We start from the raw sequence: 72089 nt of genomic DNA, 5'->3' as shown, positions 1-72089 counted from the left end.
ATATACACATGTGGTCTAATACACATACAGTATAGAACGGTTTTCTGTACTAACCTAGTTTTTTAAGAAGCATTTTCTATACTTGATGCATGGCAGACTTCCCTTATGCTAGATATACAGGCTTTATGCATTTTTTAAAAAACAGATCTATCTTTTAAAATGGGTTGAAAATTCACAGACAAGATTTCATGAATTTGAGCTAGATATTTCAAAAGCTCAAAATCTGTAGTGTGAAGGTTGCCCCTTTTTGCAACATATTTTAATCAGCGTGTCACACAAGAGTCACACTGGTTCACCTTTATATTTTGAAATATCTTACATTGATGTTTCACATGAAAATCTCACTCAGGTTTCATTACATAAAACTAACAAAGATTTTCTGGGGGAATGGTGATTACTTAAAAAATCTGCTGACGAATCTTGCTTCAATTAACACTCATCATCCATTCGCTTATAGTCAACAGATAAACCTATTCGAGCCCCATTTCAGAAAGGTGCTTAAATATGTGCCTAACTTTAAGCATCTGCCTAGTCTCATTGAACCCAGTAGGACTAGTCACATGCTTACATTTAAGAACATAATATGCTAAGCAGGGGTGTGCAAAGTGGGGGGGAAGGCCCTTTGTGAGGGGCGTGAAATTTCATAAGGCGGGTGGAGCACGATTAGCTGCTGGGTGTCAGGCTCAGCCACCTCATTAAAAATGTCGACGTGTTACTGTTTTTATGTCTGTGTACTCACATTTATACACCAAATGGTAAAGTTTTTACATTCTGCAGACTTATTTTATTACACGTGCAAAAAGAGGGTTTTTTTCATAGGACCATAACTGAAATTTCCATAACTTTGGATTACATGAGACATGATGGAGGGGCCCTGCTAATTGCACGGATGAAAATTGGGGCCCACATAAAAAGTTTGCTCACCCTTGCACTCAAGTATCTTGCTGAATTAGGGAATGGAGGTTTCCTGCTATTCCTTTCTGACTCCCGGTTGCTCATTTATGCATAAAAAAATCCAAGTGTGTGTTTTATTTATTTTATTTATTTTTCTAAAGAACAGTTAAGCAATATGAAGGTGTGATATTTTTGAAAACTGCCACGATATAAACGAACTAGCCAATAAATGGCCAAATAAAGCAGTACATACTCAGGGCTAACTGGCTCTCCACTACTCTGTCTAATTCAGAATTCCCATGTGTGGCTTTATAAACCTTCAGAGAGAGAACAAGTTACCTTTTTCTTTCTAAAACTTGATTAACCTTCTTCCCATGGGTGGTGGGTGAAGCTGATGCATGGGGAGGAAAACTCCCCAGTCTGTGACCCTCACCCGTACTCCACTCCTGCTCCCCCCAGGCTGTTTCCCCTTCTCTGCCCAGGCCTCACTCCGCCACTGCCTCTGTCTTCTCTTCCCTCCCCCTCTCTGCTTACCTCTTCCAACCAAATCCCTGAACTCAAATGCAGCAAATATTTGGAGAGGGAAAAAAAAAACCCAAAAAAACCCAAAACCACTCTTGTAAAATCTCTTTCTAGGGAGAATAGAGCCTGTTTTCCACTGAGTGCTGGACTGTGAAAACTGGACATGCACAAGATACTTAGTTAAAAGAACTAAATTTGGGGATAAAAAATGTCAGGTTGTTTTGATATACCCGGAAATATGTCAGAGCTTTATGTGCAAAATCTTTGTAGTAAGGGCAAGTCTGCTATCCTGCAGAATACAATATTAAATATTGTGCAATACATCATGACGTTCTTCTCTGTTTTACATTTTTATTGGTATTTTTAAGATGATTTTATATTTTAAATGTACTCTTACACTTTCATGCAGTAATCATTCCAGATTACTACATGTTTAACTCACTCAAAAGAAGACATTTTAAATTAATTGGTCAGAGTGTTTTAGTGCATGCACGACAAAGTTCATTGCTTTCAGAAAAAGGGAGCGCTAACTTATTTTGTGTGGTCTCCATAACAATAGATATGGTTGTGAAATTTCACCCTGGAAACCTCTACATGATCAGCCTCTGTTGATAGACGTCACTGTCGGCAGAGACGCCTCAGCAGTATCTCTGTCCACAGATCGCGTCTATGCGTAAAAGCAGATTGAAAGAGCAAGCAGCTCTGTCGACAGAGAGCAGCCAGACTGCCCTGCCCTCTCTTGACAGAACGGCTGACTGGAAGCTCTGCGAACAGGGCCGCCCGGGGAACTGGAAGCCCTCTCTGCCAACAGAACTGTCTACGTGGGCACTCTGTTAAAGAGGTGTTACTCCTAATCAGAAACGGGGGTAGCACTGCCGACTGAACAGCTGAGTTTTGTTGACAAACTCTCGACAGAGCTCTTTAACTGTGTAGACACTCAGTGGCTGCGTCTACACGTGCACACTACTTCGAAGTAGCGGCAGTAACTTCGAAATAGCGCCCGTCACGTCTACACGTGTTGGGCGCTATTTCGAAGTTGAAATCGACGTTAGGCGGCGAGACGTCGAAGTCGCTAACCCCATGAGCGGATGGGAATAGCGCCCTACTTCGACGTTCAACATCGAAGTAGGGACGTGTAGACGATCCGCGTCCCGCAACATCGAAATAGCGGGGTCCTCCATGGCGGCCATCAGCTGGGGGGTTGAGAGATACTCTCTCTCCAGCCCTTGCGGGGCTCTGTGGTCACCGTGGGCAGCAGCCCTTAGCCCAGGGCTTCTGGCTGCTGCTGCTGCAGCTGGGGGTCCGTGCTGCATATACAGGGTCTGCAACTAGTTGTTGGCTCTGTGTATCTTTCACTGTTTAATGAAAGTGTGTCTGGGAGGGGCCCTTTAAGGGAGCGGCTTGCTGTTGAGTCCGCCCCGTGACCCTGTCTGCAGCTGTGCCTGGCTCCCTTATTTCGATGTGTGCTACTTTGCCGTGTAGACGTTCCCTCGTTGTGCCTATTTCGATGTTGGGCTGAGCAACGTCGAAGTTGAACATCGACGTTGCCAGCCCTGGAGGACGTGTAGACGTTATTCATCGAAATAGCCTATTTCGATGTCGCAACATCGAAATAAGCTATTTCGAAGTTGGGTGCACGTGTAGACGTAGCCAGTGAGTGTTGTCAACACAAGGGTTGCTCTATCGACAGAAACTGCCCGTGCAGGTGCAGCCCATATGTTTATGTTAAAAATACGTTTCCAAAGATTGTAGGCATGAAAAGGGATTTTATATCTTAATAAGGTATTAATTTTGGCAGAAGTTTCCCTTAAAACTAGTTCATCAAATAGTGAAAAATAAAGACAGAAAAACTCATTTGCCCAGCTATCTGGAAGAAAAGGAGCGTTGTCCCTTTAAGGGCTCTCTTCAGCTGGGGGCAGGGAGTGTGAAAGGAGAATAGGGATGGACAGAAAGAACAGGAAGACTTTGGAAGCGAGTTTTTGTACTATTAAAAATTAAAATGTGTATTTGAGGTAAAGGTGGCCTTTTGAAGAATTTATTTAGAAAACAGTATACCTGAAAGTCTAAGCATTTAAGGCTAAAACCGAATACTCAGATTGTGCATCTAAAAATCTATGCGAGGATTTTTTAGAGGTGTGATTTTCATAAATTTCAGCAACAAACTAAGGACATATTTAAGGCAAATTTTAAGCTAAGCTTCTGTGGACATAGTAATGCACAACTGAGGAAGTGGGTCTGTCCCACGAAAGCTCACCTAATAAACTATTTTGCTAGTCTTTAAAATGCTACTTGACTGCTTTTTGTTTTGATAGTGTATAGACTAGCACGGCTTCCTCTCTGTTACTAATGCACAAATGTTTTTGTCAGTAAATTCAGGGAAATTCAGGGTTGGCACATACCTGTTAAATGGCTTTATTACCACTTACTGGCTCTTTTGCAGATTCAGTGTTATGCTAATAGGTCTGGCAAGCTGGAAGGCTTTTTACTTTTAAGTTAACAGATCCACTTGGGGGGCGGGGAGAAGAGTCAGCAGTCTGCAAGTTGAAACAGCCTGCAGTGGGAACCTTCAGCAATGGTCAGAACAGGGATAGGAAGAGGGGAGAGGTTGAGCGCTAAGAACCAGGGAAAGTATTGCCTCCCCTTGCCTATTATACCTGCTGCCCATGCCTCTAAGACATCTGTATAGTGTCAATGCACATCTGTATGTAGCTGAACTCTTCTTTTCTGTATGGTTGGACGTGAAATGTTTTCAATGAGATTATTTGTGCTTTAGAAAAATGGTAAGAATTCATAATCACATTAGCAGAGAAAGTTAATAGCTATAACTCCTGGCCCAGACTTAATAGGATTTGGATTTGTTTCCTTTACAGTGTGTCAACTACTTTACCCATGTGACTATACAGTCTCTGCAGCTACGAACCAGGATGTGATTCTGCTTCTTGTGCTGAATAACACCTCACCTGATGAGTTATCTCATTAGACCTTAAGGTATTACTCAATAGGAGTGAAAGTATCCCAGTCTGACCCTAAATGAAACTGAGTATGTCTGTATTGCTGCTGAGAGAGATTCCTCCACCTGGGTGGACTTACTTTTGCTAACTGAGCTTGTTGTGCTAGTATGGTGCAAATAGCTGCATGGACATTGTGATTTGCCACCCACTCTAAAGCCCACCCTGCCCCCTGGGTCTGAAAGCGCTTTCATTACTCACAGTAGGCTAATGAATGATCTCTGAATGATGCTCTTATCTGTTGTTCATGTCACCTTCTAATTGACTGAAACTGAAATCTTGAAGTACGTTTTCTTGTTCAAATTATTTCTGTAAAGGGTTACATGTATTCTGGTAGCACATATAGGCTACGTCTACACTAGCACACTACGTCAAAGTAGCCTGTTTTGAAGTAAGGACATTGAAATAGGCTACTTCGATGTGTATCGTCTACATGTCCTTCAGGGCTGGTGCCATCGATGTTCCACGTTGAAGTAGCAATGGGGAACATCAAAAGGAGCCGCCCCGCAAGGAAATGTGGCGTGTCCACACACACAAGCGCTCCCCGTTGAAATAAGGGGCCAGCAAAGCCCCAAGCCACTCCCTTAAAGGGCCCTCCCAGACACACTTGCCCTCCACAGCACGAGATCCACAGAACCGACAACCAGTTGCAGACCCTGTGCATGCAACATGGACCCCCAGCTACAGCAGCAGCAGCCAGAAGTCCTGGGCTAAGGGCTGCTGCACGTGCTGACCATAGAGCCCCGCAGGGGCTGGAGAGAGCGTCTCTCAACCCCTCAGCTGATGGCCTCCATGGAGGACCCTGCTATTTCGAAGTAGCAGGATGCGGATCATCTACACATGCCCTACTTCGACGCTGAACGTCGAAGTAGGGCGCTATTCCCATCTTCGGATGGGAATAGCAATTTCGACGTCTCGCTGCCTAACGTCGATTTCAACGTCGAAATAGCACATGGAGCGTATAGACGTGACATGTGCTATTTCGACGTTGTGCCGGCTACTTCAAAGTAGCTGGCTAGTGTAGACGCACCCATAGTGTGCTAAGAAGAGCTGATCATTCACATTTCAAGACACGTGACTTAGAAATTACAACTGGAAGCTAGGCTGTCTGAAAAAAACAATGCTTACTCAGTAAATTGTGGTGAGCTTTCACTGTACTATACAATCAGTCAGAAAAAAGAGTGAACCCCTGCAGGAAGGATAATTAACATCATTTGGAAGCAGGGCGTACAATATTGTTTTGAAGGGACTGTTTATTCAGACATCCACCTGATAACATTTGAAAGGTACCAAGTGTTAGCGCCTAAGTTAAAGACACCTTTTTAATAAGATGCAGTGTGGTTTAACGAATAAGGCTCTGGTAGGAGTGGGGAGGGGGGTGTCTATTTCTTGGCTGTGCTGTGCACCTGCTGTGTGACTGGTGAAAGGCATTTCATCTGTCTCTTTCCTTCAGCTCTGTGACTTGCCTGTATACCTGTAAACTCCTCGGGGAAAGGACTTCTTCAAAAGGTGTGCAGTGCTTAGTACCAGGGGCCCCATGGCATTTGAGGACTCTCCTTGCTACTGGAATGCCAATAATAACATTTGTTCTGTGTGCCAAAAATTTGCAGATCTTGTTTACAATATCTCATCCTTCATAAGTTCAAAGTGTTCTCTGAAATGGTGAAGAATGTTGATAATGATATGCACTCATAAAAAAGTAGGAGGAAACATGAACGAATTATGCATTTTAAGAAGCAAGGAACTTAATTAAACACACAAAGTGGGGGAGGTAATATCTTTTATTGAATCAGCTTTTGTTGTCTCTCTAAGGCTACGTCTACACGTGCACACTACCTCGAAATAGCTTATTTGGCTATAGCAACATCGAAATAGTCTATTTCGATGAGTAACGTCTACACATCCTCAAGGGCTGACAACGTCGATGTTCAACTTCGACGTTGGGCAGCACCACATCGAAACAGGCGCTGCGAGGGAACATCTACACGCCAAAGTAGCACACATCGAAATAAGGGTGCCAGGCACAGCTGCAGACAGGGTCACAGGGCGGACTCGACAGCAAGCTGCTCCCTTAAAGGGCCCCTCCCAGACACAGTTGCACTAAACAACTCAAGATCCACAGAGCCGACAACTGGTTGCAGACCCTGTGCATGCAGCATGGATCCCCAGCTGCTGCAGCAGCAGCCAGAAGCCCTGGGCTAAGGGCTGCTGCACATGGTGACCATAGAGCCCCGCAGGGGCTGGAGAGAGAGCGTCTCTCAACCCCTCAGCTGATGGCTGCCATGGCGGACCCTGCTATTTTGATGTTGCAGGACGCGGATCGTCTACACGTGCCCTACTTCGACGTTCAACTTCGAAGTAGGGCGCTATTCCCATCCTCTCATAGGGTTAGCGACTTTGACGTCTCGCCGCCTAACGTCGATTTCAACTTCGAAATAGTGCCCAACACGTGTAGCCGTGACGGGCACTATTTCAAAGTTGGCGCCGCTACTTCGAAGTAGCATGCACGTGTAGACGCGGCCTAATAGCCTGGGACTGATGCGGCTACAATCACACTTACTTAAACATAACCATTTAGGGGTACAATTCTATTTGTGTGTTGGCAGCTGAACTAAAAATGAGGAAACATACAACATGCTAAGGAAAGCTTTTAGTGCCTCACCTGATAAAACTCAAGAAAACCATGACACGTGGAGAAACATTCATCCTGGTAACACCTTGTTGGGTCATGTTGCACAAATGCCTAGAGAGAGCAGCTCCATGCCAAAGCTTGTGATACGAGGGATAAAGAATGTTCTGTTCCCAGAGCGTCTCATCCACCAGACCTGTTAGGCCTCACTAGCGATGCTTACCACAGACCCTTCCATCTGTCTTTGTTTAGGGTCTCTTTAGCTTTTATTGTGTAAGTAATTTTGACCAGAAAAAAAACCCAAAACAAATAATTTTACTAAAGACCAGCTGAATTGAGTTTAGGGTTTATTGAAGATCACAAGCATGGTCTGACAAGCTGGACAGTTTCCATCGGATGCTTAATCACGAGATCAGCTATGGTCTAAACACTCCCCACAGCCAAGGAAATACAGGGGCCTGTGTTGAGATATCTTCCCTATACGAGGCAGAGTAGAGTAAATTAGGTCAATTAATTTTATATGCTGTATCTGTAGTAAAGGCAGGAATCAAGAAAGCCTAATAAAAGATGAAATTCAGCTGGGAAGGAGCATTTGAGGAAGTAATGACAGGGCCTAGGAGCAAGCAGACTGTAGTTGCTACACATAAAATCCCTGTGCGGGCACATGGAGTAGTGAGCAGAGTTGCGTTCTCCCGCCAGATCCTGGGAAAGTGGTACAGGACCTGCCTTCTGACCATAAAACTGCCTTGAACGGCATGCAGACAGCAGCTGAGTGGGACTTTTTTACCTTGGAAGGGGATGACTATACAGTGACCTGCTCAGAGGACTGAACTATAAAAAGATGGAGGACCGCAAGTCCTGTGGAGTGAGGAGGGACACCATGGCTGTGTCTACACTAGGATCCCGCCTACTTCAAAGTCCCCTTATTCCTATGAGCTGATGGGAATAAGGGGACTTTGAAGTAGCCAGGGTCCTTTCGAAAAGGAGTCCCGTTGGGACGAGCCGCGGTGCTGTGAGGCGCGCCAATTTTGAAGTGCTGCAGCCGCCCGCATGCTAATGAAGCGCTGAATATGCATTTCAGCGCTTCATTAGTAAACTTCGAAATGACCATTTGCATGGCCATTTCGAAGTTTTTGGCTAGTGTAGATGTAGCCCATGTGAGCAAAGATGTACCCCAACGGTGAGTAAACCTGGTATGGGTACAGTCTCTGAAAAACACTATACTGATGTTGGCTGTGGCCAATAGGGGCATGGAAAAAATAATAAGGTGTGCAGGTTGCTAGGCACTAGGCTGCACTTCACCTTATGTACAAATGTACTTTTTAAAACACATGTTGCGATTAATTCATGGCTGGGAAGTTGTAGAACAGACACCTTCCTCTGTCTGGATAATGATGGGTTGGAAGTACAGAAGAGAATGAAAAGCACCCTCCATAATTTAAATGGGAAGGAAATAATGGACTTGAGGAATAAGATGTGTCTGCTCCATTGACAAAGTAGCTCCAATGGGGTCAAACTTTTAAAAAGCTGGCTTGTGAGCACTTACGTTTTTGCAGCTGCAGCTTGACTATAAACAGGTAATGTATTTTTCCCACTGAAGAGTTTATAGTATTTAAATAGGCTAAGCTCTGGTGTAGGAAGGAACTAAACCCAAAGCAACCACACTCATGTGGTAAGATCTGCTCTTCAATACTCCGAAGAGCAACAAAACACGAGCACAAAAAGTACTTAAAGATTTGTCTTACAGCTTTGTGGGGTAAGTAGAAATCCCAGAGGATCAGCAGGCTCTATAAGCTAATGTAACAGGACAAGAACCACACATACCAAATGCAAAAATAGATAGACTAGCAAACTATTTAGTGATAAATGACTAAAAACAGGATGACTTGATTCTGCGAGGTTGTGAGTGTAATGGCTATAGATTGCAATGACTCGACTTCCTACTAGTTCAAGAAACAACACAGGTTCTTTTATCCAAATTAAAACAAGTACTATGAAGAAAGAAACATTCATCTTGTTTTTCTGGATCACTTGTTCTCCCTTCCCCATCTCGTTCCCCAATTCTCAGATTCATTTCATACACCACTCCAACTTTTCATTTTTTTCCCTTTTCTTCCTTATCGCTCTGAATTGAAGCACTCTTCCCCATTGTCTGGTCTTTTCTTATTTGCACTTGTTCTCTTTCCTTAATTTCTAGTATGCTTAATTTTCTCTGGCCGTATCTCCATGGAGCAGTGCTCCGAGCAGCTCCATGTTAATGAGCAGTCTTGCAATTGCAAATGGCTGCTCATTAGCATACTTGTGCTGCTAATTAGCATGCCTGCACTAGATTTTGCTCTTCGCAGAGGGGTCTGCTGGCAGTAAAGAGGCTCTTATCCCTGACGACAGAGGGAGGTTTAGCCGACAAAGGCAGGTCCACACAGCCTCTTTACTGTTGGCAGCCCCCTCTGGGAAGCAGTGGTGTTTCCCTAGAGTTCAGCTCCAACAGTATAAGAGTTTAAGCAGTCCTTTTCAGATGCAGGAAGACCTGGGTTCAAATCCCCATTATACCCTAATCTGTTGCAGGAGTTGCTGTTTGGGTCTCCCACCTCCTAGGGCTTGTCTACGCTACCTCCTTACTTTGAAGGGAGGATGGTAAGCAGAGGGTTGGGAATTTATTAATGAAGTGCTGTGGTGCATACGCAGCACTTCATTACGCAAATTGCCCCCACGGCAACTTCGAAGTTCTGGCTTGCATCTAGCCACGGCTCACCCGTTGGTACCTCAAAGTGCCCGAGGTACTTCAAAGTCCCTTTATTCCTCAAAATTAACATTAATCCACACCCCTGAGTGCTTCTCCTGCTGGCATAATAGGGTTAAGGTTAGTATAGTTCCATCATTCCGGGGGAGCAGGGCAGGGGTGTGTGTATTTTTCACATTCATGAGTACTGACATAAGTCTGGAGAGTAGACCAGACCTAAGAGTTTGGTCCACTGTTGTCAATGTCAGCATCCTAATGGGGATCAACATTCTCTGAAACAAATTTATGAGTCTGCTGAAAGGCGAGGGGCTCAAGCTATGTTCCAGAAGATTGTTCAGCAAGACTTGTAGCAAGTCAGGTTGGCTTGCACACTGCCCCCATCTTTGCTGAAATTCATATCTAGATCTCAACTTGGTGCATGGATCCCCTTTCCATTTATAGTTATCCAGGCTATATTCACCAAACATGGTGCAAACCACAAGTAGCACAAAGACCGTATCATTGTGTGTCTACTGTTCTACGGTTCTGTCTATTGAGGCTGTGCCACGTCACCGCTAGTTTGCGCTCTGGAAAGCATCCATGATTACTCTTCAGTTAGGGATTTCCTTCTCCTTTGAGAAGCGTCTGGCAACATTAACATTTGTGTGACTCTTGACAATATTTCACTAGAAACAATGGTCACTTTATAGCAGTTTATGTCAGTCAAGACGGCTTCTAGTTCAAATGTATTAGTGACTTGTGCAAATTACTCCTCAGCTAGATTTCAAACCATTTAAGTGAAGTCATATTATATTGTAAAGCTCTGCAGAATGTCTGTGAACTTGAAATAAATCCACTGGGCCAAATTCTGCCCTTCTACATGCTCGCATCCACATTGAAGTAAATGGGATCAATGTTCCCTGGAAGATGAGCTCTTGGGCGGCCGCCCAGGAGAGATTCAGGTACTGTCCAGATGATTAGCAGAGTGCCCAGAGTGGCTACAGCCAGCAGCATATGTTTCTATTGGGGGTGCATGTCTGCCCATGCCTCAGTGCACATAAAAATGTATTCTGCACATGGATGGCAAAAATTAGAGGGAACCTTGAATGGGATTCCTCTTTTGTAACCGAAAGCAGAATTTGGCCTTGTAAAGAAACATAGATTTCATTGTAAATTAAACTTTGTAACCATATGGAATCACAGCAAATATTCTAAGATTAGACTGGCCCATACTTCAGTGTTAAGCTTCCAGTAATTTACCATCTGGCTGGTCAGCTCACATTTCTTTGGAGACAGATAAAAATAAAAAGCCGAGATTGAACTGTTGTGTTATGTACTCATCTGCTGCATTGGCAAAGAAGTATTTGTATAAAACAAAGTAGCCAAGTTTAACAATTGGGCCCTGTTCTATAACTACCATGCAACATTTCTGTGGTACATATATGCCATATTGATTAATGGGGAATAGTAGCCTTGGAGCTACAATGCTTATTTTTAATGTATTCCGTACCCTACCGAGCATTCCTTTTGCAGACAGAGGCAGGATACAATTGGTGAAGGCCAAACTTTGGAAGAGTTTGGGAAGTTCAGATCAGATAAACACCTGAAAGTCAACAAAACAAAACAGCAGAAAAGTAGCACTTTAAAGACTAACAAAATAATTTATTCCGTGATGAGCTTTTGTGGGACAGATCCACTTCTTCAGATCAATGCAATTTTCCAATACATATTGACATATATAAGTACAGAGGACCAAAAAATAAAAAAAAATTGCAATAAAAACTGACAAATCACATAGGACTGAAGGAAGGGGGTGAGGGGTGGAGAGATGTTAATTGTCCTGTCTGAGATAAATATGAGCATCGAAGGAAGGGAAGCAGTCCTTGTAATGCATGAGGTAAATGATGTCTCTGTTCATACCACAGGTTAATGTATCGAATTTGAATATGTACTCTAACTCACAAATCTCTTGCTTTAGTCTGAGAGTTAGGATATTGAACCAACTATTGGAAAAGCTTAGATCTGCAGGACTGGCCTAAAAATTTTTGTAAGAGCTATTTTTTTTCCCATGGGCGGGCGAGAGGGAGTGATATTTCTATTATTTTTCATTTCCAGTCGGTCCACCATAAGCATAGTCTGTCCTATGGTATTTCACTAGTTTTATGAGGCAGAGGAAACTCAGTGGCAAAGAGGTATAGAAAGAACTGCTCTGAGCTTCAGAATGCCCGCTAGGCTGTGTCTACACGGGAGAGTTCTGTTGACAGAAGGGGCCTTCTGTTTACAGCAGAAGCATCTGTCGACAGAAGTGTGCAAGCTGCACTTTTATTGACAGTACTATATCTGAAGATTGTCATGCCTCAAATTTTTGAGGGATAATACTGTGGAGGCAAATGCAGAGTTCTGTCAAGAATCTGTCGACACAATGCTTTGAGCGTGCAGGTGCTCCCCGAGTTATGTCGACAGAGCCCCCCCCCCCCGCCCCGGCAAAACTCTCTAATGCAGACCCAGCCATAAAGGCTTCTGTCGAGAGTCTCGACAGAAGGCCATGTCTACACCAGAGGCACTGTTGAGAGAAAGTTACTGTCAACAGGGAAAGCTCGACAGGACCTCTGTCAACAGATTGCATCTACACACAACTTGCTCTGTCGACAGAGAACTGCCAGACTGCACTGTCCTCTGGTGTCAGAAAGTGGAATAGAAGCTCTGCAAAAAGGGAGGCCCAGCAACCGGAAGCCCAGAAAACTCTCTAGTGTAAATCCAACCGAACTCTGCTTTTGCCTTGACAGAGTTATCCCTCAAAAATTTGAGGCGTAACTCTATGTTGACAGAGTATTATCCACAGAATGCAGTGTAGACACTTCCATCGACAGAAATTCGATCAAGATTTCTGTCGACAGTAACTTCTGTTGACCTGTGCTTCCAGTGTAGACATAGCTCTTGTGTGCTGCTGAAGAATCCACCCACGCTGCCAGAAGTTACTGATATGCATCTTTTATTGATGAATAGACTTAAAATGTAATTTTCCTTCTCCGTCACACTAATTCAGATCAGACTGATTGATTGCAGTGGTCCAGCCTGCCATCATAAATCTGTGAATTTGGGAAAGGAAACCCCAGAGAACTTACAGTAGCAGAGGTTAAAAAAAAATACTAGTTCCGTTCAAAACTCTGCAAGGTATTCAACTACAAAATGTAAGTTTTAAAAATTCTGTTCATGCCTTCCCAGTCCTCCCCTCCCTCTTCCTTCCATCCAGAGGTAGCAGGACTGTAAATACTTTTAAAAGAAAGTTGGAAGGGATATTTTTTTAAAAAATCATGTTTTAGAATTTAAGCCTATCTCTAACTAATAGGCGTTAGCAGGAGACTTCCCTGCTAACAGATTATCCCAAATTTGCCTAAAGAGAGGTGTCATTAAATTCCTTTAAAAACAGTTGATGCTGGCCATGCTTGCTGTCAGGACACTTTCTAGATGGACCATGGAACTGATGCAGTTTGGCAGTAGTGGTCTTCTGTTATTAATCACAAGAGGTATGCTCATGCTATTTATAGGAAAACATAGAGGGGCTGGTGATCTCGGTCTTTCTCACTTGAGCCATCTTATAGATGTCAATAGGATGCAGCTTTGTCTGTAAACGTAGCTGACCTACCTGTCAAGGGCACCATTTTGGTAGTGGGGCGGGGAGGGGCAGCAGATATGCCTACCAGGAAGCTGCTTGCTTTTCTTCTCATTTCCCTGACTATCTGGGAATGAGGAGAAAGTACACAGATTATATGAATTAGTCCTCTGCCCCTTGCTCATAGGCCAGCAGTTAGAGGCACGCGTGCAAGCTGTGTGCTGTCCCCTCGCTTCCTGATAGTCACGGAAATGTGAAGAAGAGTCAACAGTGTCCAGGTACACGGAGCTGTGGCCCCTTGGCCCTCCCAAAATAGTATCCTTGATATCTGGTGGTGGCCAGGGCTCGCAAAAAGAGGAGCCAAGCAACATAGAAAGGTACCTAAATACCCAGAGCATTGTGAAGCCAGCTCTTCACCATTAGGCTTGTCATGGGGATATGAATCCCATTCCAGCCCTGATTTATGAAGAGATTCACAGGTCCCTCAAGGTATTTTTGGGACTATTTGCATGAAGAGTGACTATGCATGTAAATGTTGTAGGACTGAACGCCTGTTTCTATTGGTGTTTCTAGTCTGTGTCCCAATTACTTAGAACCTAAGGCAGTGTTTTCCAATTTTATTTGGCCACGGAACCCTTTTAAACTCAAAAGAATTTTGTGGAATCGCACTCCCAGGTTCCATCTCTGCTTGGGCTCCAAACCTGCTGTCCATCTCCAGGCTTTACCCACCTCAGCCACCAAATCTGACCCCTATCCTCAAAGCTTTACCCCCCTCATCTTGCAAACCCACCCCACCCCTTTCCAGGGTCAACCCCTCTCAGACACAAACCCACCCCCCATCCTCAGGTTTAACCCACCTCAGCCCCAAACCAGCCCCCAGGACTAACCCATTGGTGGTGCTGGCTGGGGAGCCTATACCGGGTGTCCACGTGTGCCATGTGGAAGGAAGGCTGGCATGGAGATGTTCCACTGGCAGGGCTGAACAGACCCAGGCCCACCGGAGGGGTGGAGCCGCTTGGGTAGCAGGGTGAGTGAGGGGCTCTCTGCCGCTCTCTGTCCTGCTGCTGCTGCTGAAATAATGCAACTAAATTCAGTTGGTTTAATGGCCGGATCTCTCCCAGTGCCCTGCCAGCCATTAAACCAGTTCAGTTTCCTTCTACTGTTTCAGCAGCGGCAGGGCAGGGAGCTGCAGAGGAGTCAGCTGTTGCAATGGAATTTTCTCACAGAACCCTTATTTCACTTTGCGGAACCCCGTATTTCTGTGGAACGCCATCGGGAAACACTGAACTAAGGCCCTCGTCCTGCAGTTGGTTCTGTGCAGGCGATCCCTGGACTTCAGTGGGGCTCTGGGCAGGTGGTGGGGTCTGCCCTTGCAGAGTAAGCAGCAGGAGCGGAGCTTAAATTTAACAGGCGAAAGAGTTCAGACTCATAATACTCAGATTTAGAGGACATAAGAACATGTTCAGGTAGCAGCATGCCACAGCGCTGGCCAGGTAACCACCTGTTTGAGCAATGAATAAGTTGCCTTATTCTGGGATTGCTAGGGCGTGAGAGTTCCATCCAGTTCTCTGGTGACAGATACCTGGCAGTATTTCTTTTACGCTTGTTCTACATTTTTTGTATGTGTTTTCATTTAAAACGTATTAAGAACAATTTGGCAAAAGTATTTGGCGCGGCTAAATGGTGCAACAGCTTAATCCAGATTTTATTATTTTGGGGCTTTATAGCTGCTCATTTTACATAATAAAGTAGGAATAAGTGAACCTCAAGGAGTTTGAGGTTTTGCAGATCTCTCAGATTAATATGAGGGTTCAGTGAATTAGCATGGATTTATGAACCTTTCCTCTCTGTGACTTTAATCTACTTCTTTCTCCAAGGGAGATTCAATTTTTAAAATGTTTTTGTGAATAAATGGTAGGGGCCAGTGCTATGTTTCAGGGGATGGTATATTCCATTAGAGCTATACTGGCATAAATAGGTGCCCCACATGTTGTACATAAGGTGTATATTTAAATTAAATTTTGCTTCTTTCCCTATTCTGCTTCTTTTCCTTCATACTCTGTCAGTATTTAGATTTCATTGTGCCCAATCTATGATCCACATTCACCATCTTTTCCCTCTCATTTTCTTATGTTCATGTCTTCCTTTTTGCTCCTTTCAACAAACAAACAAACAAACAAACAAACAAACAAACAAACAAACAAACAAACAGTCTCTCCGAATAACCTAATCACATTTGTGATTATTTTTCAGTACTATAGCATTCATATGGGTTTAAAAAAAAAGCAAAAAAAAAACAAAACCAAATGAATTCATGCAGCCTACCTTTAAGAGGACTGGTGTCAACTGTTAGAACCCAGGTGCAAGAGACTTAAGCACCTATCAATGAGATAACTCACATGCTTAAAAATGGGGGCATGCTTAAGTACCTTGCTGAATCAGGGCCATGAAAAAGGACTTTCTGACTGGAAGTAAACCTGCAATATAGACTGTGTTAACAGACTATTACTTAGTAATTTCTGCATCCCCTCCGAAGGGATCTCCTCTATTCCAATACGAGGTGATGCTGGTAATTCTATAAGTGACTGATTTTCCTCTGAGAGAAGGCTAAGCCAATGCCTCATCATGATTTTAGTGGGCTTGATATGGACAGGTTCAGACATAAAGCTGAGGTCCAGATCTCAAAATCCTCTGGCACTTTCATGGCCAAATTCCAATGCTAGGAATTACATATGGCAGCGGTTCCCAATCTATGTTCCAGCAGAACACTGGTGTTCCACGAGCTATCACAAAGTGTTCTGCCACTGAAACTGAGTAATGGAGGTCTCTTCCCCATTCTCAGGGAAAAAAAGTACATTTTGGGATGTTTTATACGTCATCCCTGCTATAATTGTTTTTTTTAATGTCTGGTTTCATTATTATTTGTTGAGTTGCATTTACCGTGCAATAATTTAATAGTATTATGAAATATTTTCTGTTAGTAATGTTCCTCATAGTTAGCATGATATGTAAAAAAGATAAAAGTGTTCTGCAGAGAGTGCCATGATGTCCAAGTGTTCCACGACTGGAAAAAGTTTGGGAACTGCTGACATATGGGAACCTCAATTTCCCCTAAGACTCAGTCAGAGAAATGGCTTGCTTCCTCCAAACTTTGGATAGCATAGTGTTAAATAGCTGCTGCATTCCAGCCCATAGTCAGCTGCTTTTCAGTGGTGAGATGATCAGTTTGTGTAAATCATTCCTCTCTTTGTGCAGAACTTTGGGATCCTGTCAGAGACAAGATGCTCATAAAACAGCTCGTATCTTACCTACTGATCTCTGTTTTCACATGGTCTTCTGTCAAGGTAGGGTAACATTCCGACTAGCATTTACTGTCCTTTAAACAGAGCACAAAGAAGATGTTTGTACATCGGTTGCTGTTATTTCACTATCCCGCTATTTTACCTACTTATCTTTTTTAACAGCAAACAATTTCCTGTCAAGTAAAACTGCATCTTTTGTTACCAACAGTCATATGTTACAGAATCATTAGAGAAACACTTTGAAGTTTCCACATGAGGAAGAAAGCCACAGGGCACTGGTCAGTCATATGTTTTGTTTCTTCAAATATTTTTAGAAACCAACATAATAAAGTAAACTGTAAATGAATAAGGCAAAAGCAGCTATTGAGCTATACTGATGTAAAGAGCAGCACACCAAATTTTCCCTCCAGGGAGAGAGGAAAGTGGAGTTTGTGCTTGATTTTCGGAAATTTTCCTTCCTCAAGTCAATAAAGTAACAGATCTTTCAGCTCTATGAAGATATTCGGGCCGTTTCCCTGCAGGCTGCGTTGTTCCTTACTGTATGGCACGATTACTAGTATTTTCACCAACCTATGTTTACTTGTCCTAGTCAGTGGGGGCATATGTCATCTGTAATACCTGAAAGAGGAGGCCATAGAAGAGAAAAAAAGGGAAGATCCTGCCTGTCAAGAAGTGGAAGGCACATTTAGCCTGTGGAATAAAGAGAAGTCTCCAAACTCTACCTATCATATGAGATCTAGGGGATCTGATGCGATAAGTGACATCAATGGGGCTGCCGAGGCTCTGTGGACAGAAAGCTGTATGTGTGTGGATGCTCCCTGAGTTATGTCGACAGAAGTCCCCTTCAGTGAACAAAACTCTCCAGTGTAGACACAGCCTAAGAGGGTTTGAAAAAGAGCTAGATAAGTTCAGATAGGATAGACCCATTAATTGCTGGGGATGGTGTCCCTAACTTGCATTTGCCAAAAGCTAGCTAGATGGATCTTTGGGCTGACTTAAAAGTATGGCTGTTTTTATGTTCTTATATTAGTATAATCTGAAGGTACTTTAAATTCCTGATCATATTTTAAGAATAGCATGAGGAGCCCCATCAACTTCAAATGGGATTTCTCATGTACTTAAAGTTGTACTTAAGTGCTCTGCTCAATCAGGTTCTAGCTTTGGAGGATTTATATCTGATGTTTTGAGTACGGGAATATGTATGGGCTGTAGGTTAATGCCAAACTGAAATCTCCATATCATCTGTGAATTTCATTAGCACGCTGTTTACTTGCTTCTAGGTCATGACAAAATGTGTTAACCACAAACAGCAACTGAGAACTTGTTAGCATTTATGAGAATGGAGAAATACAATTTAAAAATAATCCCATAAAAATGTTCCAGAGGGATGAAAAATTGGGGATAGGACAGAAGCTTCATTTTGGCAACAGATGTCATCTTGTGCATGCTTTAGCTTTGGAAGATACTCAGATACTACAGTGGCAGACAGCAGCATAAAAACCTAAATAGAACAGAATTAAAAAGTATATTACACAGCACTTGGCATACTACTTAGCTCTGTGGCATTGTTAGAAATTGGCCCTTTGTTTGTTACATTGCCAATTATCATGACTCCTTCTTTAGTCACCTACAGCCACTTTTCATTCTACATTGCTGGGTTGAGTTAATTTTGGAAGGAAGACCCTTAGTGATGATGCTTTATTTAAATAGAACATACTTATGTCTCCTACTTTTTCGACTAATTTGGTTATTGTGTCAAATGAATTGAGTTTTTCTGGCGTGGTATTTATACTGCTTATTGCTCAATATTCTGTTATTCTCCAGATGTTCAATGATTTTTCTTTTAATGTTTGTTCCAGGATTTTCTGGAGGCAGATGTTAGGTTTAAGAGATGGTAATTTCTGAGACTGTTGTATTTATTAGTGTATTTGTACTTCAGAGGCCCCAGCTAAAATCAGGGTCAGTGTAGCCTGGCATAGTGACAGAGAATCAAAACAAAAAAGCAGTCATGTAGCACTTTAAAGACTAACAAAATAATTTATTAGGTGATGAGTTTTCGTGGGACAGACCCACTTCCTCAGATCATAGCCTGACCAGAACAGACTCAATGTATAAAGCACAGAGGTCGAAAAACTATTATTAAGGTTGACAAATCAGAAAAACTGTTATCAAGGTTGGAAATCAAAAGAGCAGAGGGACGGAGTGTGTGTGTGGGGGGGTTGAGGGAGTTAAGAGTTAGATAAAACATTGAAGTATGTAAAAGAGTCCATATAATGGGACAGGTAATTGATGCCCCTGTTCAAACCACATGTTAATGGGTTGAATTTGAATATGAATGTTAGTTCTGAGCATGCCCTCTGTAGATGGTTGTTAAAGTCCCTGTTCAGTAGAACACAAACTCTCAAGTCTTTAACAGAATGGCCCACTCCATTAAAGTGTTGGCCTGACAGGTTTGTGTATTTGGAGTTTTTGATGTCTGTTCTATGTTCATTCATTCTTTGTTGAAGAGTTTTTGCAGTCTGTCCTATATACATGATGTGTGGGCATTGTTGGCACATGATGGCATATATGATGTTAGTCGAGGAACAGGAGAATGTGCCCATGATTGTAATTAATTCGGTTAGGTCCAGTGATGGTATCTCCAGAATAGATATATGGATAAAGTCGGCAACAGGATTTTTTGCAAGGAAAAGTTCCACAGGATATACCACAATAATACTAATACTGGAACTTTTTCTTGCAATGAACCCCATTGCCAACTTTGTCCACATATCTATTCTGGACATATCATACTGTGCCTTCCCATGTGCTGTTCAGTATTCCCCTATTTTCAGAACAGTTCCTCCCTATTGCTAAGCATCAAATCCTGGTTAGCATCTGTTCCGTTTGGGCCATACAGTTTTCTTTATGCAGTTTAGGAACCTCTTTGATATCTGGCTGCATTATGTACCCAACAAAACCTAGTTTATGTACTATAGAACCTCATTCACTTCCTTGATGCTCTTCTTCTCTTCCAGTCTTGGTACAGATTTAACCTCTCTAATCAGGAACTCTCTCATCCAGCAACATTTGTAATCTGGTATAATATTAGTTAGTCAGATGACCACTTACTATGGGTGTGAACGAATTTCTCATGGTCCCTTAAAGTTTGTGTCCAGCCACCAGGCCTGGCTCTCAGTGTTCTATGCTATTATTTGCTGTAGTTTGCCCCTAAATGTCTTCTAAGAGCCTGTAAGCAGAAGAAGTGTTGGTAATGTGCTGGACAATATTGACCTCCTGTGGTCCAGCAAATTCTCTTGTACGGCACTGCTCAGATCCCCAGAGTGTCAGATTAGCAAGGTTCAACCTGTAGTCTATTGCAGATCTCTATTTTCTTTTTCTTTTCTTTTTTTGTATCTTAACCCATAAACATTTTATCATTACGTTCTTAATTTTCAATTCGTAGCTTGGTGAATAGTCACATTCACTCTCCACTTTTTGTTCTCTTTCAGTCTCTCCTACATCTTTGAGAATTTGATCAGCATAAAATAATCCAACAAGGTCTCTAGCCGTTGTTATTGCCTCTGCTCATTCTTATGCCCCAGGCTTCATGAACAGATGCATTAGTACATTAATACCAACATATTGGACACCAGTGTTCATATTTTGTTTTGGAGCAGCTCCATCTTCTGTCTTACTATGTATGCGGAAGGTACATACTAGATTATTGGAATGGAAAGGCTCCTATTGACTTCAGTGAGTTCTGGATTAGGATGTAAGAGTGTACATTCCTTTCATCCCCTCTACCAGGGAAGCTTCTACACTTGTTTGGATGTATCCAGCACACCAATATGTTCCTCCAAAAATTCTCTTGTGGCTTCCCTCAGAGGTCACCTGTTGGTTGCTCACAGAAGTGAATGGTCTTTTCTAGGCCTCAACACCACAGCCATCTCTAACCGTTTGTTACCAAAAACCCACATGGCTGTTTTCCTCGTACCTGTCTAGAATTTTCAAACAAGCAGACAAAAAACTAAACCCCCACAGAGTCGCACCCAGTGCTGTACAGGCCAGATTGAGACTTGGAATAAGGAGCCACAATACCCACTGAAGTCAGTGGGAATGGTGCCCATTTACTTCAGGGTTAAGTTTGGCACATGAAACAGAATTATTTCTCACTGCTATAGGCAGTGGGTGATTAAAGCTGTAAGAGACGGTCTAGTGCTGGTGTCCACCTGCAAGGGGACTTAAGAGGAAGGGGACAATGCTTTGCTAGGCCTATTTCATAGCTCATCAAATTCTCAGAGACATAAGAAATACTAGGAAAAAGGAATGGAGAGTGTATGTGAATATTTGCCAGGCTACTGTTGAATTGGGTTGACCATCTCCACTAGACCAACCCACTGCACTTTGCGGGGGGGGCGGGCACAGTGCCATCTAAAGGCCTCTTGTTCCACCTGTCAGGACAGGGAGCTGGGGAATGCCGACATCAGGAAAGAAAAATGTCGCTCCCTCCACAGCCAAAATAGGTGGGCAATCTCTCTTCTGATTGGATTAAAACTCCCACAACTCTACTGACAACAGGAGTGATAGGGAGGGGCATTGGCAACGTTAGGAGAAACCTTCGGATTGCAGAGCAAGATTTTTCACTAGACATTTTATTAGGAGTAACTTATATCATCCTATTTCATTAGTCTGTAGGCTGCTTATATAACTTTTTCTTGCAGAAAGTAGGTCAGCAATCACATAGACCAAAAATAAGTCAATAAAGACCATCACTTATGCCAAAAACAGTGGTCCAGCTTCCAAGTTCTAATCTATAACAGAGGGCTACTAGAATTTTAATAACTCACTTAACGATGTTCTTTCTCAGATGGCAAAGGGATATTTCTGTTTATTATGATGTTCAAAAACCATACATGGGAAGTAAGACATATACTCTTTTTAGAAGAGTATAATGGGACAATGAAGACCATTCAGGAGTAATGAAAATCATGTTGCTAGCTGAAACTGATCCCACTTATTCTTTCTTATTATTAAAAATTCTCCTGGGTGATTTTCATATACATTCATTATTCTGTATTTTAGGGTTTATTGATGGTGAACATCCACATACCCCATTGACTCCGTGTGAGCTTTGAGCATTTAATGCCTCTAAAAATCATGCATTTGATAGTAGTATAGATGTATATGCTTATGGAAAATAATCCATCATTATATTACACTTGCTGGATTTCCATTTGCACAATCTGCATGGTGTAGTTTACATTCTGTTACAAACTGTGGCCCTGGTTCTCCACTGTCTCACTGAGATGTTCATTTATGCGTATGTAAAGTGGAAGCAGTTCGAATAGGAAAGGTTGACCCCATAGAGATTGGTGCAGAGCTAGTATACAGAAGTTAAGCCACTGCACACTGGACAGGGAAGGACGGACGGAAATAGTGAGCGAGGCATCCGACACCAACGGCCACTGAGCTCATGGTTGTGGTTGATGATGGTGATGATGATGATGATGATAAAAGTGGGAGCAGCAAGCAAGTAATGTCATGTAGTCTTGGGGTAGGTAGATGTAAGGATACATTGCAGGAAATTTTTGAAATATGGTTATGTTTTGACCCTATCTTAAAAGGGTAATGGATTCATTATTCAAATCAAGAATAGTAATGTGAAACTTCTCTTTCTTTTGACTGGAACTCCTGCAGGCTAACAAACAGAATGAAGGCTCTCAATGCACACTACCGATGTCTTCCGAAGAGGTACAGGACCAGCAAACAAACAAACAACATCGTAGGACAAGATACACTATAATTGCCTAGTGCTCCGTGACGTTAATGAGAACTGTGCACCTCTCTGAGGATGCGTTGTGATCCTCAGACAAAGTTCTGTTGTTTTTTTATTAGATGTGCTAAATGTGTGGAAGGATTACAGCTATTAATATCCTGTCCATATTATGAAAAGTAAAATTACTGACATTTCTATACAGTGAATAGATAATAATTACTATGGCATTTTCTACTGTCTATTTTCAGTACTTTTTAAAAACACAATTTACCTCACATACCAAATCACTTTAACTTTTTTCCTCTATGGAGCTAATTTCAGAAGAGTGGATTAGGAGTCAAGGTAATTATTTCAAGAACTTTCCATCTTTTTGCAAGCATTTCAGTCACTGTACAAGCATCTCACAGATGTACTGTAGGTTACGAAAGAAAACCTCATATAACTCAGTGTCTACATTAGAAAAATTAGATCAATTTAGCTACGTAGCTCGGGGCATGTGTGTGAAAAATCAATACCCTTGATCCACACAGTTAAACCAGCCTGAGTCAGTGCTAGAACAATGGCAGAAATCTCCCATCAACATAGCTATCGCCACTTGGGGAGATGGATTAACTACGCTGGTCAGAGGACCCCTCCCCTCATGTTATATAGCGTCTAAGTACGGTGACCACATTGCCCTATGGCAAATACAGGACTCTGGCCTCCAGGAGTATGGGGGCTGCTGTTCCATATCAGGGCTCCTCAGCGATGAGGGCAGATGCCCCACACTGAGGCACCAGGGAAGGTGTCTCTGCAGCCTCCTGATGAGGGGGAGTGGAGGATGGGGGCTCCATGATCTCCCAGCATGGGGTGCCAGGGAATGAAGAGGCCGCCCCATACCAGAGCTCACCAGAATCGGGGGCTTGCTCCTTGGGGTCCCAAGGAAGCGGGCAGCCACCCACTGCAGGAGCTCCCTGGCAGTGGGAGCTGCCACCTCAAGACACCAGGTGCCAGGGAAGACAAACCTCACAAAATACAGGTTAATTTCTTAAAAAAGTCGGGATGTCTGTGAGACAGCTTAAATAAGGGCCTCTCCTGGGAAAAACAGAATGCATGGTTACCCGATATCTAAGCTGAAGTGCTGCAGCAGTGTGGCAGCAATTGTGCTGCTCTAGTGGTGCCAAGGCAGGCAAAGGGAAGGTGGCTAGCTTGTCAAACAGCTCAAAACTGTAGGCAGAGCACTCATTTAACGTCTTTGTCCTTCCCTGTTTGTGGGGAAAAAGTCACATAGGGGGTCGGCAAGTCATGAAACGTTAGCCCTATTTATCTAAGGCTAGGTCGACACTAGACCTTGAAGTCAATTTCAGATATGCAATTCTAGCTACGGCAACTGTGTTGCTAGAATCAACGTATCGGAAATCAACTTACGTGACTGTCTTCACTAAGGAAGGTTGACAGGAGTGTTCCTCCTGTTGACCTGCCTTACTCCTCGCGATAGGGATAGCGAGGAGTACGGGGTCAACTGCCAACCCCAGACAGATCGATTTTGCATGTCTTTGCCAGACGTGCAAAATCGAACTCCTGAAGACTGACCCTGACTGGGTTGATCTTCCTACAAGTGTAGACAAGCCTTTAGAATTTTTTGCTGCCATCCATCATTTTAGCACCAAGTAAACGCCATAGCAACAGCAAAGTCCCTACTGGATTTTATGGAGTCTCCAGCTCTCTGTTTTAGACTAAAACTCCAGCTTGGTTAATGTTTTTATTTGCTTGTTTGATTGTTCTCAACTAGGGTTTGTTTGTTTGTTTGTTTGTTTTGTCTGATTGATTTGTTTTTCCTTTTCTTGGTCTAGGCACGAGGTTAGCCAGCTTGTAAGTGTCATTTTTACTGCGTGTAGTATGGTGGATTTACTGCCATGGTGTCCTCACAGGTCTATGGCTCCATCTGTGATGATAACCAGAAAGCTGCTTGAGTGCGTGTTCAACTATATGGGACAAATAATCTCAGCAGACCCAGCACGGTTCCCCAAAGACCAGATAAGGATCGAAGGTGCCCAACCACGGTTTATTGCCAAGCAAGGTACAAACAACAGTCGTCAAGTATAGTATACTGTACCGGTACGCTGTCCAGAGGTACCTGCAGCAATGGACTGACACAGCCAGTGGGAATTCCACTGCCCCCTAGGTCAGACAAAGACGGTCCCGCCAAGACATCACGTTATATACAGGTACAAACAAAGCACACTTTACTGCTGATGTTTCAGGTTACTCCCTCTGACGTTGTCAGGTTACCACCTGTTGACGCTACTTAGATACCACCCATCTCCCTATATCTCGTGTTTAGTTAGATCATCTCTATCCACCGTGCTGTCATTTTAGACCCTTTCCTGAACCTGGGTCTGTATCTGTAAGGAGCAGGTATCGAGGTCCTTTCCAATGAGCCGGTGAGACCTTGTGATTTCAAATTATGCCAATTATTGTCCTGCACCTGGACCAATTACCAATGAGTGTTTTGTATTCTCAGCCCTGTCTGTGCCAAGTTCTGTTAGCAGAGGCCTGCCTCTTGCTCACAGCTTAGGTTGGCTTTGAGCCATGCTTCGTCCATTGTGGCTCAGCCTCAGGCCTCACAGCAGGCCTGTGCGGTATGGGCTTAGGCCTTCCATCTTACTGCACTGTGGTGGAAATTTCTGCAGTGTTTCCTGAAGCCAGACAGATTCTGGCTTTGACCAATGTGCGGTGGAAGTGACTCTGGGTAACACTGGTCTTTAAGGAGGTAGTAGGGCCAGTGCATCTGTAACCCACCCCAGTTGGGTACAAAATAGTGAACCTGGGCCCTTGAGAGGACAGGGAGCCTGGTGAGTGAGGCTTGCTGTGGAGAACACACACAGCCAAGTGTAAAGGGCACGTGGGAGCTGCCTGAGAGCAGGGGGACTGAGGAAGGTCCTGGGAAGAAGTTATAGCTGGTTCCTGGCAGAAGGCTAGAAGTAGGAGAGCCACAAGAAGGGGTTGCTGGCTCACTTCACAAAGCCAGAAAGCTGGGGTTTCATGGCTGGGCTGTGGATGGCCAGACCTCATAGTGAAAGCCAGAGTCCACAGACACAGGGCAGGAGTCAACTGAGTCAGAAGCAGGAGACACACTGGAAATCAGAACCATGAGTCAGGAACCAGCACCAGGCTGGGCCAGGAACCAAGGGGTCATAGTCAGGAGACAGACTGGAGGCCACAACCACAAATCACATGCTAGGAGTCATGCCAGATCAGAATGCCAGGAGCAGGAAGCACAAGGTACAGAGTCCAGAACAGGTGGAGTTGTTCAGGCAGCTTTCTCTTCCTGCTGTAATGCTGACAGACCTGGGTTGCTGGCCCCACGGATAGAACCTATGAGCATGGGGTCTAAAGCCCTGCACTCTACCATGTGAGCTAAAGGCCAGCTGGCTCTCAGCTGAGGCTGTAGAGCAGAGACTTCACTCACCCCAGATGCGGTCTCAGTACCTCTGGGTACTACACTGCATTTGGTTTAAATAGGGCTCGCGAGACAATCAAGTGCTTTAGGACCCGTAGGACTGCGGGGGCCACCCACAGCCACCGGCGTGTGTTTCTACCCGTGGAGCACATCTGCACATTCCTTGGCGCATAGAAAAAAATTTTCTGCCCATGGATGAAAAAAATAGGGGGGACATTGATCATAACATGGTACTGAAGGCCAGAGAGCTGCAGAAGAAGCTGTCCGTTGGTGTCTAAGCTGGGGATCTGAAACTGAGGGCTAGTGAACCCTGAAATCAGGGGAACAGACATTTAGTTGCTGACACCTCCTTGCTGGAGAGCTGGACCCAGAGCAATAGAGAGGGGTCCAGTGGGAATGATGGCTGTTTCCCTGGTAACAGCGATCTCCTGGTGGACAGGAAGGGGGAGTTTCTGCTGGGAAGGGTGGGAATGCACTCCAGACAGGAGAGCTGAGGTTTCTGTCCTGGCACAGGGATGGAAGAGGGTCAAGAGGCGGCATTAGTGTGGGAAAAAAGACGCCAGATGGTGCCACAGGAATGTCAAGGAATTAGGTATTGTGTGAGTCCTTTCTTTAGGGACAGCAGGAACACGGTGTAATAAAAGTTTGGGGACTTCCGTGTATGAAGCTGCATGTGAATATGTACAGGCTGCAGCTGGGACAGGATGCAGCTGCCCACCTTGTCCAGGGCTCAGGCCACCATGGCTATGTCTACACGTGCCCCAAACTTCGAAATGGCCATGCTCCATGAGCTCATTGGAATAAGGGGACTTCGAAGTAGGCGGCGTCCTTTCGAAAAGGAGCCCCGTCTGGACGCGCCGCGTGGCGGCAAGGCATGTCAATTTCGAAGCGCGGCTGCCGCCTGCATGCTAATGAAGCGCTGAATATGCATTTGCATGGCCATTTCGAAGTTTGGGGCACGTGTAGACACAGCCCATGAGTGTAACATACCTGCAGTGAGTGACAGTAACACAGTCTTGGAGGTGAAGTCCTAGGTGACTAGTTGGAATCTGGGGGGAACATGGACAATAACAGAAGGGACAAAGCAGAAACAAGAGGGGAAATCTAAATGAACCTTTTCATGTCTGAATAGTAACAAAGAGGAAGCCGTGCTAGTCTATACACTATCAAAACAAAAAGCAGTCAAGTAGCACTTTAAAGACTAGCAAAATGGTTTATTAGGTGAGCTTTCGTGGGACAGACCCACTTCTTCAGACCATAGCCAGTGGTTATGGTCTGAAGAAGTGGGTCTGTCCCACGAAAGCTCACCTAATAAACCATTTTGCTAGTCTTTTAATGTCTGTATACCAAAGAAAGAAGTATGGGGAATAAACAGGAAGAGCTAGATATACAAGTGGATAATCGCAAATACAACATAACTGGGATCACAGAGAGTTGGTGGACTAATTTGCATAATCAGCATATTGGTATAGAAGGACACGGCTTGCTCAGGAAGGAAAGGCAAGGAAAACAGGAAGGAGATTTGCCTTGTGTATCAAAGATGGATACCATTGCACTGAGGTAGAGACAAAAGTCAGAGGCAGATCTGTTGAAAGTCTGTAACTAAGGCTAAAAAGGGTAAAAAGAGAAGGACGATGTCATGGCAAGGGTCTGCTATAGACCAGTTAACCAGGGAAAAGAGGTGAACGAGGCTTTTTTTTTTTTAAAAGTCAACTAAAAATCATACAAAAAACAGGAACTGGTAGGCAACTTCAACTACTTTGTGGGCAACTTCAGCTCCTCAGACATCTGTTGAGAAAAGTGTGCAGAAGGCCACAGATTGTCTAGCATGTTTCTGGAATGCATTGGAAACAACTTTTTGTTGTAGAAGGTGGAGAAAGTGACTCAGGAAGGATAATTCTAGATTTGATTCTAGCAAACAGGAAAAAACTGGTTGAGAATTTGAAAAGGGAAGGTAGTTGGGTGAACTGACAGAGTTATGATTTCAAGGAATGGTAAGAGGGAAAACTGCAGAATGAAGACAGTGGGCTTCAAGAAGGCAAACTTCAGAATTTGGTAGGTAAGATCCCATGGGAAGCAAGTCTAAGGGAAAAATAGTTCAGGAGAATTTGCAGTTGTTTAAAGAATCATTATTAAGGGAAGAATGGTAAACTATCCCAAAGAGTAGAAAAGAGAAGTATATAAAAGACCACCATCATTTAACCAAGAGATCTTCAATGATCTAAAGCTCAAAGAAACATACAAAAAGTTGACACTGTGTCAAATTATGAAGAATGAGTATATAATACAAGTATGTAGTGATATAATTAGAAATGCCAACACACAAAACAAGATTAAATTAGCTAGGTTGGTAAAGGGTAACAGGGAAATATATTACTAGTACATTAGAAGCAAGAGGAAGACCAAGGAGAGAATAGGCCCTTTGCTGTCTGAAGTGGGAAAGAGAAAAACCCAGAAACTACAGTAATGTTCACAGTGTAAAGTGCCTGTTTTGTTTCAGTTTTCACCAAAAAGGTTAACAGTGATTGGAGAACTACCATAGTGAATATCAGCATAAATATGGTAGGAAGTTCACTTAGACAATTTAGATGTCTTTGAGGCAGCAGGGCTTGATGAATTACTCCTAGAATCCTCAAGGAAGGGGCTGAAAATATCTCTGAATCATTAGAAATGACCTTTGAGAACTTATTAAGGGTGGGAGCCATCACAGAGGATTGAGAAAAGGCACGTCTAATAATTATTTTTAAAAAGGGAGGAAATAACAACAACCCAGTGAATTATAGAGAAGTGTGCTTAACTTTGGCTCCATGAAAGATAATGGAGCAAATAATCAACCAGTTAATTTTTAAGTACCTCAAAACCTGCTAAGTAGCAGTCAGCTTTAATGTTTGTCAAACAAATTATGTCTAACCAACTTAATATCCTTTTCTGGTGGAGTCACACACTCTGTGGGAAAGAACAGATGTGCTGTATCTCAGCTTTGGTAAAGCTTTATATGCTGCCTCACACCACCTTCTCATGAGCAGATTATGGAACTAGCCCAGATGGAGCTACATGAGGGGTGTGTCTGCAGTCGGCACTAACTTCGCTACTGAGCTACTTTGAAGTAGCCAGCAGAGAGTCTATAAACATTTTCTTTTACTTCAAAGTTAACTTCGAAGTAAGGGAGCACAACTTCAAAGTCCTTACTCCATTCCTGGTAATGGAGTAGTGCCTTACTTTGAAGTTTAATTTTGAAGTAGGGTATAGCATAGACATGGCCAAGGTGGGTGCACAACTGGTTGGAAAACCATACTCAGAGAGTGGTTGTTAATGGTTCCCATTCAAACTTGAATCTGTCTTATGTTCATTCTATTCAAGATCTTCACAAATAATCATCATGGTCCAGAGAATACATTCATAAAGTTTGTGGATGACAGCAGGATGGGAGAGGTCGCAGACACTTTGGAGGACAAAACCCTTATCTTGTCAAACTAGAACACTTTGGAGGACAGAAACCTGATCTTGTCAACCCTGATCTTGTCAAACTGGAAAAAGGGTCTGAAATAAATAGGATGAAATTTAATAAGGACAAAGGCAAAGATCTACACTTAGGAAGGAAAAATCACTTGAACAAAGACAACTGAGAAATCAATGTCTAGGAAGGAGTACTGCAGAAAAGGACCTGGGGGTTATAACTGATGACCAGCTAAATATGAGTCTACAATTTGATATTGTTTCAAATAAAAACAAATTTCATTCTGGTCTGTGTTAGCAGGAGTGTTGTAAGCAAGTCATGAAAAATAATTCTTTCACTCTACTCAGCACTGAAAAAGCCTTACATGAATCATTGTAACCCAAAGAAGTGAACAAATCGGAAGAAGTCCAGAGGAGAGTTAATGAAAAGATTAAAGGTCTAGAAAACATTGCATACAAGAAAAGAGAGGAAAAAACGGTTTATCTGGGGTATAGAAAATGAAGGGGGGACAAGGTAACAGTCTACAGTGTATAAAAGGTTTATAGAGGAAGAACATGATTACTTTTTGTAGGAATTCTTTCCATGATGACATAACTGTGTACATAGTTTTGAGGATATCTGCCCAGAGGTTGTCATCTATAAGACTCTGAAATTGTGCTTCCTATTTTTCTGTTATGTGTTGTGACTATTTTAGCACTATTCAGTGCTCTGTAGAGAATGAACTTTGTCTCTTAGATTAGCTTTGGTTTGCTTTTTGATTCATTTTTGCATTTGGACATGGATTTGCTGTATATCAGCCTGGTTAGTTTAGGTGTGCTGAAGTTGGACATATTTTGAAGTCTTAGAACTGAAAGTTGCATTAGCTAGTGTGTTGTTCAAAGCTTCTACATCTGTTCTACTGTAGGAAATTCTGTTTTATTTTTCTTGTATCTAGTTGTGGTTTCATGGCAGAATCCAAGGTCGTGGTCTAGGTTGATTAGAATTTTTGTCTGTATTATGGGAACGCCTTGAAGTTCTTATGTTAGGGCCTTGTGTTATTTTTTTTTCACAGAGGACAGAACAAGAAGTAATGAGTTTAAAACTGAAGCAAGGGAGATTTAGCTTAGAAGTTAGAAAACACTTTCTAACTGTGAGGGTAGTTAAGTGCTGGAATAAATTACCGCGGGAGGTTGTGGAATCTTCAGTATTAGAGGAGATTCCCAGGGAGGTTAGACAAATGCCTGTCAGGAATGGTTTATATAAGATTTAGACTGGCCTCAGCACAGGGCTCTGGACTAGATAACTTATCCAGGTCCCTTCCAGTTCTACATTTCTCTGATTTAATTTTTAAAAAGGTAAAATATGTTCACCTTATTTTGCAAATACATACATTTATAAACATATAAAATTAGGCTTTGTAACAGAGTGATTTTTCTAGAAGTCACTTAGCAATCCCATAGCTCCTTATAGTTAGGATTTCCAAAGATGCTTAAGAGAGCTAGGCACCAACTTCCCTTTTGCTTTTAATAGGATTTAAGCACCTATCTCCTATAGGTTTCTTTGAAAATTTGAGCCCCGCTTGAGTACGGCTAGGAAAGCTAATTGGACTCATATGATTATTCCCATTGTGAGATAGGACTGTATGGCTATGTCTGCACTTGCCCCCTTCTTTAAGGAGGCACGGTAATCAGGGTGATGGGAGATGACTAATGAAGTGCTGCGGTGAATATGCAGCACTTCATTAGGCAAATCTCCCCCGTGGCAACTTCAAAGTGTCGAACTTCGAAGTGCCGGCATGCCGTGTAGCTGTGAGCACTTCAGAATGCCTTTGCTCCCCAAAATTTACAAAATACACAGCATCCTGGTACTTTGAAGTCTGACAGTTCAAAGTTGTTGCCTGGGAGAATTTTCCTAATGAAGTGCTGCATATTCATCGCAGCACTTCTTTAGTCATCTCCCATGGCCCTGATTACCAAGCCTCCTTTGAAGTTGGGGGCGAGTGTAGACACAGTCTCTGTGTTTGACTGGGTACCCACATCCATGTCTAGGGTTGGTAAAAACACTCATCATTGACTTAGTCCTGCTGACCTTCAGTGGAAGTGTCTGCACTGGAACCACTCATGGGATTAAAGGCTTCAGGACCAGGCCACAACCAGTGGATTAGCTCTTGGCTGCAACAAGCAGAGCTCATCAGAGGACAGTTTCAGTTCATAGCAACTTTCATGGTTTGTACATCTGATGTTCCAACATGGAACAAAACCAACTGTGTATTTTAGAGCCTGGGAGCGTTGACTGGGGATCTGGGAGTCTGAAGTTCAGTTCCCTGATTCGCCTCATCCAGAGCAAATTTTTTTTATCGCAGATGACTAGGGCCCTGCCACATTCCCGGCCATGGAAAATGCACTGCTGTCTGTGAAATCTGGTCTCCCTTATGAAGTCTGGCTATTGCAGAGGGGTTGCAGTGCATTCAGAGCTGGGTGGCTGGAAAGCAGCAGCTGCTGGTGGACACCTGGTTCTGAAGGTAGTGCCACCACCAACAGAAATGCAGAAGTGAGCATGGCATGGCATGTGGGTGAGTGGCCAATTTTTGGGTGGTGTATGGCCAGCCTTGCAAGTGAGTGATGCTGGCCATTGCCCAGAGTTCTGTGGTGCCTAGTGCTCCTAACTTATCAAAGGAGTGGCAGCAGGTGGCGCTGCTTTTGAAAGGTAAGAGAGCCTTGGGTTGAGAGTGGGGAGATTAAAGGCTGGGGACAGTTTGGGACCATGAGCGGGAGGTAGGGTTAGAACCTGGTGGCAGGTTGGGTCCGTGGGATGGACGGGGGGTTGAGGCTGCTGCAGGTTCGGTGTGTGAGCTGGTGGGAGGGTGGGGTGTCAGGTTGCCACACGTTAGGGCTGCAGGGCCAGCGGGGGGTCAGGTGGCCATGGATTGGAGCTGTGGGTCTGGTGGGAGGGGGGCAGGCTGCTGTGGGTTGGGGCTGCAGGGCCAGCGGGCGCTCAGGCTGCCGCATGTTAGGTCTGTGGGGCTGGTGGGGGTGAGTCAGGCTGCCGTGGGTTGCGGCCGTGGGGCCGGAGGGGTGGTCAGGTTGCTGTGGGTTTGGGCTGTGGGGCCAGCAGGGGTCAGGCTGGTGTGGTTTGGGTCGCGGGGCCAGTGGGGAGTGTGTGTGAGACTGCAGCAGGTTGGAGCCAAGGGGAGGGGGTTAGGCTTGTATTAGCAGGGGGAGTTCACTCATCTAGTGAGCTGACAAATATAGGTGTGCCTCATTTAAACGAGTACTCATAAGTAAAGTACTCATCTAACAAGGAATGAGTGTATCTGTTAGTCTATAAGGCACCACAGGACTTGTTGTTTTTGAAGATGCAGACTAACACAGCTACTTCTCTGATATTGATACAAAGTGACCCCACCCGGTGTCATAGCTCATCCTGAGACCATCTGTCTATTGCACGGTGAAAATAACTAGTACTTTGTTGTCAATAACAATAAATAATAATGTTAGTATCTGATAGTGAGCCAATTCCTAAAGCTCTTGCTAAATTTGTATCCTGTCCATACTAAAGCAAAACTCCCACTGAAGTGAAACTGAGATTTTTTTTTTTTGAGTATGAAGTGAGGAAAAAAATGAGCAAGGAATTCAAGATTTGATCTAATAAAATAATATGAATAGTCTGCATTTTAAAATGCTGCTTCTTTGAGGATCACAAAGAGCATTCAAACAGACTCCTCAAAACATACCTGTGAGGGAGGCATTACTGGAGAGGTTTAAGGACTGGCTCATTGCCACACAGTCTGCAAATAACTTAACAATCACATTTGTTAACCTCTGGTCAACTGATTTCTGGTGCTACTCTATCAGAAATGCTAAGGTGAAGAGTCTGATGGGACTCAATTCAAGAAAGTGAGGTCAAGAACACCCACTTCCAGATCTTTTTAATTGGCTTTATGAAAATCTGAAAAGCTATTTTAAAGTCACTGAAAAGCTTGTGCCCTGAGCTTTTCTTGCAATCAAAACAAATGGGTGCCAAGCACCTGGGGTTTTACAATTTTAAAATAAATATTGCCATGTCCAAGTAAAAAAGTGCTGGAACATGGAGTGCATTTTGTCATTTTACAGAGCACAGTTGTTGCTTCTGGTGGTGCTTTTTAGCTGTGTGGGTTGCTCGACCCTAAAATTGGCATGGGTGATGCATGCCAGAGTGTGGCTGGTTCACTAGAGTGGCAAACAAAACTTCAGATCTTTATGTATGCTGGCATATGAAGCGACCTGGCAGATCTGCATTGGAGCTGCAATGTTCCGTACACAGATGAAACTCTACAATGCCAGCTCTGCCGTTTTCAAATAACAGTTTCTGCCAATTTGTTTTGTAATCACACAGTCTGGGGCCCTATTTTTTATTTTGCTGACCAGTCTGCTTGGCCTTTAGTGCAGAACAGTACAAAGCTCTTAAAAAAAGAAAGAAAAGAACTGTGACTACTTTGTAATGCAGACGTATCCAGGTTGTTTGTGCAGGGTGGGGCATTGATCTGCATAGCTGCATATCTTATGAGTAGTATATTGTAATGCAGCATGGCAAATCCAGATGTTGGAAAAATCTCTCACTTCTTTGAGAATGTGGATTTTCTTTGTAAAGGCTTATTCCTCATTTTCTCTGTAAAACAGATTCCAAGGTGGTGTAAATCAGCATGGGTCTAACGAAGGGTGTGTACTTCACACTACCCCAATTCGCACCCACTGTAAAGCTGGTCTGGTAAATGTATTTACTCATTTGTGTCTAAGTTTGTATTATTGCACTAATAATCATAGTAGGAGGATGACGCACCTTCTATTTAAAACACGCAGAAACATTCAATTCATCTCAGCAGGCCGCTCAGCATAGTGAGTGTATTAATCAATCTGTCTTGTGATAAATAGTAATAATAATCAACAGCAACAAGACCCTATGCCTTGATGGACACCAACCAAGGGTTCTGAAGAAGCATTAAGGAGAGCAGGTTCCAAAGGCCAGGCTTCTCCATTGAAAATCCTCTTGTCTGCAGTACCAGAAAGATAAATTGCAAGCACCGATGATGAGAGCACTCCTAGGCTACGTCTACAGTAGAAGCAGCTGTCTGCAGAAGTTACTGTCGGAAGAGTTGTTCCAATAAAACTTCTGTTGACTTGATCTTTTGATCCGCTCTGTCAACAAAAGGGCCCCTGGAGCATCTACGCATCTTTTTTTGCCAACTGTTTCTGTTGACAAAAGGCGTTTTGTGTGTAGACGCTCTGTGAGTTTTGTCTACAAAACGCCAATTTTATCTACAAAACTCTCTAGTGTAGACATAGCCCTAGGCATCTGAGTGAGCAGATGACTTCATGATATACTAGGTAACTGTTTCCTAGGATCTGTGCAGCTTTAAAGGATCCGGCAGTGTCCCTGGTTACTGGAAGGTCTCTAGGTTTATAGCTCTAAGATACAACACTGCATCATAGGACAAAACTATCTGCTATGAGAAATGTCTACAAAAGTGGGTGTCCACAATTGCTGTTACTAAATTGCCCCTAGTCCTGCCCCATTCTCAGTAGGCACCTGCTCCAGTATAAAACCAGGTATGAATTTTTCAGGGACACTTTCTTTGATAAGTCCAATGATCTAGTCAGACGTGTGGGGGGAAATCTTCCCAGGTTATTGCAGTTGTAGCCAATGTTGCTTGTAAACTGGGTGTCTGCACAGCAATCCTGTGTGTACAACACAGGACAGGCACTGTGCTGCTCCCATCTCTTCTGTGTGATCCTTTAAGTATCAACACAGGTCAACAGAAGCTGTGGAGTTACAGTCTGACAGTGCATGCCACATCCCTCCTCTGCGCCCATTCCTCCTCTCCACTCTTGCCCAGTGGCAAAAAATGCACGGCTTTGTAGCCTGCTCTGTGCAAAGACAAAAAGATCTATACAAGAGTCATTGGTAATAGCCACTGCGCAGAGTATGAAGCATTGGTATTCCATATACTTTGACCTACCTTTGAAAGTTTCCTGAAAGCTGCAGTCTGCCTCTGACAGTGAAGTGTCAAGGTTATTTTCAAAGGTAGCTTCAAGGAGGGCAAGTGACAGAAATCAAACCTGGAACAACAAAGGCAGGGATATCTGAGGACCTGGTGTCTGCAACAGAGAGAGAAGATCATAGTCTTCTGGTGCAGTTCAAGAAAGAACACAACCAGCCATTCCAATTATTCATAAAATCAAGAGCTGTAAAGAATCCCGCAATGTGTGGGATACTGCATGTTTGCTGAGAAAGGTGGCTTCTTCTTCCCCATCGAGGATGCACACAGACCCACTCCTGTACTTTTTATTATAAACTTTTTTGTGATTTAGGGCTCCCAGCTTGAGGTGCTGTAACCTGTAACAGAGCTTGATTTTCAGAAATAACAATCAGTCCTGTGGCATTTAGAGGCTAACAAATTTATTAGTATCAGAGAGGTAGGTCGCTGAGTTAGTCTGTATCTTCAAAAACAATAAGAAGTCCTGTGGCACCTTAGAGACTAACAGAAAGTTTGGAGCATGAGCTTTCGTGGGCAAAGACCCACTTCATCAGATGGTTAACCCACTTACCCACAAAAACTCAAGAACTAATAAATGTGTTAGTTTATAAGGTTTCTTAGGATTGCTTATTATTTGTGAAGTTACAGACTAACACAGCTACCTCAGGAGCTGGGAATGGGTGATTACCTGTTCTGTTCATTCCCTCTGGGACACTTGTCATTGGCAAGTGGCAGAAAACGGGATACTTGGCTAGAGGGACCTTTGGTCTGACCTAGTATGACTGTTCTTATGCTTTTAACCTGGATACCATCACACATTATTAATAACAGTTATCCTTATTGGACAGAGAAGCAGAGAGAGGAGTGGAGAATCATGATGATATCGTGTTGTCTGTGGCCTATGGTGCTCAGCAGGTCATCAGTTGCATTTTGAAATGCTTTATTCTGGACTCTTTCAGATTCTTTTTGAGAGAAAGGTGTAACTTGTACGTAGCCCTTGACAGGGTTTTTCACTCTTTGATGATGAGGATGCTTGGTTTCCTTTAAGTGTTGTGGTGTTTGATTCGAAGTCATTGGAAGAGGCCAGAAGAGACTGACACTGAACAGCTATTTGGAGATATTCTGAGTCCCAAGGGTTGTGACTGGAAGACTGTACATAGAATGGAATTTAGATGATTTTATTTGTGTTCACATTTGAGTGTACTGTGTTAAATGGGGTGCATTATATTCCATGATTCCACAGCTCTGGACCTCACTACAGAATCCATCCTGATGCAGAGTTATGCTCCAGAATCTGACCTTTCTTGTTTAAAAATTAAGACGTTAGCCTTTGTGGTTGCAGAGATAATCTCAAAAATGTGCAACTTACACAAACCAATGCAGTATCATCTGTCTGTTTCTTTCTTCGGAGAATGGGGCTACTCATGTACATTAAAGTTGTGTGATTAACACTGTTCAAGATAAACTGTTTTGCTGGATTGGAGCCTAGACTTTATTCCAAGCACTTATCCACTCTGTTGACAAGTCTTATTACACAGTGTCAGGGAAAACACAACACAAAACTTCCTCGTATCATATCATTCATGAAACTGGAAAACTTTATTGAAGATAAAGCAAAAGAGAACAATAGGAAAACTAGCAAGCGCTCATTTCTTATAGCCTGACTTCCCTCTTTTGAGAGTTTCCAGGGATGCCTCCCCCACATCCCCCACGGTGAGTGAGATTGGCAGTGGCATCCATCAGTGGTCCCACTGCCTTATCCAGCCAGGAGGAATAAACGTCCAATGCAAAGGTACTGGTCTTAAGCATTCTTAACAATTCCAGAAGAATTCAGTGGATGAAATGCTATAGTCTGCGTAATGCAGACTTGCGGGTCTTCTACAAAATGGGGGTAATGTGCACTACAAGGAGGTAATTTCTAAAGCAGACTAACCTGCTGTGCATTAAGGAGGAGTATAAAATAAGACAGGGGCAAAAAATCAATGTGTAATGACAAAATGTGAGATAGTAAAGCACAAAATGAGTAACACCTAGCAAGGGACAGAAAAGGCAGTAAGAACAGTTCTTTAGATACATTAGGAGCAAGAGAAAGTGTAAGTCCTCTGCTTAGTGCGGAAGGAGAACTAATAACAGATGACACCAAAAAAAAAAAAAAAAGGCTGAGATGTATAAGGTTAGGTAGGTACTAGGAACACTTTCCAGCTACAAGATAATTAAACTCTGTAACAGACTTTCAAGGGAGGTTGTGCTAGCACTGCCCTATCACTGGATCTTTTAGAGAACAGATTGAAGAAACATCTGTCCAGGATGGATTAGGTTTACTTGGTGCTGTCTCAGTGCAGAGAACTGGACTAGATGTCCTCCGGAGGTTCCTTCCATTCCTACGCTTCTATTATTAATTGATAATGCAGAGCCTTCTAGTGGGCATTAAACATTTCCTATTGCTTTTTGAGGCAGTGCTTGTAACTTACCGGCTACATCTACGCTAGAGGCTTTTTCAGTGAAATAGGTGTTTTGTCGACAAAACTCAGGCACGTCCACACTAAAAATGTGTTCTGTTGACCTTTTTTTTTGACATCCTTCTGCTTCTCCCCTGTGAGGCAGAACACCTTTCTTGACAGAACCTGTCAACCAAAAAACTGCGTGTAAGCACCGGGGGACCCATTGGCAACAGACAGGGCTTCAGGTTCACTGAGCAGCTCTGTCTGCTGTACTTCTGGTCGGCCATTCTGTCAAGAGAGGTCCAGGCAGTCCAGCCTCTCTCTGTTGGAGCAGATTGCTTTTTCGATCCGCTTTTGTGTGTGGACGCACGCTGTTGACAGAAGTTTTGTCGGATGATGGCTGTGTCTACACGTGCCCCAAACTTCGAAATGGCCATGCAAATGGCCATTTCGAAGTTTACTAATGAAGCGCTGACATGCATATTCAGCGGTTCATTAGCATGCGGGCGGCAGCCGCGCTTCGAAATTGACGCTCCTTGCCGCCGCGCGGCGTGTCCAGACGGGGCTCCTTTTCGAAAGGATGCTGCCTACTTCGAAGTCCCCTTATTCCCATGAGCTCATTGTGTACCTACCTAACCGTATACACAATGAGCTCATGGGAATAAGGGGACTTTGAAGTAGGCAGCATCCTTTCGAAAAGGAGCCCCGTCTGGACGTGCCGCGCGGCGGCAAGGAGTGTCAATTTCGAAGCGCGGCTGCCGCCCGCATGCTAATGAAGCGCTGAATATGCATTTCAGCGCTTCATTAGTAAACTTCGAAGTTTGGGGCACGTGTAGACACAGCCGATACCTGCTGACAGTGACTTCTGTCAACAGATCTCTGTAGTGTAGACATAGCTGTAGTGTGCACCATCAAAGTTTTAAGCTTGCTTGCTGGAATGCGTGGACCATGCTGACTGGTTTGACTGAAGATCTTCAGGACATCAGCGACACCTGAAAGACCACTGTCATCACTGAGGAACTGAAGAGGCTCCAAGTTGACATTGTTGCTATGCAAGAGACGCGACTCGCAGATTCGGGATCTCTAAAGGAAAAGGACTACACCTTTTTCTGGCAAGGTAAAGCCCTAGAAAAACCCAGGGAGCATGGTGTTGGCTTTGCCATCAGAAACACCCTTTTACAAATGGTGGAATTAGTCATGGGCAGATCAGAAAGACTCCTTCAGGTCATACTTCAAACTTGCGCCGGTCCTGTCCACCTGATCAGCGCTTACGCTCCAACCCTGTATGCCAACCAGAAGTAAAAGACAAGTTCTATGACATGCTTAGTGCTGCCATATCGCAAATACCTGCTCGTGAACAACTGTACATTTTGCGTGACTTCAGTGCAAGAGTTGGAGCCGATCGGGACTCATGGCCTTCCTGCTTAGGGCACTTCGTGTGGGAAAAATGAATGAAAACGGACAGCGTCTTCCCGAACTTTGCACGTACCACAATCTGTGCATCACAAACACATTTTTCCAAACCAAGCCACCGCACAGAGTGTCATGGAGATACCCACGCTCAAAAAACTGGCATCAACAAGACGTGGTCATCACTAGACGTGATAACCTCAAAAAAGTCCTTCTGACACACAGCTATCATAGTGCTGACTGTGATACAGATCACTTGCTAGTTTGCTCCAAACTCAAGGTGAGACTCAAGAAGCTGTACCACTCAAAACCAACTGAAAGGCCTTGCATTGATGCCAGAAAGACAGCAAACTCAGAGAGAGCTGAAAAGTTCAGAGAGACCCTCGAGGAGAATATGCACAGGAGCCCTTGGGGTGCCAGTGTGGCATCCAGATGGCAGCATTTGTGGGATACAATTTACAACACGGCCTAGTCGGTGTTTGGAAGAAGAGCTAGAAACACAAATGACTAGTTTGAAGCTAACTCCGATGAGATGATTCCAGCCATCGAAAAGAAGCATGCTGCACTCCTGGAGCACAAACGCTCACCGAGCCAGAGTACCCTGCAAGCACTCAGAGCAGCCAGAAAAACAGTACAGCAGACAGCCAGGTGCTGTGCCAACAACTACTGGCTTGAGCTAGGCAGCAGCATCGAGACCAGTGCTGACTCTGGTAATCTCAGGGCAATGTACAAGGGCATCAAGAAGGCATTAGGACCCACCCAGAACAAGATGGCACCTCTGAAATCAAAATCTGGTGAAGTCATCACTGACAAAGCCAAACAGGTGGAGCGCTGGGTGGAGCACTACTCCGAGCTGTACTCACGCGAGAACATTGTGGTTGATACAGCCATCAATGCCGTCGAGCTCCTACCAGTAATGGACGAACTGGACCAGGAACCAACTGTGGACGAACTGAAGAAAGCCATCGACAGCATTGCAGCAGGAAAGGCCCCAGGCCAGGATGGTATACCACCAGAGGTAATCAAGTGTGCCACAGACACCCTCCTGGAACCCCTACATGAGCTACTGTGCCTGTGCTGGAGAGAGGGAGAGGTTCCGCAGGACATGCGCAGCGCTAACATTGTAACATTGTATAAGAACAAAGGAGACAGAAGCGACTGCAACAATTACCGTGGAATCTCCCTCCTAAGCATCACTGGTAAACTGTTCGTTCGCGTCATCCTCGGTAGACTCCAGAAGATTGCTGAGAGGGTGTATCCCGAATCACAGTGCGGTTTCTGTGCAGAGACATCTACCATTGACATGGTCTTCTCTCTGAGGCAGCTGCAGGAGGAATGCAGGGAGCAGAGGAAACCACTCTATATTGCCTGCATCGACCTGACCAAGGCCTTCCACTTGGTCAGCAGGGATGGACTGTTCAAACTGCTCCACAAGATAGGATGTCCGCCACAGTTACTCAAGATGATCCAGTCTTTCCATGAAGACATGAGAGGAACCATCCAATATGACGGCACATTATCGGATGCTTTCAGCATTGGGAGCGGCATCAAACAAGGATGCGTCCTTGCTCTGACATTGTTCGGGATCTTCTTCACACTCCTCCTGAAGCACGCCTTTGGATCTTCAACAGAGGGCATCTTTTTGCACACAAGATCTGATGGGAAACTGTTTAATCTTGCAAGGCTGAACGCTAAGTCTATGGTGCGGGAAGTCCTCATCAGAGATATGCTGTTCACAGATGACACTGCTGTAGTGTCACACACAGAAGACCAGCTTCAGAAACTGCTGAATCAGTTCTCCAAAGCATGCAAGGACTTCGGACTTTCCATCAGCCTAAAGAAGACAAATGTACTTGGTCAGGACGTTGCTGAACCTCCATCAATCATCACTGACAACTATTCTTTAGAGGTTGTCCACGCGTTCATTTGCCTCGGGTCCACCATCTCTGACAGCCTGTCATTGGAGACTGAGCTAAATAAGAGGACTGGAAAAGCAGCCACAACTCTGTCCAGACTCAGCAAGAGAGTGTGGAATAACATCAAGTTGTACACCCACACCAAAATGCAAGTCTACAGAGCCTACATCCTCAGCACCCTCCTTTACAGCAGCAAGTCTTGGACCCTGTATGCCCACCAGGAAAAGAGGCTGAACGTCTTCCTCTTGTGCTGCCTCAGGCGAATCCTTGGAATGTCATGGAAGGACAGAGTGTCCAACACCGCTGTCCTTGAGCAAGCTGGAATCCCAACCATGCACACCCTCCTCAGGCAGCGGCGGCTCCGCTGGCTTGGCCACATCCACAGACGAATGATGGAAGGATCCCATAAGACATCTTGTATGGCGAGCTAGCCTCTGGCAAAAGACCTCCCGGACACCCCCAAATACGCTACAAAGATGTTTGCAAGAGGGACCTCAGGGAGGTAGACATCGAGCTGGACAGCTGGGAGGAGCTGGCAGACGATTGCAGCAGATGGAGGCAGAAACTACGCAAGGGCCTTCAGAAGGGTGAGATGAGGATCAGATAGCTAGCAGAGGAGAAGCGAGCCCACAGAAAGCACAGTAAGGACCTTCCAGACACCCAGTACACATGCAACAGATGCAGCAAGGACTGTCACTCTCATGTGGGCCTTCATAGTCACAGTTGATGCTGCAAATGATGATCCCAAATGGAACTACGAAGGGCGCGATCCATCGTCAACGTAGACTGAGGGATGCCTACTACTACTAATACTACTACTAGTGTGCACCAGCAGTGTCTACATGCTTTAAAAATCACACTCCCACAGCGTGCACTTCTTAGTGGGCAGACAAGTCATAGATGCTCATAAAGGTCCCATCCAGCACTGAAATTCTTGAGCAACTCAGAAAGTGACACTGACCTACTCAAATAGAGTAGGTTGTAGCCAGGGACACTAAAGTCCAGGCATGTACATGTTCCTGCCTGTTAAAGAGTTGCATCATTGTATGCAGCTTTCACAATGCCTATGCTGCAGTTGATTCGGCCGCAGATACATTCACCTCTTCTTGCTGCTTGAGCCAAACAGCCTTGTCCGGAATTTATGCCCAACCTAGTTTTCCTCCTGGGACAATGAATTAAAAATTCATTTTATTCACTGAAGTTTCTCCCCTAAATCAAATGGATGTTTTGTTGGATGAAAAATTAATAAAGAAAGGAATTGTGAGGGAAAGCCATAGGTCTTTGCTGGTGGGGAAGTTGGGTGTGTGTGGGGGGAATAGAAATGTGCCTGTCACGTTATTTTTGTGGTGTTTAACTCTGTTAATGCACATGAAATGTGCTGCAATAACAGCCTTAGAATGGCCATACCACAGACAGTGCCAATGCAATCTTGCCCAGGCTTGGCGGGGCCAATGCTAGAGAGATGAGCACCTGAACGAAATGCATGTGGTTGTTTCATTTCAGCCTCCTCTAGAGCAATGGCTCTTAACGAAGGGTACGTGTACCTCTTGGAGTTACACCCACATCTTCTGGGGGTACTTCAACATATCTAGATATTTGCTTAGTTTTACAATGGGCGTCAACCTAGCCAGCCAAGTCAGTACAAACTGAATTTTCATACAATGATGTGTTTATACTGCTGTGTATACTACACACTGAAATAGGAGTACAATATTAATATTCCCATGGAGTTATTTTATAATTGTATGGTAAAAATGAGAATGTGCGCAGTTCTTCAGAAATGGTGGGCTATGACACTTTTGTGTATTTATGTCTGACTTTGTAAGCAAGTAGTTTTTAAGTGTGGTCAAACTTGGGGGGTATGTAAGGCAAATTACACTCTTGAAAGAGGCACAGTAGTCTGGAAAGGCTGAGAAACACTGCTCTAGATTACCTTTGTGTATGTCTTGTTTTCTTCATTACTATCTATGACTTCCTCACATGTCCCAGGCCCTGGCTGTGCTGCAGGGATGCTGGGGTTGGATATTTGTGCTGGCGGTAGCCCTGTGTTTCCAGGGGCCCTAGGTGGCAGGACCCTTTTCCCCAGCATCAGCCCATCCCACCCCCAAAGCATTGGGCTTAGGAGCTCCCTCAAAGTCTGGCCTGCAAGGCCTCTTGTTTGCTGGTATATCCCTGTGCCGAGCTCTGTCCCCAGTTGCTTACTGCACTTGGCTACAAACGGGACCAGCACCGGCTCCACTATGCCTCTGCCACCAGTCCCCTGGGCTGCTTTTTCTGGCCCCTGTAGCTGTGGTTGCTGCAGTTCTGTGGCTCTGCTCCCAGCATCGACCTGCTCCCTGGCCCTCTTCTCTGCTTCTCCTCTGGCCAGCAAAGCCATCCTGTCCATAGGACGGCTGGAGGCGGCCACCCCAAGCCTCACGCTTTGCCGCCTCAACCGTCCTGAGACTGTATCTGCCTAGGGGCCTGGCACCGGGTGGCAGCAGAGATCAGTACCCCTCCCACCCCATTCATCAGGGTAGCAGCAGCGGAGCACTGGGCAGCCTGCTCTGCTCAGCCCTTCCACGCTCTCCCAGCCCGCTGCACTCCACGTCACCGTGGCGGCAGGAAACAGAGCACTGAAGCAGGTCACAGCAGGCTGTGAGAGGGTGGCAGGGAGAAGTGGAGCGCACTGCCCAGTCACTCTGGCTGCCACTGCCACTGTGAGGGGAGGGATCCCCTACTGCCATCCTCACCTGGGCCCCGCCAGCAATACCCCAGCTCGGACTGCTTGGGGGCGGAGGCTTTGGGCCAGGGGGTGAGGCAGGGAGGGGTTTGAGGGCAGGGATGAAGTGGGGTGGGAGCAAAGCAGATGGTGTGGGGGTGGGGCCGGTGGCAGGGTGTTTGTCTTGTGTCCTATGCCTGGTGCAGTATGGGGGTGAAGGTTTCTCCAGGCCCTGCACTCTCCTAGGGATGGCCCTGATGGGCAGTGGGGCTCTGCTCCCCAGCTTAGCTTGGCCTCTTGGCACTCCCTTTGCTCAGCCCCACTCTGTCTGTCTGACTCAGGCGATTCTAGCTCACAGGGAGGATGGGACTCCCTGGCGTCCTGACTCCCTCATTAGCACACTCCTCCTGTCCACCAGGCTGTCCTGGCACATGGTTTCTCCCATTGCTCCTGAGGATTATCAGTCATAGATCAGCCCCAACTAAATCATCCCAGCCAGCACCTTGTCAAGCTGGGACTTAACAACCTCGAGGAATGGAGAATCCACCACCTTCCCGGTGAAGTAGTTTTTCCTAATATCCAACCTACTCCTCTGCTTCTGTAACTTCAGGCCACTGCTCCTTGTTCTGCCATCTGTCACCCCTGAGAACAGCCTCTCTCCATCCTCCGTAGTGCTCCCCTTCAGGAAGTTGAAGGCTGCTATTAAATCACCCCTCAGTCTTCTCTTCTGTAAACTAAAGAACCCAAAGTTGCAGGATCCTGATCAATCCTTCCTCTTCCTTTTGGTACCAGGAGCTAACCAACCCAAACCACCTCCTACTGAGCTTTAGAAAGGGGCTGGCAATACCCTTACATTAAACTTTTGCAGTGATGGGGACTTGGCACTTCAACACAGGCTGATCCCCTCCATGCTTTGAAACTGAGGGTGTGATTAGGAGAACAGCTGTAAGTATTTCATGAAGATAACCCATCACCATAGCCATTGTCGGCTAATATGTTGTGGACCTACCAGCTTTTGGTTCATGTCCACAGCACAGCTGCCTTTTTATTAATGTATATATACACGAGGAATCTATTTAGCACGAATAAATTTTTGCTGGTGCCCTTCAGCAGAGCCAAACCATGAAGAGCCATTAAAAGAGAAACTGTAAATAAATGTTCTAATGTCAGCCAGAGCGTTCACATTAAGAGAACAGATTCTGAGTGGATGCAAATTCAGAATAAAATGCTATCATTCTGGTGTTCTTACGAAGAGTACAATGAAACAAATAGAAATCAAGGGAAACTGGCAATGTTTAATAGCTCTGTTTAATTAGTCCTGTTTTATTACAAGTAATTCTAGGCTATTCTAGCAAATGAGATGCTAGCTTTTTTTTTTTTTTACATGTGAATGTTGGCAGGATTAAAATGACCATGGTCATAATCCTGGCTGAGCTCTCCCTTTAGTGTTGCATACAGAGCGGCTGTGCTTGGACCCACGTGCTGGATCTGTGCTTCTAAGCACCCAGAAGTCTGGACAGTCTCCAAGTTCTCCAACCACAGTTTCTGGCTGTGGCTTCTTTGATATGCTTCCCAGGCATGCCTTCTGGTCCCATTGGTAGGGAATAGCACCCAATGGACCGGCTACCTTGGGTGACAGGTGGGATCCACAGAGATTTACAACACTCAGAATTACAATGCCTAACTTCTAGGCACCTAGAAAATCATAGGAATGATATTGCTATCTAGAAAGCCCAAGTAAAATACTCATGCTCCCCAGCCAAATAGGGAAAAATATGCACCTTAAGCTGCAATTTGCAAAGCCAGAATGCTAGGAGAGGCAATGGGAGAAGCCAGTAAGGGGGTGTTTGCTAAGCCCCATACGTTTAATGGAAATAGGTGGTCAAACACCTGTCTTCCCCTGGTACATGGATGGCTAGAAGAGACAGATGCCTAAGTTGCATGTGGAGCCCAAATCAAAATGGCTGTGGGGAGGGGTGGAGGAAGATAACCTTCCCTGTAACCTTTAGCCTAGCGAATAGTATACCCACCTAAAAGGCTTCAGACCTTTGTTCATGTCACTTCTCTCCCTAAGGTGGAGGGGGACTTGGGCTGGGGCTGTCCCACATTCTGGGTGAATACTCTACCCACAGGGTTGTAAGGGAGGTCTTCTCCTCCCTGGATCAGTGGTGGGCCACATGTGGCCCATAAGGGCTCTATAGGTGACCCACGAGGCACGTTGTTTACCATTGCCCAGGCACAGGGTTGCCACATTCTGCTGGTTTCCAGCAGAGCCAGTTTTTCCTACCAGTGTTCTTAGTGACACGCACCTAAAACAAGGGCAGGTGATGAGGGGTGTGTGCTGACTGCGCACAACCCTGACTGTCAGAGCTGTGCATTCCTGCTGCATCCAGTCGAGATGCTGTTCTGGTGCAGCCAGCGCTCCCCACAAATTCTAAGTGCGCAAGAGCAGTTAGCAAAACCACCCTATGCTGGGAGAACATCCGGGTTACAACAATCTTGTGGCCCACTGAGATGAACAAGGGCCACTCATGCAGCCCACTCACTAGCCTAGGTTGCCCACTGCTTCCCTGGTTGCTTTGTGGGAACTCACCTGAAGGGTCTAATCTTCCAGGCAGCCTTTGAGTGCCAGAGGGGACCCTACAGGCTACTTAGGGGGCCAAATGCCTCTTTCCCAATTGGTGAGTCACTCTGCGGCTTAGGCAGGAGGCTGGCTTTAGAATGTCAATGGTGAGGCAGCAGTGCATGCAGTGAGGTGGCAGATAGGCACCCAGGTGTCTACGGTGAGCCCCGGAGGCAAAAAACTTTGTTGCCAAGTGACCTTAAGTACTCACAGCATCAGATGGCAGCCGAGCAGGAGTTTGGCGGGGGTGGGGTGGGGTGGGGTGGAGGGAGGTGTTCACAGTGGTGCCTAAAAACAGGACTTAGGCAGCTAAGTATCTTCATGGATGTCATCCACCCTCCCTATAGTACCATTCTTGGGAACTCTGGGTCAGGGACCTGTAATAGTTGAAACAAGTAAAGCACAGCCTTTGCCAAAGGATTTCTAACGCAAACACTTCACCCATTCTGTCTGATAGTCCACTGCAGGGGAACTTTGAAGTTCAACTTTTTGGAGATATGCAACCGTAACATGGGGCTTACGTTGCCCTTTGCTATTCACTCCTTTCGGTGATTAATGGGCTGTCCCATTGACCTGGCTGGAAGCCCAGAAAGCACCAGTATTACAAAGATCACTAATCTAATGTTGCTGGTGAGCGGGAACTATTTTACCTAAAGCTTTGTATCGTCCATGGCACGTTACAGAAGGATGAAAGACAAGAGTCCAATTATCTTATAACAAAAGCAATTCTTCTTTTCTCTTAAAGAATGTGTCTGGTAAAAAATCATCTACTTTATTGTTTAAAAAAGCAAATCGACAATTTGCTGCTACTTTTTTTAGCAATGCGTAGCAGGGTCTGCACGAGCTCTCTCCTGCCATCTAGTGATGAGCTGGGGGAAAAGACATTAGGAGCAGCCTGTGCTTGCACAGATGTGCCTCTTATGCCTAGGTGCACAGCAGATGCAGCAGCTTTGCCAAAATGACGAATGTTCACTGGTTTGGGCTGGGGAATGTAGGAATAAGGAAATTTTGTTATCTTTACTGTGTGAGTAAAAGGCAGCAGAACCATGGTTAGCGTGCTGTGATGGTGCGGGATTAGTTAGTTAGAGCCTCAGAGAGGCAGCCAACCTAGTCTGTATCTTCAAAAACAGCAAGAAGCTCTGTGGCACCTTATAGACTAACAGATATTTTGGAGTGTGAGCTTTCGTGGCTAAAGACCCACTTCACTTGTGCCTCTGACAAAGCGGGTTTTTGCCCACAAAAGCTTATGCTCCAAAATATCTGTTAGTCTATAAGGTGCCACAGAGCTTCTTGCTGTTTTAGTTAAAGCCTGTTATACCTGTTGGCATGTAGGGTGGCAATGAAGGTCCTCCACTTCCTTCTGTCTTTTTTTGACCATTTTCTCCAGTGTGTCCTGGTTGTAGTTCATTCTCTTCATGTCTGCCTCAACAGTATGCCGCCATGTTGTCTTGGGCCTCCCATGTTTCCGTAGTCCTTCAGGTGTCCAGAGAAGTGCAATCTTTACAGAGGCATCTGCCTCCCTTCTCATCACGTGCCCTATCCATCTGCAGCAACTTCTCATGATGTTAGTAGCCATATCCTCTCGGTGGCATCGCAGGAGCAGGTCGTCGTTGGGTATTGTCTTCAGCCAAAAGATGTGAAGTATCTTGTGAAGGCAGGTGCGAAAGTACAAGATCTTGTGTGTGTAGGGGGTCATCCTAAACTGAACCTCACTATGTAGGGGGTAGGGATGCCAAAGCCAGGGGAAGAAAGGTGTTTCTGCTTAGTGGTGTAGTAACTGTCTAAAAAGCTCTAAGGTGTAACTTAAAAACACAGCTGCTTAGACTCACTGGAGAGTCCTTGTTTCCTGTTGGTGATTCCTGTCAGTGACATTCTTGCTAAGCCGGTCTTGGAGCTAGGTCTTAGGCCTTGCATGGAGATGGCGTTGCAGTGAAAGATGACACAATAACTGCACAGGCATTGAAATTCCCCACTTCGGCCTGCTGAAATCACTAGGAGCTGGGGTAAGCGGAGGGACCTCGGAATCTGGCATCTTGGAGACCAGTGGTAGAGAGGCAGCAGTGAGCAGCAGCAGAGAGACGGCAGCTGCAGCAACCGCAGTAGCTGTGCTCCAGTTGCAGACGCATCCTCAGCGGAGGCGTTGTTCAGAACCCTGTCAATGCGCCTCTGAACTGCAAGTGTCTGCTAACCAAGGACTGCCAGCTATGAGTGGGAGCATATGGAGGGAGACTGAAGTGGTGTGTTAAAGGACATTTGTTTGTCAGACTTTCGCACCACGAGGTGAGAAACCGAGGCCAAAGCCACTGCCCAGTGCATTGTGGGGTGAAGGTTAGTTTATAGTTGCTTTTGAATTATGCCTGTGGTGTTTTCCAAAATTAGGGTTGATTGGGTCCCCCCTTTTAATAAAAGTTTTATTTCCCGGTACACAAAGTGAGCGCTTGCAAGAGGGGACATATTCCCTCCTATAGGTGCTCAAGGTAGTGTTCCATCTTCCCAGATTACTGGGTGGGAGCTCAAACTGGTTACATTTTTTGTTAAGAGAAACCCCTAAACAATGAAGCTGGCCTTTGTGGCTGATGACTTCATCTAGCAGAAGGGTTACAGCATAAATAACAATAATAATAGTACTAATACTGTACAATTAACAGAAATCTGCTCCAGTGTGAACAGAGAACTCAAGACTCCCAAGTTCAGTTCCCTACTCTGTCATAGTCTTCCTGTACAGCCTTGGAAATCCCAATTAAATCCATATCCTGAGAGGTGTTTAGGTTATTTACTCCCACTGAAATCAATAGGGCTGTGTCTATACTAGCCCCAAACTTCGAAATGGCCATGTAAATGGCCATTTTGAAGTTTACTAATGAAGCGCTGAAATGCATATTCAGCGCTTCATTAGCATGTGGGAGGCTGCGGCACTTCGAAATTGACGCGCCTCGCCGCCACGCGGGTCGTCCCCATGGGGCTCCTTTTCAAGGGGACCCCGCCTACTTCGAAGTCCCCTTATTCCCATCTGCTCACAGGAATAAGGGGACTTCGAAATTGGTGGGGTCCTTTCGAAAAGGAGCCCTGTCGGGACAAGCCACGCAGTGGCGAGCCACGTCAATTTCGAAGCGCCACGGCCGTCCGCATGCTAATGAAGCGCTGAATATGCATTTCAGCGCTTCATTAGTAAACTTCGAAATGGTCATTTGCGTGGCCATTTTGAAGTTTGGGGCTAGTGTAGACGTAGCCTAGGAGTTAGACTCCTGATACCTTTGAGGCTCTGGGTTTAGTCTCTGTGCATCCATTTCCCAACAGTAAAATAGGGGTGATAATACCTGCCTACAGAACAGGGGTTATTGTGAGAATAAATACATTAAAGATTGGGTGTAGTACTGCATCTAGATACAGTTTGCTGTTTTGCTTTGGTTTCTAATACACTTCATTTCATTTACAGCACAGATTGAACCTCTCTAGTCTGCCACCCTCAGGACCTGACCAGTTCTGGACAAATTTGCCAGACCAGGAGAAGTCAATATTGTCTAGAACATTACCAACTCTTCCAGTGCTTACTGGGCTCTGAGAAGACATTTAGGGGTAAATTACAGCTAAATAACAGCACAGAACATTGAGAGCCAGGACTGGTGGCTGGAAGCAAATTTTATGGGACTGCAGGAAACTTGGGCACACCCATGATAAGTGGTCATCTGGCTAAACAAAATCATGCTGGATGTCGGATGTTTCTGGGATAGAGAGTTCCGGATTAGAGAGTTTCAGCCTGTATTTTCAGCTGTAGGCTGTTCCTGAAAATAAAGATAATGAACTTCTCACCCCTGGAGCTACTCAGTCAAAGGTGACAGCCAAAAGATGCACCTAAGAAGCTGCCTGTGGTCAGCAGGACTGAAGGGAAAGCCTGGTGAACTCCAGGAGTGGCAGAAAGGAGTAAGGGACTGGAGGTTGCCGTTGGAGGTGGCTGGAAAATAATGATTTTGGTTTTTTTCTTTTCAGGGAAACAAGTGACCCCACAATTGCTTTCACTGAGGATATAGGTAGGGGATGCTAGTTCAACTTCCTGTATTGAGGAGAGATACAAGGACTGAATCTGTCTGAGTCAGAGCAGGGGCTTGACTCTGAGTCTCCTACTGCTCTGGGTTGCCTACTACTCTAGCCACTTAGCAATTCTGCAGTGGCTCATACACTTTGACAAGAAATTTCTTCTTGTACATTTGGGAAACCTTCTCAACAAAGTTTTCACTGACACACATGCTTCCGCAAAACATTTCTGTTTCAGTGAAATGACAACTTCCCACGGGGGAAAAAAAATTGTTCTAAAATGTTCTGACTAGCTCTCGTTATAGCAATTTGGCGGCACAGAAGGTCTGTATATGACAGTCATTGCTCATTATCTGAGTCTTCTAGCTTGTGTCTCAGTGCACGTTAAAAGATTTCAAGTCATCTTTTTTATATTACTTAAAAATCAGTCTCCATAAAGACGAAAAAAGAGGGGGAAAAAGGGAGAGGGTAGTGAAAAGGACACCAGTGAAACAGAGGGGGAAAATCCAGTCATAGGACTAAGCCCACCTACAGACAAACACCAGTGACAACACACTGGTGCTGAAAGAAAATCAGGCCTTTAATCCAAACCTTCAAGAGGATCCTCATTTTTTTGTCTTCTAACCACTTTCTTCCCTCGTCCCCGTCACTGTGCTTTGTATGCCACCGTTTTGGAACATCTTCAAGCTCTGCTCCATTAGGCCTCCAAATCTTTGCGGTTCGGATATCTCAATAATAATGATAAAGCCAGGTTCGCAAGGGGTTTTAACATCCAATCTCCACCTCCCCTACTCACAATTTTGCCAACTTTGTTAGCAAAATGGCTCTTGTTTCCCTGCAGTCCACCTGCATGTTATTAAGAGTAGTCTCAATTTGGCATCTTTGAGCTGCTTTTATGTGTAGACATGATCTGTCAACAGAGGTTTTGTCAGAAGATATCTTCCGACAGTGACTTCTGTCAATAGATCGCTGTAGTGTAGCTGTAACCTGAGACAGAAGCCTTCCCCTCAGGCGAGTAGCAGCCACTCTGGCAAGCGAAGGGAGCATGTGTGGAGGTGCATGGGAGGAAAGGGAAGCCTTGGCAAAACTGCTGCCCTTACTCTGCTTTTTGCCCTGAGCATCAAGGCAGCTTGGCTTCATGTTTAAGGTAGCAAAGTTAAGATGGGAAGTGTTCTGCTTCAAACAAGAGAGGGGTTTTGGGGGTCAAAGGGTGCTTTTGGGAAGTGTGCCAAGCATGCTTAAGTATTCTTTGGATTTGACCTTAAGACAAAAGAGGGAAATAGTTCTTTCTCAAGTAACAACAATAGACCAAACAACAATTCCCTTTTGCAAGGAGTTATGAAATTCAGTAGCTAAGTCATGGACAATTCCCACGTGCTCAACCTATTTTTTTTGTATTTATTAACTAATTTTCTTGAATCTTTGTTTCTATGCATTTTCCCTGAGCAGCCATACACTACCTAATTTACCAAATCACAGTTGGAAGGTTTGGGGTCTCATGGAAGCCCTTGTATTTCCTTGTTCTTCAAACAGAGAATGGCTGGCATTTCCGATCACATAGTGTGGTTGGTGACTTTTGGTAAATATTGACAACTGCTGAATTGAGAAAATATCTATGCATTAAGTCACTGCTGCAGCTGGGTTCCAATGTAGAACATTATGTGGTGTTAGTCAGGAGTGTTTAGAGCCACCAGGTCCCTAGAGGCATACAGCAAGCAGGCAAAAGTCTGTGTAAACAGGAAATAAAGTCATTCTTTCATTTACCCTGACCATGGAATGTTGGCTATCTGTAATCTCTACATGGTGTTAGAATAGGATCAGATAAACACCCAACAACCACAGAAACACCACTGGGGAAAAAAAACACAGACAGGCAGCACACTCTCCATCTCGTTCAGCGCTGTCTAAAAGCTGAACACCACCAGCAGCAGCAGCAGCAGCAGCAGCAGCAAAAGAGGCCTAAAACCAGAAAATGCAGACAGAACTGCTGTGCGGAATTCAGGGTGCAGTAGGGAATGAAAAGAGGAAAGTAAGGGTGGTTAAGCTAAAGTTAGGCCCACTTAAAGGGCCATGCCACGTCACTCCTCCCAAAGGCAACAAAATGTGTGTGGGGCGGGTAAGAATGGGTAAATCCATAGTATAGTAAAACAGCAGAGATAACTACATCTGACTCAGCCATTTTCTAAGGTTTGTCTACAGAATTGATCTTCCAGCATCCTGAAGATGGCTGTTCAGAGTGAGCAGACTCCAGAGGTTCCGTCAGGCTTCCCATTTAGATTACCCATTCTATACCATGGGTCAGGACCCTTTCCACGGTGGAGTGCCAAAATTTGACCTTTTCACCTCTACATACAGTCTGAGTGCTGGTGATACTTTTTAAAATCACTAATAGTCTCACTCACAACAGCTTCACTAACAAACAAATTAAGGGCCAGAGCTTTACCGTTTAGGTGATGGTTGGTAGCATTAGCTGTTAGTTCGTTTAAGCCACAGGCAGCCTGGCTTTGAGCAAGCTCCTGGTTCCATGGTGGAGGAGGGGTGGGACTGAGCTCCTACCTGGTGTGCCGATGAAAATCAGCTCGTATGCCACTCTTGGCACCTGTGCTGGGGGGTTGCTGACCCCTGCTCTATACAATGGGATCAGTAGAAGGAAACGTTACCCTTTCCAGCAGCCTTGCAGCTACTCAGATGACACAGCTCACTACAGTTAAAGATGAAGTAGACAAGTATGTCCTTTCATGCCATGCCACAAATTTTTGCGTGAGCATGTGATGGGATTTGTGCTCTGCACATAGACCATGACAGGCTGCATCTGTCCTGAGGGACCAAGTGTCTTATTATCTGGCTGCTCACGGAGAATGGGCTGGGCTTCATTAGAGGTAAAGCCCCTGCGGGGAGAAGCTAGGGTGTGATTATAAAGACAGGAAGTTGACCGAAGAAAGACGCTGTAAGGAGAAATTCTGAAGTCATCCTCTGGGACTAAATGGCAGGACTAGGCTGTGGGTGCTGTGACTTGTGATTAGAACAGGAGTTAGGGCTAGTGGTTACAGCTGGGAGCCAGGACCTTGGACCCAAACTGGAGTCAGAAGCCAGGAATGAAGTCCAGGGTGAAAGCTGGAGTTAGACACTGGTAACAGTGGTCAGATTCTCCAGTTTGTCCAGATCATTTTGAATTCTGACCCTATCCTCCAAAGCAGTTGCAACCCCTCCCAGCTTGGTATCATCTGCAAACTTAACAAGCCTACTCTCTATGCCAGTATCTAAATCATTGATGAAGATTTGAACAACACTGGTCCCAAAACAGACCCCTGTGGAAGCCCACTTGTTACACCCTTACAGCATGACTGCAAACCCTTTATAACTACTCTTTGAGAACGGTTATCCAGCCAGTTATGCACCCACCTTATAGCAGCCCCATCTAAGTTATATTTGCCTAGTTTATTGATAAGAAGCTCATGTGAGACCGTATAAAATGCCTTACTAAAGTCTAGGTTCACCACATCCACTGCTTCTCCCTTATCTACGAGACTTGTTATCCTGTCAAAGAAAGCTATCAGATTGGTCTGGCATGATTTATTCTTCACAAATCCATGCTGGCTGTTACCTATCGCCTTATTTTCTTCCAGATGTTTGCAGATGAACTCCTTAATTACTTGCTCCATCATCTTTCCCAGCACAGACGTTAAACTGACTGGTCTGTATTTTCCTGGGTGTTCTTTTTTCTCTTTTTTATAGATGGGCACTATATTTGCCCTTTTTCAGTCTTCTGGAATCTCTCCTGACTTCCAGGACTTTTCAAAGATGGTAGCTAAAGGTTCTGATACCTCCTCTATCAGCTCCTTGAGTATTTTAGGACGCATTTCACCAGCCTCTGATGACTTGAAGATATCTAATTTTTCTAAGTAATTTTTAACTTGTTCTTTTTTTATTTTATCCTCTAAACTTACCCCTTCCCACTAGCATTTACCATGTTAGGCGTTTCTGCATCAGACTTCTTGGTGAAGACTGAAACAAAGAAGTCATCAAGTACCTCAGCCACTTCCAAGTTTCCTGATATTGTTTCTCCCTCTTCACTGAGTAGTGGACTCACCCTATCCTTGGTCTTCCTCTTGCTTCTAATACATTTATAGAATGTCTTCTTGTTACCCTTTATGTCTCTAGCTAGTTTGAGCTCTTTTTGTGCCTTTGCTTTTCTCATCTTGCCCCTGCATACATGTATTGCATATGTATTGTATTTGCTTGTATTCACTCTTTGTAATTTCTCCAAATTTCCACTTTTTATATGACTCCTTTTTGATTTTGAGATCATGCAAGATCTCCTGGCTAAGCCAAGCTGGTCTTTTACCATACTTTCTACCTTTCCTATGCAGCAGTATAGCTTATTTTTGGGCTTTTACTAATGTCCATAGGAGACTAGACAATTAGAGAAGAGGCAGGGCTGAGGTGCACGAGTGCTCAACGCCCCTCCAAAAGCAGGGACATGAGTAAGTAAGACATAGGTGGATAATCCTGGCAAGTGACCCACACAGTGCAGAGGAAAGCAAAAATCTCCCGGGTCACAGGGCATGAAAACATGGAACTGCATTAGCCCTGTGTGTATGGCACTTGGGACAGCTGCTGGCAGCAGCAGTGAGTTCTTACAGAGTGATCATGTGCTAGTCAAGTCCTTTTCAGTAACTGCTTTTTCCAAAGGCTTCTGGCCTCTTTTACTTCATCTACCAATCGTTGGTTGCTTGAAATGAAAGAAAGGTCACAGGAAGGTACAGATAAAATGAAAAGAATGTTAAAGCTGGCTTGGCTTTTGCTGCCGGAACTACAATAAGGGACCTTTTTATGCCCAGCTTGCTAAATAAAATCCATAACAAGGTGGTGGGGAATAAACAAATGAATTTTCTTCTCTGTGTGTGCTGGGATCCAGCACTGCAAATAACTGCATTGTTAGTTAAAATCAGTATTTTGGTTTCTCCCTTCCTCTGCGAGATGTTGTAGAGGAAGCAGATTAAGAGCTGCCAGCTTTCTGGCAAAACACATTGGTGACATTATAATGACTTTATTATGGGCTCGAAGTGAGATAACAGATTAATAATGTATTCAGGAAAAAATATACTTTATGAGCATGTACACAGGTGTACTGTTAACTCCTTGTGAGACTCCAAATGCTTTTAATTAGTTCAGTAGCGGCTCTAATGCCCCCCTCACTGGGCATTAAAAGAGTTAACAGCAGCAAGCCAAATAATCACAGCTGTATTTGCTCCACAGTCCGTTTACAATGCAAGCAACATGGAAGGAGTTGTATTTTTTCCACTGGCAGTGCAGCTGCTGGGTAAAATTGCCAGCACCTTTGATTTCTGTGTGGAAATCTATGCACCCCAAAGGACAAGTGCTGAAGTAGGCAGTTGTTTTTGTTTTTCAAAAAAGGTGTTCAGGAGATTCTGTGGCATATCTGTTTTTTTTTTCTAGTATTTTAATTTTTGCTCAAAATTAGGAAGGGAAGGAGAGCAGAGAACTAACTTGCAGTAGGTCATAACCAGATATTCCCTACGAAAGGGAAGGTGGACTATGATTTTACATGAATCAGAGTGAGTTTGCACCATACTGAAGGAAGAAAGTGGGGCACGTCACACATCACTGCTGAGAGTGCAGCCTAAGTCTTAGGAGATAGCTGCAGTACTCAGAAAATCAACCTGGCAGCAAACAGTCAATTCTATCAGCTCACCTCAGCAGAAAAATAATAAGGAGGGTTCCAGGAGAGACCAAGAAATGCCTACTCGATATATCTTTCTGTACCACATGCCGCAGTGAGTAGGGTGTCCTAGACCATTCATCCTAGATCAGGAGCTTAGTTAATATATCTCAGCCTGATTTCATTATGTTCTGGTTCCCTCAACAGCATTGCAGTCGTGCTACTTTATTATTTTCATTGTAAAATTATCTGCCAGAAAAAAGTAAAATATTCTTCCAGGTTTTTTTTAAATCTGAAGTAAGTATCCTGGCTAGGATATTTCACAGGCACGGCAACCTCCCCTGATCTCTGCAGCTGCATCTGACCACCCTGACTTACTTTCCAGTGTTAATTGTATGGAAATTTAATGCTTGAGAAAGGTGAGTCCCAAGAGGCCGATCTACTGTGTATAATTTACTGGCTGTTCCGAAGAAAGAGTTCTTGCTTTTAAATAGCACCACAGTTCTGTCTGCTTTTTGGGATGTGGTAGGCATTTTGCACTGCTTTCAGCCCAAGAACAGTACAAGGCATCCATATCTTTGTGCCCAGGCCTGCTAAACCAGGGGTTGTGAGTTCAATCCTTAAGGAGGCCATTTAGGGATCTGGGGCAAATAGATGTTCAGGGTGGTGTTTAGTCCTTCCAAGAGGGCAGGGGACTGGAATAGATGACCTCCTGAGGTCCCTTCCAGTTCTAGGAAATGTGTACCTCCAATTATAATTTATCCATAATGTAACCAGTTAGGCTGCTCAAGAGCAGGTGAGGATCAGGAAAGGGACTCAGTTACCAAAGGTATAATGGGGCTGCTATGCATGGCTTTTTCCCCTCTCATCCAAGGTTGGAACAAAGCAGCCCCAGTGGTGATGAATGTGTTCGAGCGTGCATGCTTTCTGCTCTGGCTGACACTATATTTTAAGCCCCTGTTTTTCCTAGGCTACTTTGTTGCATGCATGGAATGGCCAGAGGGGGCCCCAGTGTGCAGCCCCAGAGAGCCACATTCACTACAATTCACTTCCTTGTTTGCCACATGTGGCGAATGAGGAGCGTATTAGACACTGCAGAGATAGTGCATGTCTAGCCAGAGACCAGCGTAATAAACAGATGAAATATGGACTCTCTGTAGCTGTTTGCCACATCAGATCCATCCGGGATTATATTACTGACTATCCACAGCCAGACTTTCTGGGATCTGTCTCTTCTGATAACACAGAGCCTGCCTAGAGAATGAAACTGAATATTCATGGCAAGATTGTGGGCGTTGTGATTGACTCAGGAGCTGACCTGAACATCATCTCAGAAGGGATTGATAATCCCCACCAACCCTTCCCAGAGCCGATGTCATCTGTTACAGTTGTGGCTAGCCCTGGAGCTATGAAATGCCTGGGTCACTTCACACAGAAACAACTGGGTGATAAAGATAAAAGCTAGGCATTTAGTGTGCATCTGATCACAGCATCAAAGACAGCTGTAGTGTGGCAGCCATGCTTATCTCAGTAGGAGGAATTTGATGTAGGATGGGATGATATTGGACCTTTGAAGGAGATTGAGTACAATTCCACATAAGGCAATGCAGTGTACAAATGTCCCTAAGACAGACCTTTGAAGTGCCTACCTGCAAATTCAGAGGTTATCATTGCCTGGCTATATTTCTAAATATATATATATATTTGGAAAAATAGTTCACCATGGCCAGGCAATGATAACCTCTGAATTTGCAGGTACACAGATACACACTTGAAAGACATAACATGTGTGGCAAGGCTTGCCTCACTACCAGGCTCCAGGCCTCTGCTTAGTCCACTGTCCCATGGCCAGGATACTGTTGCCCTTCTTGAGATGGTGGAGCTGGTGGTCTGGGGAGGAGCCTGGGCCCCACCCACTCATTACGGGTTCCAACCCAGGGACCCTGTGTGGCTGCTAGTGGTGGGGAAAGACTCTCCTCATTATGAACACCGCAACTCTTCCCTGGGCCACTTCCCCAGATGATTCCCCCACCGCCCCGTACCTCCTCCAGGCAGTGGCCATGGCAGCAGCACGTTCTCCCTCCTGGATTGGCTCCTCCTGTGTGGGTCAGGCCGCTTGGCCTTACAGCGAATCTCACGGCCTCCTGGGCAGGGCCTTAGCCCCTTGCAGCTGAGCACTCCTCTCCTCCTCCGGTGCTTCTGGAAAAGCCCCTTTTTCCTCTCTCCCCTTGCTCTCGATCACCTCTTCTACCACCTCTTCTATCACTCTCCTCTCCCCTGTCCTACTGGGCAAGGGTGCTTTTAAAAGCAGGCGTCAGTGGGACCAGCTGGCCCCAACTGGCCCAGGACGGCTTCCTCCCCAGCTGCTCACATTCCGCTTTTTTGCCAGCCCTGCTTTTCCCTCTTGTTCTCATCCCCTCCCAGCCTTACCTTGTCACACATGTCACAGTGTTACTGAAAAACTGAAGTATTCTTTTGTTCACTTTGGTATTCCAGAACAACTAGTGAGGGACAATGGACCCCAATTCACTGCAGCAGAGTTTAAATAATGCTGAATGAAATATGATTTTGATCATTACTGTCAGCCCACATTACCCACAGGTGAATGGAAAGGTTGAGAAAGCTGTGCCAACACCCAAGAAAATCTAGAGCAGGAAGAGCCATTCCTTTCTCTTCTGAATTACAGATCATCACCAGTAGCAGCTATTGGAAAGAGTTTGGCAGAGCTTCTGATGGGAAGACCAATCAGAACCATTGTTCCAGCGTTTGGAAAGTCTTCCGAGTAGTCAGACATGAGAAGGATAAAAATGCTAAGCAGAACCAGTCCTAGGGGAGGGTGAGCTGGCCCGGCCATGGGGCTGCCAATTTCAAAAGGCCACTGAAATGGACTGGTCTGTGCAGGGCCGGAGCCCTCAGGCACTTGCTGCAGGGGGACAGGTAAAGGGCAGAGCCGCGGCTGAGTAGCTTGGCGGCTGAGGTGTGCTGTGGGTGGCTGGGGGTGCAGCAGGGCCTGGCAGGAGGGTGCAGCAGCCAGGAGGGTGCACCCGCCACCCCCTCCCCACACCCTGGGAGGGCACAGCAGCCAGTAGGGCACATCTGCCAGCCCCCCCACCCAGTGGCCCCCATTTGCTTGGGGCTGCCAATTAGTTAGGACTGGCCCTGGTGCTAAAGAACTTATAAACACTTACCACAGGCATCACTTGGAAAAATGCCTGGTCTAGAAGCTGGTGACCATGTTTCAATGCAGATGGAGAAAAAGGATGGACAGCTGAAGCTTTTGTAAAGAGAAAAGACAGACAATGGAGGGTTCAACAGTAACTGTTGACTTCTACCCTTTGGTCTGTTGATGGTTCTTTGAAGAACAAACTCTACATATAGCAAGAATAAGATTTAAGGATTCCAGACTGAACACGGACTGTCATTGCAATTAAGGGACAGCCAGGTGACTGTTATGCATTTGGCAAAGACAGCATGATGAAGGAAAACTTATGGTCAGAACGTGAATTTAAAGAGGAAGGTGTAACAAAGCGCTAAACTGGTTTACGCTGTTCTGCCGTTTGGTGGCACAGTGTCTGAATGCACTATTCAAATTATGCCATACTGAATAGTGCATTAAAGGACCTTATGATGGACACATTGGAGAAAGCTATCTGGCCAGGCCATATCCCAACCTGAGGGTTTTGCCACATGCTTCAAGGGTGAGGAGGGGGCAGAGTAGACTACAGAACTGGGGTCCAGGCCCTGAACTGGTAGAAAATGTCATGGCAGAGCTCCGTTTGATTTCAGTGGCACTACCTCGGTTTACAACAGATGAGGATCTGACCTTGAAGATATAAGGGCACATCTGATTTTTATTTTGGCTTGTGTTATTAACTAAAATGCTTCAAAATGTGCCAACCAACTCTGTTCTCACAGTGCACAGACATTTACAACATGATTGATACAGACTCAGCAGCTCACGTTTTCTTTTATGTTTCTCACATTCTTTAATAATCCACATAAAATACAGGAAAAAAATACAGCAGTACAGCACACAATGCAGCAGCTTCCTGTTACAAAACTGTAAATACTTCAATGGAAGTGAACCAACTGTGTTACAGTTTGCATTCTTGGCAGCTTAATATTATAGGTTGGGATCAGTCTCTCACCTAGAAGAGAAGCTGATTTCAATTTAAATCTCACTGGTAAGCAGTTAAATGCTGAAACTGCAGATGATAGTATAAGGGAATCCATGAGATGTCTTTTAGATACATCAACAAAAAAGCTAAGCAGCAGTTTGAGCTTAGATGGTCCAACTGTCTTTCCATTTGGCTACTGTGGATCTAAAAATCCTTTTCTAGCATAGAGACTGTATTACTAAGTGAAAGTTTATTGGTGTGGAAACTTTTGACAGAACTGAACTTCTTCAAAAAACAGCAGACATTAAAGAATGTCTATTTGGGAAGGGAGGATAAAGTTATTCTGATTAGCATGCAGGTGCTTTTGAGGATGCCTATGGGAAAACAAAATATTATAACAAATTGTGGTTCGCTCCAAAGCCCACTGGAGTGAGTGGAAAGATCACTGTTTATTTCAACAAGCTGTGGATCAGGGCTGTATCAAGCACTTTCACTTTCCACAGTAACAGAGAGGGAGCCGTGCTAGTCTATATACTATTAAAACAAAAAAGCAGTCAAGTAGTACTTTAAAGACTAGCAAAATAATTTATTAGGTGATGAGCTTTCGTGGGGCAGACCCACTTGTTCAGACCAAAGCCATACCAGAGTAGTAGTAGTAGTAGTAGGCATCCTTCAGTCTGCGTAGACTATGGATCGCGCCCTTTAAAGTTTCAATTGAGGACTTCATTTACAGCGTCTATTGTGACTATAAAGACCCACACGAGAGTGACAGTCCTTGCTGCATCTCTTGCAGATGTAGTGGGTGTCTGGCAAGTCCTTATTGTGCTTTCTGTGCGCTCGCTTCTCCTCTGCTAGCTGTCTGATCTTCAACTCGCCCTTCTGAAGGCCCTTGTGTAACCCCTGCCTCCATCTGCTGCGGTCGTCTGCTAGATCTTCCCAGTCGTCCAGCTCGATGTCTACCTCTCTGAGGTCTCTCTTGCAGACATCTTTGTAACGCAACTGGGGGCGTCCGGGAGGTCTTTTGCCAGAGGCTAGCTCACCATACAGGATGTCTTTTGGAATCCTTCCATCATTCATCCTGTGGAAGTGGCCAAGCCAGCGGAGTCGACGCTGCTTGGGGAGGGTGTGCATGGTTGGGATTCCAGCTTGCTTGAGGATGGCAGTGTTGGTCACTCTGTCCTTCCATGATATTCCAAGGATGCACCTGAGGCAGCGCAAGTGGAAGACGTTCAGCCTCTTTTCCTGGTGGGCATACAGGGTCCAAGTCTCGCTGCCATAAAGGAGGGTGCTGAGGATGCAGGCTCTGTAGACTTGCATTTTGGTGTGAGTGTACAGCTTATTGTTATTCCACACTCTCTTGCTGAGTCTGGACAGAGTTGTGGCCGCTTTTCCGATCCTCCTATTTAGCTCAGTGTCCAATGACAGGGTGTCAGTGATGGTGGACCCGAGGTAAACGAACTCGTGGACAACCTCTAACGTATAGTTGTCAATGCTGATTGATGGGGATTCAGCAACATCCTGACCGAGTACGTTTGTCTTCTTTAGGCTGATGGTAAGCCCAAAGTCCTTGCACGCTTTGGAGAACCGATCCAGCAGTTTTTGAAGCTGGTCTTCTGTGTGAGACACTACAGCAGCATCGTCTGCGAACAGCATGCCTCTGATGAGGACTTCTCACACCTTAGACTTAGCTTTCAGCCTTGCAAGGTTAAACAGTTTCCCATCAGGTCTTGTGTGCAGCAAGATGCCCTCTGTTGAAGATCCAAAGGCATGCTTCAGGAGGAGTGCAAAGAAGATCCCAAACAATGTCGGAGCAAGCATGCATCCTTGTTTGACGCCGCTCCTGATTCTGAAAGCATGCGATAATGCACCGTCATATTGGATGGTTCCTCTCATGTTTTCGTGGAACGACTGGATCATCTTCAGTAATCGTGGAGGACAGCCTATCTTGTGGAGCAGTTTGAACAGACCATCCCTGCTGACCAAGTCAAAAGCCTTGGTCAAGTCGATGAAGGCTATGTAGAGTGGCTTTCTCTGCTCCCTGCACTTCTCCTGCAGCTGCCTCAGAGAGAAGACCATGTCAACGGTAGACCGCTCTGCGCGGAATCCGCACTGCGATTTGGGGTACACCCTCTCAGCAATCTTCTGGAGTCTGCCAAGGACGACGCGAGCGAACAGTTTACCAGTGACGCTTAGGAGGGAGATTCCACAGTAGTTGTTGCAGTCGCTTCTGTCTCCTTTGTTCTTATACAACGTTACAATGTTAGCGTCGCGCATATCCTGTGGAACCTCGCCCTCTTTCCAGCACAGGCACAGTAGCTCATGCAGGGGTTCCAGGAGTGTGTCCGCGGCACATTTGATTACCTCTGGTGGTATACCATCCTGACCAGGGGGCTTTCCAGCTGCAATGCTGTCGATGGCTGTCTTCAGTTCATCCACAGTCGGCTCTTGGTCCAGTTCGTCCATTACTGGTAGGAGCTCGACGGCATCGAGGGCTGCGTCAACCACAACATTCTCGCATGAGTACAGCTCGGAGTAGTGCTCAACCCAGCGCTCCATCTGTTTGGCTTTGTCAGTGATGACTTCACCAGATTTGGATTTCAGAGGTGCCATGTTGTTCTGGGTGGGTCCTAATGCCTTCTTCATACCCTCGTACATTCCTCTGAGATTACTGAAGTCGGCACAGGTCTGAATGCTGCTGCATAGCTGGAGCCAGTGGTTGTTGGCACAGCACCTGGCTGTCTGCTGTACTGTTCTTCTGGCCTCTCTAAGTGCTTGCTGGGTACTCTGGCTCGGTGAGCGTTTGTACTCCAGGAGTGCAGCGCGCTTCTTTTCAATGACTGGAATCATCTCATCAGAGTTAGCTTCGAACCAGTCTTTCGTGTTTCTAGCTCTTCTTCCAAACACCGACGAGGCCGTGTTGTAAACTGTATCCCTCAGATATTGCCATTTGGATGTCGCATCGACGCCCCCAGGGCCGCTGCGCAGATTTTCCTGGAGGGTCTCTCTGAACTTTTCAGCTTTCTCCAAGTTTGCGGTCTTTCTGGCATCAATGCAGGGCCTTCCAGCAAGTTTAGAGCGGTACAGCTTCTTGGGTCTCAGCTTGAGCTTGGAGCACACTAGCGAGTGATTTGTTTCACAGTCAGCACTATGATAGCTGCGTGTCAGAAGGACGTTTTTGAGGTTATTACTCCTAGTGATGACCACATCTAGTTGATGCCAGTGCTTCGGGCGTGGATGTCTCTATGACACTCTGTGCTGTGGCTTCGTTTGGAAGAATGTATTTGTGATGCACAGATTGTGGTATGTGCACAGTTCAAGGAGACGCTGTCCATTGTCATTCATTTTTCCCACACCGAAATGTCCTAAGCAGGAAGGCCATGAGGCCCAATCAGCTCCAACTCTTGCATTGAAGTCACCCAAGATGTACAGTTGTTCACGAGCAGGTATTTGCGCTACAGCAGCACTAAGCATGTCATAGAACTTGTCTTTTACTTCTGGGCTAAGTCTACACGTGAAGCCAACATCGAAATAGCTTATTTCGATGTAGCAACATCGAAATAGGCTATTTCGATGAATAACGTCTACATGTCCTCCAGGGCTGGCAACGTCGATGTTCAACTTCGACGTTGCGCGGCACCACATCGAAATAGGCGCTGCGAGGGTACGTCTACACGCCAAAGTAGCACACATCGAAATAAGGGTGCCAGGCACAGCTGCAGACAGGGTCACAGGGCGGACTCAACAGCAAGCCGCTCCCTTAAAGGGCCCCTCCCAGACACAGTTGCACTAAACAACACAAGATACACAGAGCTGACAACTGGTTGCAGACCCTGTGCCTGCAGCATGGATCCCCAGCTGCCGCAGAAGCAGCCAGAAGCCCTGGGCTAAGGGCTGCTGCCCACGGTGACCATAGAGCCCCGCAGGGGCTGGAGAGAGAGCATCTCTCAACCCCGCAGCTGATGGCCGCCATGGAGGACCCAGCAATTTCGAAGTTGCGGGATGCGGATCGTCTACACGGTCCCTACTTCGACGTTGAACGTCGAAGTAGGGCGCTATTCTGATCCCCTCATGAGGTTAGCGACTTCGACGTCTCGCCGCCTAACGTCGACGTTAACTTCGAAATAGCGCCCGACGCGTGTAGCCGCGACAGGCGCTATTTCGAAGTTAGTGCCGCTACTTCGAAGTAGCGTGCACGTGTAGACACAGCTCTGGTGTGGCATACAGGGTTGGGGCATAAGCGCTGATCAGGTGGACAGGACTTCTTCGGATCACGCCATACCAGAACAGACTCAATATTTAAGACACAGAGAACCAAAACCAGTAATCAAGGTTGGCAAATCAGAAAAAAATTATCAAGGTGAGCAAATCAGAGAGCAGAGGGATGGGGGTTGGCGGGAGTCAAGAATGAGATTAAGCCAAGTATGCAAAAGAGCCCATATAGGCCGTGTCTACACGTGCCCCAAACTTTGAAATGGCCACACAAGTGGCCATTTCAAAGTTTACTAATGAAGCGCTGAAATGCATATTCAGCGCTTCATTAGCATGCGGACAGCAGCGGCACTTTGAGATTGACGCGGCTTGCCACGATGCGTCTCGTCCAGATGGGGCTCCTTTTCGAAAGGACCCCGCCTACTTCGAAGTCCCCTTATCAGCTGATGGGAATAAGGGGACTTCGAAGTAGGCGGGATCCTTTTGAAAAGGAGCCCTGTCTGGACAAGACACGCGGCGGCAAGCCGCGTGAATTTCGAAGTGCCGCTGCTGCCCGCATGCTAATGAAGCGCTGAATATGCATTTCAGCGCTTCATTAGTAAACTTCGAAATGGCCACTTGTGTGGCCATTTCGAAGTTTGGGGCACGTGTAGACGTAGCCATAGGCTACGTCTACATGTGAAGCCTACATCGAAGTAGCTTATTTCGATGTAGCAACATCAAAATAGGCTATTTCGATGAATAATGTCTACACGTCCTCCAGGGCTGGCAACGTCGACGTTCAACATCGACGTTGTGCAGCACCACATCGAAATAGGCGCTGTGAGGGAACGTCTACACGCCAAAGTAGCACACATCGAAATAAGGGTGCCAGGCACAGCTGCAGACAGGGTTACAGGGCGGACCCAACAGCAAGCTGCTCCCTTAAAGGGCCCCTCCCAGACACACTTGCACTAAACAACACAAGATCCACAGAGCCGACAACTGGTTGCAGACCCTGTGCATGCAGCATGGATCCCCAGCTGCAGCAGCAGCAGCCAGAAGCCCTGGGCTAAGGGCTGCTGCCCACGGTGACCATAGAGCCCCGCAGGGGCTGGAGAGAGAGCATCTCTCAACCCCTCAGCTGATGGCCGCCATGGCGGACCCTGCTATTTCGATGGTGCGGGACGCGGATCGGCTACATGTGCCCTACTTCGATGTTCAACTTCGAAGTAGGGCACTATTCCCATCCCCTCATGGGGTTAGCGGCTTCGACGTCTTGCTGCCTAACGTCGATGTTAACATCGAAATAGCGCCCAACACGTGTAGCCATGACGGGCGCTATTTCGAAGTTAGTGCCGCCACTTCGAAGTAGCGTGCACGTGTAGACACGGCTATAGTGTCCCAGTAAATTTGTATCCCAGTTCAAACCACTTGTTAATGTGTTGAATTTGAATATGAAAGAGAGTTCAGCAGTTTCTCTTTCCAAAGCAGAATGAAAATTCTTCTTCAATAAGACACAAACTCTTAAGTCATTAACATAATGGCCCACTCCATTAAAATATAGACTAACTGGTTTGTGGATCAGGGATGTTTTGACATCTTTATGATTTGGACCGGTGGTGTAGAGACTCTAGAAGAATTCCACAGAGACTTTAACAATCTGCACCCCACCGTCAACTTATGCCTCAATTACTCCACGCGAGAGATACATTTCCTGGATACTACAGTACAAATCAAGGATGGCCTGATCAGTACCACACTGTACCAGAAACCCACTGATTGCTACACTTACCTACACCCTTATAGCTTCCATCCTGTCCACATAACTAGATCCATTGTTTACAGTCAAGCCCTTGGGTACAATCGCATTTGCTCTGATCCTACTGACAGAGACCAAGAACTACAAGATCTTTACCAAATATTCATAAACCTGAATTACTTGTGAGGCGCTGAAATACATATTCAGCACCTCACTAGCATGCCAGCGGCTGCGGCACTTCGAAATTGTTGCGGCTCTCTGCCGCGCAGCTCGTCTAGATGGGGCTCCTTTTCGAAAGCAGATAGGAATAAGGGGATTTTGAAGTTCCTGGGGTCTTTTCAAAAAGGAATGCCATCTGTACGAGCCACGCAGCAGCAAGCCACAGCAATTTTGAAGTGCCGTGGCCGCTGGCATGCTAGTGAGGCGCTGAATATGTATTTCAGCGCCTCATTAGTAATATGAATATGTATTAGTGATATGAATATGTATTTCAGTGCCTCATTAGTAATCTTCGAAATGGCCATTTGCATGGCCATTTCAAAGATTTGGGCTAGTGTAGACAGAGCTGTGGGGACTGTCTTTCTATACCACAAGGGTACAGTGGGGGATGTGGAAATGTCCCACGAGGTGGTGGGGAGGCCATTTTGTGTATTTTTTTTTTAAATTAAGGCTGTTTCAATAAAGCTTTCTCCATATGCAGAGTATCATGACACTCTATTTAGAGCTCTTTGAAATATGTAGTTCTGGCTTCATTCTTGGGGAAGTATTTGAAGCAACACTTGTGACCAAGCACATGAAAGACTTTCATGTGGGAGTTTGTCCAGCCAGCTGACCACATACAATACTGTGTTTATAGTGTACTGTCTTGTAAATTGTTACATCTAAGAACTGTCCTTGGGCAAAAATACATTCTAACAAGCCTGAAATGTTATTAGGGCATTCCATAAATATATACTACGTAAGATCTTGGTTTCCCCATATGTAAAGTGGGATTGTTACACTTGCCTGTCTCACATTCTGAGCAGTAATTGTTGGGTTCGTGACATTTTGAAGCTTTAAAGCTTTTCTGGAAATATTAGGTGGTATTGGGATGCATGGGTCAATCCTGGTAAATCACCTGGGTTTGAGATGGCATGGAAAAGCTTAGTACAGTAGTTCTGGGTGTCTTTAGATGAGTGTTCTGCAAACATATCACATTGTTTGTACTGCTTGGAGGATGGGTGTATTAAGACAGGAGCTGACTGTCCTTTGCTGTCTCCTATATGGGGGCACTATATCCTTTGAAGTTCGGATGCCTTTCCTAACCAAAACAACTTGAAATATCAGTCCCTCAAACATTCCCAAATGGTAAAAATGGGCACAGTTCTATGCAGCTTGTTTAGTATGATGAATAAGGCATGGTGTGACGTAGACAGAAAGAGAGGAAGATGTGAGGCAGGCAGGCAAATAGGGAGTGAAGAAAATAAATTCAGAGGCAATGTAAATGGATGTAAGAAGGGATAAGATAAATGACCGGGTCATTCGTAAAAGCATTGAGGAGCCCTGTAGCAGCTTAGAGCACTGGTGGTTACCTCTGTAAGGATCTAAATTGGTTAACACCCTACAGAGGCAACTTCCCCTCAATGGATATCTGTATCTCCCCATCAGCTACACTGAATGGCCACAGTCACCCTGACTGATCACCCTAATTTACAGTGCATAGTAACTTCTTTCTTTTGCGGTAATTTTTTTACACATATACCTGCCTTATATTTACACTTTGGTTTGTTTGATGAAGTGGGTTTTACCCACGGAAGCTTATGCCCTGATAAATCCCTCCATTTCTAAGGTGCAGCTAGACTCCATGTTGTTTTGCAGGTATAGCGTTAACACAGCTATCTCTCTGAGACTTTTAGAGCTGTTACAAGACTGACCATCTTCCTGACTAGCAGGCTGGAAAAGAATGACTGATGCCCTAGCATATGGGAAGTTGTTCTAGTCAGACGATCCCTGAATTGCATTGGCTGCCAAATTGTATTGCAGGTAAGACAGACAATTATTGGACCTATCTCTTTTGGTGAGAGACAAGCTTTCGAGCTACACTGAACTGTTTCTCAGGTCACACGTTGCCTCTTCATAGCTATGATGAGCCCAGAGGCTCCAAGCACTCAGTCTAGGGCAAAACGTGGACATCTCCTCACTGGAACCAGGGATTAGACTGTGGAGGGCCCACTCCTGAAGCTTTCCATGCCAATGGGAGTCTTTCAATGACTGTCAAAGAATTATGCCCTTAAAAAGCAGTTGTCTAACTTTTTCTACACATGTACATTTTCCCTAGAAGTCTTCAGGCTAGTAACTACATTGTTGAGGCAGCTTGAGGTGGAGTTCTTATCCATTCTTGTTTGTTACAACCCTCTTTTAATTTTTTTCCAGCTGAGGAATTTCAATATTCCTTCCAATTCACATTAACTTTGCTGGAGACCATTTCCTAAGGTCATAGTCCAAATATGATTGCATAACTGCAGTAACTTTTACGGATGAGTGGGAACACTTTACTGATTTTGCTATTGTGAAAATGCCAGTGCATCGTTTGGGTTTTTAATTCATTTTTCCGTATGTTTAGATGATTTGTCTGCTTCCATATCTGCCTTTAAGTGCTTATTCAGTTAGTATAATGCATATTGCAAAGAACAACTATTTCCAGGATGAGTGTCTTGGTCAAGCTAAACCTGAAAGACATCAGACTGGGTGCTGCTAAGGACTGAGATTTACTGTGTATATCTGGATGGAGCTTTGGCTCAGTCATCCTCTTCATGGTATTGCAGTTGTTCGTGAAAACAGAATATAGAAGCCAATCTCTTTCTGTCCATCCTCTGGGTACTATAATAAAAGCTCTTCTTCTGCAATTACCCAGTTACACTTTAGATATCTGCCAGTAAAAATAAAAAGGAATTTGCTATTTCAATATTATGCAGTATCTGCACATTCGAAATATTTTTGGTGGTGCCATTCATGCCACTACAAATAAGTCTACATTATTGTTTGTGTTATAAGTCCCTTAAGGGAATTACAATTTAGCTGTAAAAATCCACTCAGGCCTAAAAATTGCCAGATAAGGTCTCAGCCTAGGAGGTATTTATTTATTTTGACAAGTTATTTAAAATAGAGACTGAAAATAAAATTTGAAATTAGTGGTTTCAGATTCCTGTCTTGTGATTCCCTATTTATAAAGGGCTTAAATTAAATATTGTAGGCTATTGGTGTATATAACATGGTCTTATGTCTTTTTTTTTTCAAGCAGTGGGGCGGGGGGGTCGGGGATTGCAAAGTGCCAAACACCGCAGTCCCTGCTAAGACAAAACTCTTGTTCACCTGTGGGCCAAGGACAAGTGTGAGATATTTCAATCTGGCTTTCAAAGTGCTGAGCACCTGGCAGCCTGGTTCTAGGTTTGAACATTTTGGCCTAGGTGAGTTGCCCACAACCACACAGGAAATCTGCCCCAGTTCCAGGAATAGAACAAAGCTCATGTACTTGAATGGCAAGAGTTTTATTTGTGTGTGTTTTATTTGCAAGCTGGACCTCCCACAGTGAAAACGAACCACAGATCTTTGCGTCAAAAGTCAACAGGGCTAGGTACCTACTGCTAAGGCTAAATCTACACTGTCACTTTGCTGCACTGCAACTTTCTGGCCCAGGGGTGTAAAAAAAAAACATCCCCTTGAGTGCAGCAAGTTACAGTGGTGTGAAGGCCCCGTGTAAAAGGGATCCTGCCACAGGGAGGCCCACACACAGACCAGTTCCAGCTCTGCTTTCCTTAGAACACCAAATGATGGCAACATACATGAACCAGTAAAGTCCAAGGGTCAGATCCTCAGCTGCTATAAATTGGCACAGGACCGTTGAAGTCCTCTGGGCGTCTCTCACTTGTTCGGTTCCCTAACTTTCCAGGGGCCATGGGCATTGGTGCATCCCCAGTCCCTCTGGTCTTCTGCCTCGGGCACAAACAACTGAGGGTTGTAACACTTTGGTCTAACGACCGGTCTAATGATGGAATGATTTGTTGGATTTGATGGTGTGATAGCAGATGCAGGGCCAGCCTTAGTGAAAATGGGGCCCTGGTCAAACTTATATTTTAGCATCCCCCTCCCCTTCCCATCATCACTCCTGGCTCCTATTGGCTCCCTAAGCTCCCCTGACCCCATAACCTCTGGCCATTGCCGACACTTCACATGAAACATCCTCAGGAAAGTCCATTTAATGTAGATGGGAATCCCCCATGATCCGTTGGGAGTTAAATGTCCTCAATGAGCCACTTAATTTGACCAGTCCCAAAAAGATGTGCTGGTTAACTACCTTGCGGGCCTTATGCCAGGAGCAGACATTGAAATACACGCATAAAGCCAATACTCATACCGTCCGATACAAAAACAATACATGCGTACAAATGTCACTGTCACGTTCAGCAAATCAGAACCTTTTCACTGATATCTTGCAAGCCAACTTTTGTACAAAATGTGTTGCACATATCTATCAGTGGTTGTGACAGTGATCTGTATAATCATGTTCTAATCGGATAATGGCGCAATCAGTAACTGCTACAATGAGTAAATTCCTAGGCCACTGTCAGCAGAAGCACAGGAATAAGGGAGGCATAGCACATGCGGTTTTTGCTACACTTCTCTACGGCTGTGGTGGCTTGGGGTGCTTCGCGCTCTAACATGTGGCTGCATCTCACAAGAGCTCATGGCCCTCCTGCAACCCCTAGATATCCTGGCTCACCAGGAGCATAACAGCAATTGCAAGACAGGTGTGTGTATGTGTGTGCAATACAGTGCATGTGTGTGTGTGTGTGTGTGTATGTGTGAGAGAGAGAGAGACTGAGCACCATTGTGTTTGTGTGTGTGTGTGTGTGAGAGCAGGAGAGAGAGAAAGAGAGACAGCCACTGCGCTGGGGGCTTTGTGTGACAGACAATGTGCATGTTTTGAAGTGTGAGACTGTGTGTGTGTGTGTGTGACAGAGAGAGAGAGAGAAAGAGAGAGAGAGAATCAGTGTTGGGGGACTTTGATGGACAAAGCATGTGTGGGTGTGAGAGTCATGTGATTGTGTGTGTGTGTGTGTGTGTGTGTGTGTTAAGGAAGTGTGAAAGACAGTGAGAGCATTATCACTTTAAGTCCCCTATTCTCCTGCCCTGCTACTTATGCGGAAGTTTCACTGCTCCTGGTCCCAGTGCAGTCCTTGCTGGCGACTGAATGGTTCAGGCAGGAAAGGGCTCTGCTCTACTCTGGAGAGGGGTGGGTTAGGCCGTCAGTGCCCAGAAACATCGCTCTCGGCTCCTTGGGATTGAGGCAGAGCTAGAGACCTCAGGAGTGAATGAGGGAAGGGCCAAGAGGGTGGGATCGAGGAGAAGCCTTTCAGTCCAGTGTGGTGGAGGGGCCAGAGGAAAGAAGAGTCCAGCCACAGTCAGTAATGAAATGCCTGAGCCTCACCCACTGTGCTCTGAGCCAGGGCCCTCAGGCCAGCAGTGAATGGGGTTATTGGGTAGTGATGCACAGGTTAGACTAGATGATGTTGGGCTCTCATCTGGCCTTAAACTCTGTGACTCTAAGTCAATGATGCTATGCTGATTTACAGCAGCTGATGATCTGGCCTGTACCCCACTAACCACCCAGTTGCTGCCTTTCCAATGGCACTTTACAGCAACACCCATAACATATGAATCCCAGAACAGATCTGCAAATCTGTCACTCAGCTCTGGAGTTTTGCCACAAGCTTAAAATATTTGTATAAAGCTGTTGTGTAGGTGATATGCTGCAAACCTAAGGGTCTACTATAAGGAAATTGTTTAGACTCCCTCAGCTAATATATGCATAAGTATACATTAATATAATAAATTACAAT

Source organism: Carettochelys insculpta, chromosome 1 (genome assembly GCF_033958435.1).
Source record: "Carettochelys insculpta isolate YL-2023 chromosome 1, ASM3395843v1, whole genome shotgun sequence".
In the NCBI taxonomy this organism is placed as follows: Eukaryota; Metazoa; Chordata; order Testudines; family Carettochelyidae; genus Carettochelys; species Carettochelys insculpta.
Note: the sequence above shows the minus strand (reverse complement) of the source record.